The 72089-nt window shown below is 37.4% G+C and overlaps 1 protein-coding gene and 1 pseudogene across 3 annotated transcripts; one reads left to right on the plus strand and one right to left on the minus strand.

Moving 5' to 3' along the window:
* Positions 1-4870: 4870 nt before the first annotated feature.
* On the plus strand, positions 4871-29395 carry SLC25A46 (solute carrier family 25 member 46). Of its 2 annotated transcripts, none has more exons than XM_079918371.1 (8): positions 4871-5299; positions 7851-7893; positions 8704-8761; positions 11339-11416; positions 11869-11969; positions 19787-19843; positions 21076-21133; positions 25477-29395. In XM_079918371.1, exons 1-8 carry the CDS (start codon positions 5008-5010, stop codon positions 26053-26055), a joined length of 1266 nt encoding a protein of 421 aa, XP_079774497.1. In that variant the 5' UTR covers positions 4871-5007; the 3' UTR covers positions 26056-29395. The 2 variants fall into 2 exon arrangements, with proteins under 2 accessions (XP_079774497.1, XP_079774498.1); XM_079918372.1 differs by lacking the exon at positions 4871-5299 and adding an exon at positions 5341-5542.
* A 27444-nt stretch (positions 29396-56839) lies between these two features.
* Positions 56840-57407, minus strand: LOC307184494 (small ribosomal subunit protein eS21-like; annotated as a pseudogene). The gene has a single exon. The product of its transcript is annotated as a small ribosomal subunit protein eS21-like (transcript).
* Between the last annotated feature and the right edge of the window lie 14682 nt (positions 57408-72089).

Consider the following 72089-nt stretch of genomic DNA (forward strand, 5'->3'; position numbering starts at 1 on the left):
TTGGAAGAAAACACTTAGTGGCATAAATATAGCCCTCAGCAAATAGAAAACCATGAATCCTTGATGGAAATATTTCACAGAATTAAAAAAACCTCTTAGGGTTACCATATAAATTTTATGCAAGTACACTTCAAATCTCAAAGTGTGTGTATGTGTGTGTGTTTTAGGAGAGTGAGAGTGAAAAATGAAATGATTTTAAAGTTCATCTGAAAAAAATAAATGGCAGGTTAGCCGAAACAAATTACGAAAAAGAAGCAAGCACAGGAGGGCTTAGCTTGGCTTACTACATATTAAAACTTACTGTGAAAACTGTTTATTGGCCCACATATATGCTCTAGAAATAAAACATTTAAAATACCTTCAGATTCCATCCTCGAAAATGGTAGCTGCATCACAGTACCTAATACAGTGACTTAAACATAGTACATACTTAATACGTAGTGCTGGGTGAATTCTTGAATAGAAATGTAGATGATTTTTATTTTATCCTGTGAGCTGAATTTATTCAGTGTCAGAATTTCTAAGTAAAATATTAATATAAATGAATGACCTGCTTGTTCTGTACTTTTGTTTAGCAGGTCACATCATTCTGTGCCAACTCTTGAAAACCGTCAAAATAGTCTGCTAATCTTCACTTGTATTTTGACTCAAATCTAAGTGAATAATGATTGGACTCAAAAATATCTATACTATTTCATGATTATAAATATTTCTATCATATGATTCTTTTCCCCAAAACTAATCTTTCATATCTATTTACTAAGGAACAAGATAAAAATTTTAATCCATATCATTCTATTAATGATTGTGTGGAAATGTTCCTAATAATTTTTGGTGCTTACAATATCTTCTATCCATTAACTGTTATATAATGGTTTAATTGTGGTGACTTTAAAATACGACACAAATTGTTTGACAACCCTCCCTTCTAAAGATGAAGATATACCCCTTCCCCTTGAGTGATGGATTGGATTTAGTGACTCACTTCTAGAGTATAGAATGTGGCAGGAGTGATGAGGTGGGATTAGGTCATAAAAGAGAGTGTGACTTCATCCCTGCTCTAAGATCATTTGCTCTGGGAAGGAGCCAGCTGTATTGTTATGAGGACACTTGAGAAGTTCTGTGGAGAGATCCATGTGGCAAGGTATTGAGACCTCCTAACAACAAACCAGCAAGAATTCCACAATGTTTTGCAAGATAACTTAGAAATGGATCCTCCAGTCCCAGTCAAGCCCAGTCAAGTCTAAAATGACTATACCCCAAGTTGAAGTCTTGACTGCAACATCTGAGAAACCCTGAGCCAGAACTACTAATCTAAGCCACTTCCAAATTCTCGAATTACAGAAACTACAAGATAACAAAGGTTTTAAGCTGCTTGGTTTGGGGGTAATTTGTTATGCCAAAACAGATAATACAAATATTATACCGTTAATCTCATAAAAGGCATATTGGCCATCTTTTTAAATGCTATAGAGAATTACGTGTATTGATTTCTGTGTTATGTCTTTCTCAAACTAGTTTGAAGCCATACACTCTGGACCATTTCAACATCATTATTTTAGAAAGATTTTAAAGAAATATAGGATGAAAGGACTTTGATAGTGCTCTAGAGACTGCTGATTAAATGCTATGACCAGATTTAATAATCTAGAAAGAACTTTATTGCTGTCCCATAATTAAATCTATTAATTTTTTTGAAAATAATTTTTCTTCTTAGCAAAAATAAAAACCCTATTTTAGAACAATTAGAAAATGCAAAGTAAAAAAATAAAGCTCATAAGCAATCCTACACCCAGAAATAACATATATCCTTTCATTGTGTGTGCATCTTTATTATTTTTACAAAAGTGAAATCATACTGTGCACAATATTTTTAATTTAACATGTCCACTTGTCATTTGATATCTCTCTTGTAATCTTTAAACATGCTGACTCTAGCCCTTGTCACCTCCTTCATCACTATCAGTCTCCATCAGATTACTATTATCTCTTACCTCAGCAGCTTGCAATGGCCTGCCACGTAGAGGAGACTTCCACTTTTGCCCCATACAGAAGCCAGGTTGATCCTTCTAGAACATTGTTAAGGTCACCTTAAAAAACCTAAATTCTTGTCTATCACCAACAAGGCCCTGCAAAATTTGGCCACTGCCCTCCTTTAAGCTCTCAGTGAGTCCTTGCTCATTGGCTACCTAGTTTGTCATCAGGACCTTATACTTAGCTCTGCCTTGAAATTTTTTCTCCCAGATAGTCATATATGGCTCACTCTTTCAGTTCATTTAGATCTGTTTAAAGATTATTTCCTCAGAGAAATAATCTTTATTTCAATAATCTTCCTTGACCACCCAATCTAAAAACTCTGCCTCTATCATTTAATTTTTAAAATATAATACATGTCATTACCTAACATTGTAGTATATGTTTGTTTCATTATTTGACACGATATATTTACCTGTTATTTGCCTCCCAAAAAGAATGTCAGTTCCAACAAAGCAGGGACTTCATCTGGCTTATTCATCACTCTATCCACATTGCTTAGAACAGTACCTGGTACAGTTAGGTGCTCAATAAATGTATGTTAATTAAAGGACCATATGGATGTACCATTTTAATTATTAATGCATAATAATTACTTGATATTTAAAATCCTGACAATTTTTCCTATTATGGGCAATTATGTCATGAACATGTGCATAAGTAAATATTTACATCCTATATGTGTTTCCTAAGATTTAGGAGTCAAAAGATATCATTTTTATGGTTTTTGATACAAACTGCCAAACTGCCCTCCATCAAAACATTATATTTTATACCATTCCAGAAATGAATGAGAGCTACTTTTTTCTCACTTTGCATAATAATGTACATTTCCCTTTTAAACACTGTCATTTTTATAGAGGAAAAATGGTTATTATTCAAATTTGCCTTTCTTCAGTTACTAGAGGGCAGATATTTGTTCATGTAACTATTATCCATTTGCATTTTTTTTTTTTTATAAGTTGCCTCTTCATGTCCTTTGCTTACATTTCTACTAATTTTTCCTTACTGGTAAGAGCTCTTTTTTACAATAAAGTGACCCATTGTCTAAACCATGTTAAAATGTAATTTTCCCAGTTTGTGGTTTGTCTTTAAGTTTTGATTATTATGTTTTAACTTTTTTATCATGTAGAAATTTAAAGTTTATATGGTCAGGTTGATTACTCTTTCCCTACACAGCTTTTGACTTTGCTGTCACTTTTAGAAAGTTTTCCAATCCACTATTTGAAAAATATTCACCAATTATTTTCTTCCAATATTCAATCTTCAAAAACTAAAGGAAAAAAAAAACAATATATTATAGCTGGAATTCATCTGGGAGTAAGCTGTGAGGTGAGGCTGTTGTTTCTTCCCCTCAAGTGGCTACCCAATTGTCCTCCTTTTAATAACTCATCCTTTCTCCACTGAGGTAGATGTGAAATTGTGAGATGCCACACACACAGGCCTTTTTCTCCTTCTTTTAATAAACAATACGTTTTGGACCTGAGCCAATCATTCTTAAGGAACACAGAAATATTTTTATTACGTCCAGTAACTAATTTGATACTAGGTACACAGTAATTTGGTATTAGTACTCAAGTAATACTGGATACACTTACTAAGGAAATGACTCAATACATTTGCCCAAGCCACATTACAACTCAATTTAAGTATATCTGGCTTCCCTGGTGGCACAGTGGTTGAGAGTCCGCCTGCTAATGCAGGGGACACGGGTTCGTGCCCCAGTCTGGGAAGATCCCTACATGCCGCGGAGCGGCTGGGCCCTTAGCCTACGGCCGCTGAGCCTGCGCGTCCGGAGCCTGTGCTCCGCAACGGGAGAGGCCACAACAGTGAGAGGCCCGCATACTGGAAAAACAAAAAAGAATGTCAATCTACTTATACCGAAGTTGATAATCACTTTTTAAAAAGGTTGGCTTCTGGAAGATTCAGAATAGTGCGTCAGGGTTCTCTTCCGAAAGCCTTCAGAATCCTGGGAGTCCAATGGGTCAGAAGAGACACAGGAAGAACCCATGTTAGGCTCGTTCACATCTAGGGAGAGAGATGCTGCCAGAAGAGCCCACGGAGCTGATGAAAACAGGTAGTAGGAGACTCTCTTTAGAAGTCCTCTTAATTTTTTAACTAGGGTCTCGATTTTGAACAGTATCGCTTTGGATTTAAATACCCTGAGTGCTTTAGATGCAGCAGAAAAAAAAATAAGAAAAAGCTACAGAAAACTATAGTTGTTTTGTGGCCTCAGAAAAGCAAAATGCTTAATTCCTAAATCCCGGAGAACAGTTTATATTCTTGGGGTAGATTGCGGAGGGGAGGGGAAGAGGCGGATTTTCTCCCGCGACGTTCTATTCTAACGCTTGCTCTAGCCGTCCACAATACTTTTGGGTTCACTGAGCCGAACCAGATCTCTCAACAGATTTTACCCAAAACGCTAAGTGCGGGAGGCAAAGCCAGATATACGAACATCCCGCAACTCTAACCTCTAATAGCTCCTTCGTGGCAGGCGGGACACCAGCCCAGCGAAGAAATGAAAGAGCTAGACCTGGGGCCTTTGTGTGGGGCGGGGCATTTCTGCCTGAGATCAGATTTCTGGCGTCAGCTCCACCCACGCGTCAACTCCCTCTAGGAAACATCTTTATTCGACTTCCTCTCATCCAGGCCGCACCTCTCGCCCCAATTCCCTCACAGCATCTCTCGGTACTGTGTTTCATTAACCCGACAGTCATTTTCCCACTCCCTACTAAGGGCCGCAGTTTTAAGAGTTACTGCCGCGTCACCTTAGCAACCGTGTCTCTAATGGCCGCCGGAAGAGACTACGATCACGTGCTCCCTGAACGTCCGGATTTGTAACGTGACTTCCGGTTGTCAGAATTTCCCCAGACGCGGAGACTCCCGAGAAGGAAAAGCTGTGTGGCCCGAGGTCGCCGTGGCCCCAGGGGTGGTGGCCTCCGGGTGGGCTCTTCTCATCCTGCCCCGTCTGCGATGCATCCGCGGCGCCCGGACGGATTCGATGGCTTGGGCTATCGGAGTGGTGCCCGGGATGAGCAGGGCTTTGGCGGCGCTTTCCCTGCAAGGTCCTTCAGCTCCGCGTCGGACCTGAGCCACTGGGTGACAACTCCCCCAGACATCCCGGGTAGCCGCAACCTGCACTGGGGCGAGAAGAGCCCGCCCTACGGTGTGCCCCCTCCCTCCACCCCGCTCGAGGGTCCAGCAGAGGACCCCTTTCCCCGCGGCGGCGGCGGCGGCGGCGGCAGCGTGCCCGGGCAGAGCAGCGGTAAGGGACCTGGGGCGCACGGTAGGGGCGGGTGGAGTGGGGAGCCGCAGACCGGGTCATGCATACCCCGGAAGCCGCGCGGAGGGTCCCGCCTCCCGGGCCTCCCGACCTATCGCGCGCCACACCCTCTGCCCTCCTTTAGTCCTCTGCCCCTGAAACGGGCCTCCTCCCGCTTCTTTACACCAATGTTTTCTCCGGGATCACCTCCAAAAGAAGACGACTGACTTAGCTGTGGTCTGCATGGTAGGATTTCGGAGGGTTTTGGCATATTACATTCCATGACCTGAATCAAGAAAGACGGAAATGGTTTACTGTTTATTGGGAATCATGTGAAAAATACCTAATTGACCAACAGCTATATTTCCTTGAAATGTGGAAGGAAAGAGAAATATTTCCAGCAAAGGCAGTCTTGGGCTCAAATCTGCCTCTACCACTCTTAAAAGCTGAGAGACTTTCTTAACCTCTGTGATTTCTTAGTGTTCTCATCTTTAAGGTGTGTAGAAGAATAACTCAGGGTTTTATAAGTGTCAAAACAATGAGGTGTGAGTAATGCCTAGTACAGTATGGAGCACAGAGTAGGCTAAAAGTGTATCTTTCCTTTTTCCATTTACTCATAGTAATTGTATCTGTTCTAGATCCCCAAACTACTCCTGTATTTTCGCACCTCCTGCTTTCTTTCTCTGACTTAACTCCACTGAAAAGTCAAAATCACTAAGAGATTTTCAAGATGAGTCTTTGGAATCAAGACATAATTATTCTCTGTAGCATGTCAGAAGACTTGTTTTAATTTCAACACTGTATGATCTGGATATTGTCAACATCTGCTGTATTCGTAAAATGGAAATAATGCCTGCATCTTCCCATTCTCCTGAAATTTTTAAAATAATAGATTACATCCTTAAATATTATGTATATTCCAGACATAAATTGTATTCTCATTTCTTTGATTTCGACTTGGAAATACAGTAATATTTATTTGATTTGGGTTACTGGGAGGAATAGACTTCAAATGTCATCCAGTGAGGACAGATAGAGGAGGATCAGTGACTTACTCAGTGTCATACAGTTAGTTTTTTCACTCTGTCTAGTTTTTTTTTTTCCTACAGGTCCCAGAAGGAGTGCTGGAAAGTTATAAATGATTGAAAATGCATGTACGATTGCTACACAGTTACCTTTAGGCAGTAAAGCTGATGTTTTTATCTTTTCATAATGTATGCTTTGATGGTTACAATGAGGAGGAGCTCTTAATAACCAGGGTTTTGTGGGGGGTTTTTGCAGCAGTTTAGAGGCTGGTGAATAACTGCAAAGAGGATAGAAGCCTGAGAGACTTACACAGTTAACAATAGTAAACCTTCCTAACACCTTCCAGAAAATGTCAGTGGTATTTTCTGTTAATATTAGCAGATGACCTGTACACACACAAAAAGGGAAAAGCTGAAAGAAGGAAAGTATCTTAATTGGGCAAAAGAAGCTTCTCTCTACCTTGCATGTTTTTCAAGGCAATAGTGAACCAAGTGGTTTCCCCAGAGACTGTTTACGTGACCTTGTTCTGTCTGTCAGGGAATAGTGAGGGCATTACTTCATTCAAAAGAGCAGAGATGAGAGGGAGGGATTGGAGAAGAGAGGGGAGAGAGAAAAGAGGATGAGAGAAAAATTATCCCTTGTGAATATTGTATTATAGCTGAAATTTAATGTCTGGTCTCTTGGGGTTGTGATATTTCACCATTATGATTTTAAGTTTTCCAATTAAGTAGAAAAAGGTTTTATTTTCTGTTTTGACATATGCATAGGAATTTTCCAGCTGTAAACTCTTCTAATAAGACTATAGATATGCCATCAGCTATAGTGCATATGGACACAGTAGTCTATCACCGAGACCTAATTAAGCAGCTACTATCAAAGTATTTAAAACTTGGGGAAGTAGAGAAGAGAGCCTTATTTACCCATTTCAGTTACCCTAAGTGCTCTTTCAATTTAATAATTTTCATGGGTATTTTTGCTTGCAACTAGTGGCTTAACATAGATGCTCTCCATCAGTAACAGTGAAGGACGAATTTTACAACATGGGAGGTAAAGTTGGTGAAAGTATCAGTCAGTCTTCTCTAGAAAAAATTTTAAATTATTTGTAGTCAGAAGTTGAAAACTGATAGCCCTTAGATTCTACCTGCAAACGTGTTTGATTTGGTCCACACAACATTTTAACGCTTTTTAAAATAGTTGCTAGTATTTTAAGATTGGAAGATGCTATATAAAAATGAGAATATCTCTTTAGAAAAATCACAGCTTTGAAACCTTGGACTCAGAGTCCCATGTGGCAACAATGGATTGGAGCTGAAAAGCAGTTGGGCCTTTAGAAGGTCTACACCTTGCAACTTGCCACAAGCCTCCAGAGAGCTCTTCACTTCCTCAGATGGCCTCTCTGGCCCCTATCAGAATTTGATTTTGGTACATGGAGTTTAAATGAATACCATGTTAAAAAGAAAATACTTTTTGTTGTTTTCACAGTAAACCTAAATAATGGTTATGAGTAATCTTATTCCTTCTGTTTTAGAACAGCTGAATAGATTTGCTGGATTTGGTATTGGACTTGCAAGGTAATTTTGTCTAAAGATTTTTAATTCAAGTTTTTATTTAAAGTTCTTTCTTTAATTTATAATGTTAGGTAATTAGTATTGCTTTCTTTAGAGCAGTAGTTAAAATATTGAAAAATATTTTGCAGAAAAAATTTATTATTTAAAATCGATAACTTGATTTTTTTTCCCAGTAAGGATAGAGAATAGTCATTCAATTTTATAAACACAAAATAATTTTGTAAGGAATATTGTAAGAAGTTTCATGTATCTATCCAAAGAATAAAATAAAATCTAATCTTGTCTCCCAAAAAAAAGTAATTGTGCATTGAACCTTTTTGCTGAACATTAGAATTATAACAAGATATTTAGCAACATGGCATCTAGGTTTTACTTACATGATCGTTAAAATCCATATAACTTAAGTGCAAAGTACATCAAAACCAAAATTTACAGAATTTATAGGGCAGATGGCCCTTCTGATAGGAACTTTGTTCATAGGACATCCTCTGAAAGAAATGGAAAGGGGCATTTAAATTGTCTAGGAAAGAAGTTTTCCATATCAGGCATACAAGATGTAGTTTCATCTTTATACTGTATATATTAATATTATATATGTTGTTGCTTTTGCTTACCAGTTTGCGAATCTGGCTTTAGTTTTTTTCATATTGAATCTTGTTATTGGTACAATGATTTGCAAACATGTCTAGACATTTGAAAACTTTTTTTTTAATTTTAAGAAAAATGCATAATGTAAATAATGCATGATTCTTCAAGAATAAATTCAGATTTATATGTGTTGTAAATTAAATGTTATAAATTATTATTTTATAGTCTTTTTACAGAAAATGTACTGGCCCATCCCTGCATTGTTCTACGCCGCCAATGTCAGGTAAATGTACTTTCTATGATTTTCTAAACAGTAATTCTAACCCTGATTTGAAGTACAGACCTCAGATAAATGACTGAGACCAAGTAACCATTATCCCATGTGACATTCACCAAAATCTATATCAGTTCTCAAACTTCTTGGTCTTTGAAAGCTCTTAAGTCTTAAATATTATTGAGGTCTCCAAAGAACAATTGTTTATATTGATTATATCTATCAATATTTGCCATTTCAGAACCCCAAACTGGAAAAATTTATGCACACGTATATATATATATATATATATATATATATATATATTTAATTAATTAAAATATTAATATTTTAGATACTGATCATTAGATCATTAGTATCATTAGATACTGACATAAATAGCCTTTTTATGAAAAATCACTATTACTTTTTTGAAAATACCTTTAATGTCTGGCATAATAGAAGGCAGCCAGATTTTCACATCTGCTTCTATAGGCAATTTGTTGCAACACTTTGTTTTTGAAAGAAACAAGAGGTAATGGCAGATATTCTTCTTTGATACTACACCAAAACTCAATAAGTGGTAACTTTTTAAAAGTTATTTGCAATGTGAAATCTGAAACCACGTCAATCAACTTTTTATACCCTGTTACATTAAAAGCTATTGATTTGTACTTCATGTTGAATAGATTTTTTTTGTGTGTGGTACGCGGGCCTCTCACTGTTGTGGCCTCTCCCGTTGCGGAGCACAGGCTCTGGACGCGCAGGCTCAGCGGCCATGGCTCACGGGCCTAGCCGCTCCGCGGCATGTGGGATCTTCCCAGACTGGGGCACAAACCCGTGACCCCTGCATCGGCAGGTGCACTCTCAACCACTGCGCCACCAGGGAAGCCCTCAGGTTTATTTATAGTAATCCTTTAGCCAGGGCTGTCCTAAGAGCACTCTAGATAAAGTCTCTTCCTCCTAGTAAGTGTAACTAGTCTATTTATCTGAAGATCCCATTGACAAAGAGATTAACCTGGGACTCTCAACCACTGTGCCACCAGGGAAGCCCTTGAATAGTTTTTTTATGTGTGCATGCTTCTGTTACATCATGCATTGATTAATTGAAAAATACTAATTTACTGAATCATATAGATCATCTAAATGTTATGACATTTGATTTTACAGTATCAAAAGACCACCGTCATTAAAATCACTACCAGTCTCACCAGAAAAGCGTTTCAGTTTTCATACGATCTTGATAGTGGATATAAGTTTTACAGAATTATAATTTTTGCTTGTAAGCTCAAATTTATCATTGGCAACAAATACTGTTGTTGTTGTTTAATCAACAAGCCCACTTTGTTCAGTTTTAAAAACATGTTATCCCAAATGTGAATAACTATATTCTGTTAGTTTTTCCAGAAAAAATGGTGATCCATGAAAAAAGTGGTTAGTTCAGGCTCACAACTCCATCGGACAAGTTCTTTTCCTTATGACAGCCATCTTCGTTATGCAACACACAAAATATTAATGAGAAAGATGATGTGTACTCAAGAGTCAGCATTTTATAAAATAAATGTGTCTTACTGCTTCACCAAGGGCACTCTTTAGGGAAAGTGGCTTTTGCCTCTTTATAAGTGAGTCGGATAAAGAATACAATAAGTACAAAAATATAGTTTGGTGCCACTGCCTTCATGCATGCTACGAAGTGAGTAATTTTACCCACCATTGCTTTTGCAGTATTACTGAAAATGTCAACACAGTAAAAAAGGCAGATGATGCTTTAGTATCAGGAAAATAATTTTGAACTTGTCAATCCCCTGAAAGGGTAATGAGGCCCTTGAGGGCTAGTGGACCACACTGGCAAAAGCTCCTATAATATAACTTATCTTCTTTGAAAATTGAGTTAGACAAGATAGAAATAGTTAAAAATTAAGCTGTTTATGCTTAGCACCAAAAAGTAAGCATATAGAGAGAAATAGCTATTTAAATAGCCCTAACAGTGTTACATACACTAGAACAGTGAATTTCAGGCATATATTTTACATTGTGACAATATCACATTGTGATCCAGTGTATACTTCTATATGAGTAACTTTTTAAAATGTTTTAGCAAATAATACCTTCAGAATGTATGATGCATTCTGATACTTTCCTTTTTATTATTTCACTTAATAAGTATTAATTCTGACCCCGTATACTGATTTCATAATTTACCAATTGTTTGTAGCTTGTTATTGCTTGCCATTGGTAGACAGGAATCTGCTGTTCCCTGAGTTCTTCGTGGTTCCTATGTGTTAATGGCATGAGCATTTTGCCTCACTGAATGTAATTCTGGTGTTTAAGGAAACATAAATATCAAACACCAAGGCCCTCTTTATTATATATTCTACATTACTATGTATATCACACATGGGTCTTCAGGGCTGTATTTGTACAACCTCATGTACTGTACTTTTAAGTTATTTAAAGCACTTTCAAGAGTAATTTTGCTTATGTGTAATTTATGCTGACTTTAGAATTGAACTTTCATTTATGCTATGACTCACTGTATCTTTCATGACTTTTTATTTCTTAACAAGACAATAACAGAAAATAACCATGAAATATCTTTTTTTACAGGTTAATTACCATGCTCGGCTTTATCATCTCACTCCATTTACAGTCATCAATATTATGTACAGCTTCAACAAAACTCAGGTGAGAATTAGTCTGTACATTCTATTAAAGTTATTTGTAATGTGCCATTTTGCCTTAGTAATAATTAAAGCAACAATAATTCCTTTTAGTTATTAAAGATATTGTAACTCTTATACTAAAACTAACTTAACATGATAATGACATCTTCTTGATATCACTGAATAATCAGTAAATTCACACCTTTGCCAAAATTAATTAAATATTAGGGGTATTTAATCCATATTAGAGATAATTAATTGGAGTGTTTATCTTCACCTAAATGTAGGCCACCCAACAAATGTTAAAATAATGATAGGACTTACTTCAGTTGTAGTTCTTTACTAAAATGTCCTTTTGAATAATGCCTTACTGGAAAATAGCAGTAAACATTCAATATCAAGTTTTATTAAGACCTTTTTTTGGTTTCTTTTTTATGCATTAACAGAAATAACCATAAATTTTGTTCATTTTAGGGACCAAGGGCTCTTTGGAAAGGAATGGGAAGTACATTTATTGTTCAGGGAGTCACACTTGGAGCAGAGGGAATAATCAGTGAATTCACACCTTTACCAAGGTACCTTTTTGGCATTTTCTCAGATTAACTTCATATTAAATATATGACAAAATATGATAGTTGCTAAAAATACCTTGAATTTGAAAACTTGCCTGAAGTAGCTAAGAGAAGAAACTGAGAATAAATAATTAATTATATCTTATGGAATTAGTATGTGATAAAGAAAATGCTTCCTGGTCTAATATCTATTGAGCTCTTTCAGCTCCTACTGCCATATATCAACAATTATCAACTAAGGAACAAACCTGAGTATGTGAGCAATTCCTGTTATTTAAGTGGCTAGCTTGGTGAAGGAGACACATGTAAGCAAATTTTACTACATCGTGATTAGTGCCGTAATTAAACAAACCCCTTTCAGAGTGCAGGGGACACTTTGCGTGGATTTATTGGCAGAGGTTTTTTTAACAGCCTGAAATCTGAGCTAGATCTGGAATTATGAGTAGGAAATACCTTGGCAGAGAAGGAGAGCAAGTAGAGGTCACAGCATGCCCAATTTTATGGAAGTTGGAAGGTCCAGGTGATAAGAAGTGTCTTGTGCTTAGAATATTGGGCATGTGTGGAGTAGAATAACGTGAAAAGAGGCTGAGGTGCTAGACTAAAGCATGGTTCTGCCTTTGTAAGTGACTTAGGCTTTATTGTCTATGGAGTTGGGAATCTAAGGGGGGGGATTGTTTCTTTTTGTTTAATATATGGGTTCTTTGATCAAGGATTTCTCAAGTGGCAGTGTTTTTTTAAAACATGGAGTGTTGTAGACAGAGACTTACGGAGAACTGTTACAGTAATCTAGGCCAGACGGAGAAGGGTCTGAACTATGGAGTAGAACAGAAGGGAGGAACTGGATAAACATTTCTAAAGTATAATAGATAATTGGTGATAGATTGGGAATGGGATTATGGGAGAGTGAATTAGCAGCAGTGACAGATTTCTAGATTGGAATTGAGTTGGAGAATTTATAAAGAAGAGTAAGTTGGAGTCAGAAAGAAGATAAGGAATGTAACTGTCAATAAATGAAGTTTGAGGGACTTCCCTGGTGGTCCAGTGGTTAAGAATCTGCCTTCCAATGCAGAGGATGCGGGTTCGATCCCTGGTCAGGGAACTAAGATCCCACATGCCGCGGGGCAACTGAGCCCGCATGCTGTAACTACTGAGCCCGCGTGCACTAGAGCCCGAGCATTACAGTTAGAAAGAAGCCCGCACACCACGAGAGATGCCCGCATGCTGCAACAAAGATCCCGCATGCTGCCAAATAAGACCTGATGAAGCCAAATAAATAAATAAATAAATATTTTTGGATAAATAAATAAAGTTTGAGATTCATGCAAGACATCTAGGGGGACATGCCTAGTAGTGGTTGGAACTGTGGATCAGTCTCAGAGACAATTTAAAGCTGGAGGCATAGCTTTGAATGTGTGGCACTAAAGTGGCAGTTGAAGCTTTGGATGAATTTCCCTAAGGAGGATGTGTAGACTAGATGACAGAGAGTGGACCAAGGACAGAATCCTGGGCGGTGTGTGAGTGCACGTGTGTGTGTGTGTGTGTGGGTGTGTGTGGGTGTGTGTGGGTGTGGTAGGAGAGGTAATAGAGGGGAGTAGTAAGAGATGTTCACAAAAAAAATTAACAAGAGCAGTAAGCTGTAGGACAGTGGTGGCCTGCAAGCCAAGAGAGGAGAATCAGAATTGTAGATTCTTTTGGAGGGAGAGGGTAGAGAAATTGGAATGTTTGATTCTGGGTATATTTTCTCTCTGAAACAGGGTACAGGTGAAACCATACTGGGGTGGTTTAGATAGAGCATAAGAACAATGATAGACGTTTGAGACAGTCACAGCTATGAGTAACAGGAAGGGGATCTTACAAGGAATACATGAAAATAATGTTAAGAGATAATGTTGGAGATCATAAATTTGTTTAGGTGCTATTTGGCAGGACTCTGGGATTTTCTGTATCAACAGTAAATCCCAGGGATGGAGTTAAAGACCGAGTGGTTTGTTATTCCAAAATTGGCCCCTGGCAGGGTGAATTTTTTGGATTGACAAGGAAGTGAGGTAGTTGAAGGTGCAGCCACTAGCATCTCAATCTGAGAATCAGTCTTTGTAGGGAAGGAAGTAAAGGCAGAAGAGACTGATATCAGGCTTTTTGCCAGTGTGATTGCTTTCAAAGGACCATATAGCTTTGAAGTTCCTTTAACACAGCTTTGCTGAGTGTTACAGAGAAAACAAAAAATGTTTTGTCAGCTAAGTTTCTCCTCTCATACTTAAAAAAAATCTGAATTTCTGCCCTTGGCTAACTTTATTCACCCCATTGTTTTTCATATCACAGGATCAGATCAAAACTTAGTACTTTTCATCAAATGTTCTTGAAGTTCTCCCACAAACACAAAATTTTATAAAAATTTAACAAAATTCAGTAATTTCTGTACGGCAAAGAGTAAAGAATTCTGTATTTGCAGTCAGAACACTGTTGGTCCTGACTATTCCACTTTTTAGTTCTGGGACCTTAGGCAAGTAACACCATTCCTCTAAAGCAGAGATGAAGTAGTAACTTTAACTTCAGGTTGAAGGGAAGGGAAAAGAGAAATGAGAATGAGAAGGCACAAAATTTTGTTAAATTTTATTATCTAACTTTCTTACTCTGTAGACACACAGACACATCAGTTGTGTGGGTATGTATTGTCTGTTGGTCATTTGAATCTTATTAAAGAAGACAGAAAAGGTTGTCTTTGTGGTATTCTACTTGGGTTAAATTTTTGTGGTAAATCTCACTCATTACTTCATTTATTTATTTAGCTCATACTTCCTGAGTCCCTACTATGTGCTAGGTTCTGTGCTAGAAATCAGGTATATAGTGAGAAGAAACAAAAGGTACCTGTGACCATGAAACTTGGGATCTAGTGTAAGGGACATATGTTAAGTAAAATAATCCCACTAATGAATGAATAATTACAAACTGAGGCTTTTTCTCTAAAAGAAAAGAATATGGTTCTGTGACAGTATTAGAGTGTTAGGAACAGTGTCCCTAATAAAATGACACTTAAGCTGAGATCCGAATGGCACTCAGGAGACACAGACCAGTTGGTGCAGAGGCAGTGCGGCAGGGGGAATGTGGAGAATTCCTGTAATTGAGGGAAGGCTCATAGGGTTTGAGCTCAGAGAGCAGGATGGAGAGCAAGAGCCAATCTGCGCTTGGCCTTGTAGGCCACTTTAAGAATATTGAGGAGTTTTAAGCAGGAGTCAATGACATGATCAGATTTATGTTTCTAAAGGGTCATTGTAAGTGGAGATGAAAAGATTGCAGGAGGACCAAAGTAGAGAAAAGGATACATGTTCATAAGCTATCACCATCTAGGTGAGAAATATGGTAACTAGGACTAGGATGGTATCTTTTGAGATGGATGTAAATAGATGATTTTGAGATATATTTAGGTAAAATTGATGGAACTTGATGATGGATTAAAGTTGGTTGATGATAGACAGGGTGTCGAGGATGACTTCTAGGATTTTGGCTTGTGTAACTAGATGTCAAATAAAGCCATTCTCAGACATACAGTGTAAACATTTTTTTTTTTTAATTCTAACTTATTTGGGCAAGGTTGACTTTTCTTGGGGGAAAACAAAGTCATAGCAGACACAGTATTAAAGCAGAAACCCAAAGCATTTCACAGAAGTTACCACTTGAGGAGGATGAGCTCTAGGGTCTCTGAGACTGAGGTTCACGGTGATCTCTAGGTACAACAGGTGAGACAGTCTGGATTCACCAATATTTTTTTATACTGATTATGATCACATCTGAATTTGTGATCTGATCACATTATAGTTTCTCAGTATTTATTACTTTTTTAAAAAAAATGTATAAAGCCCAGGATCATCATCTGTGATCTCTTTCTTTATCTACTGTTCAGATCCCTCCTAAATTCTTCCCCAAACCTTCCCCCAGGTGGAGTGAGTTAGACTTTGTGTTGCTCTACCCTGAAGTACCCTTTCCTTTCACGTGGCATTTCTCAAATCATTAACATAAGGAGCACCTCTAACCAAGGCTACCTGTATAGTTCAGTCTCTCACAGAATCCATTTAGTTGAACTCCAGCTTAGTTTGACTCATCTCACATTTGTAGTTGTACCAGTACTGTTTTACTGTTTTCTCCTCATGTTGTCTGTTTCTCCTAATGACTCCTCTGAATTCACTGACCTGAAACACATTCCATTTTAAATACAATGAACTCTTTCTCCAATTCAATAGATTTCCTTTCTGATTAAGTTCTCAATTAGGGAACAGTAAAAGAGTCAAGAGTAAGAAAGAAAAGTTATAAGTCTGATTTTGGACAAGTTCATTTTGACACAGAGAGAAGTCTAAACTGAAGATAATAGATTTGGGAGGTTCTGAAGCATCATCTTGGGTAAGATTGCCTGGGGAAGGAATGTAACTTATATAGTAAGAAAAGAACAGGGCTTGAGCCTTTAGGAACTCCAGAATAGGATGCTGAGTTCAGAAAAATGCCCCTGCAAAGGAGTCAAAAGTAGAGACCAGAAGAGAGGAGAAAAACCAGAAGAGTATGGGATAGTGGAATACAGGGGCAGGGAGTGCTTCCAGAAGGAGGGAAGAACACAAGTGCATGTTGGCTGCTGAAAGGTCAAATAAGGCACAACGTTAAAATGCCTATTTGATTTAGTGATGTGGAGGTCATGGGGACCTTGGCAAGAGTTGTTTTCTTAGAATAATAGGGTAGAAGCCAATTTGGAATGGGTTCAGGGTGAGTGGGAAGCTAGGACATGGAAATAGCAAGTTTAGACAGTCCTCTGTGAAGAGGAGAGATGAAGAGAAGGAGCTGGAAGATGAGGGGCTTGGGTTACATTGAGGGAAGATTTTTTTTTTAAGAGCGCAGTTTGAGCACGGGAAAATAAGAGGCAATGGAAAGTAGACTGTATAAATAGAGCGTTATTTAAAAATTCTATTGCATTTGTGTATTGATTATGCATGGGAGTATGTGTGTTAGTGTGTCAAATGAAAAACTGATAAAAAGTAAGTCACTTCACTTAATTTTGTTGCTCATTTGAAGGGCAGTTTTTGCTTGTGAAAATAGCGAGTTAAATATACTTATATATTTTGGTATTTGATGATGAAATATAAAAAGGTTTAATCACAAGTAGATTTTTACACTACCCTTTTTCCTGAAGCATTTAAATATGCTAATTTAAATTTATAGAGCTGTGGCAATAAGTTTTACACATTTTATAAAGGAGTAGAAAGCAGATACCAGGAAGAGCATCTCGGGGTTTTTTTTATACTTGATTCTAAATTTCTTTTTTCACTCTTTTTACCTTAATCCTAATAATCTTACAAACCGGCCGCAGTAATTAGTATTCAAAGGAAAGGTGGCCCAGTCCTTACAGAAATGCAGGTCACAGACCCATCTATCCATAATGTTAATGGAGTGCACAAACTTAATGTCATAATAGCCTGTGATAACCCTTTCTGAGACCATAGTAAGAGTAATAGCAGTGCCCAGAAATTTTCCAAAACTTTTAGCATATTTTGTTTTATAATCATAAAGTCACTGTCAGTAAGTTAAGTAGCCTAAACTTTTTTTACAATTTTCGTCTTAATCATTAAATGTCATTCCAGCTGCATTTTTCGATAGTTGTTCAGGCCTCATATAGTATTCTGGTATTAATTTAATCAGAATGTGATGAATCAGAGATGGTTGTTCTGTTGTCTAAAAGTTTCTCTGCAGACCTTTCAGTCTCCTAGAAAAATGTAGAAAAGTTCACATACCACCCATGCCATAAGTGTACTGAGTTTGTCTTTAGAGCACTTACATTAGCAGTGATTAATTTCCTTTACCTTTTTAGTATAAAATATATTCCTTTGTCTCCTTATGATTGTCATACTTACTCATTTCAAATAGAAAATGTTTTTCTCAGGTTCCTGCTGTGGCCGTGGTACATGGGTGCCAATGTCATCAGGGGAGCAGGTGGCAGCCAGTCTCCCCTTTATTTTACATTTTCCTTTTCTCTGTTACTCTGCCTTCCTCCCTCCCCTCGCATCCCTTCCATCCCCTCTGTCTGCCTTTTCATCCCCCCACCCCCCGCCCCACACCGCCTCCTTTTTACTTTCCCTTTTATTCTCCATGTTCTTTTCTCCTTTTTGACTTTTCTCTTGATATAACTTTCTCCCTTTTTGTTCTTCATTCAGCTTGCCTCTCTTCTTTTTCTTCTCTCTTTTCTGGTTTCCAAAGGTATCCTAAATAGTAGGAAGCACGCAGTCCTAGACCTTGGTTCCAGACCTGGCATTCTGCCTCTCTCCTTTGAACATATCCCTGTGATCTTTTTTTTTTTACATCTTTATTAGAGTATAATTGCTTTACAATGGTGTGTTAGTTTCTGCTTTATAACAAAGTGAATCAGTTATACATATACATATGTTCCCATATCTCTTCCATCTTGTGTCTCCCTCCCTCCCACCCTGCCTATCCCACCCCTCCAGGCAGTCACAAAGCACCGAGCTGATCTCCCTGTGCTATGCGGCTGCTTCCCACTAGCTATCTACCTTACATTTGGTAGTGTATATATGTCCATGCCTCTGTCTCGCTTTGTCACAGCTTACCCTTCCCCCTCCCCATATCCTCAAGTCCATTCTCTAGTAGGTCTGTGTCTTTATTCCCATCTTACCCCTAGGTTCTTCATGACATTTTTTTTTCTTAAATTCCATATATATGTGTAAGCAAACAGTATTTGTCTTTCTCTTTCTGACTTACTTCACTCTGTATGACAGACTCTAGGTCTATCCACCTCATTACAAATAGCTCAATTTCGTTTCTTTTTATGGCTGAGTAATATTCCATTGTATATATGTGCCACATCTTCTTTATCCATTCATCCGATGATGGACACTTAGGTTGTTTCCATCTCCGGGCTATTGTAAGTAGAGCTGCAATGAACATTTTGGTACATGACTCTTTTTGAATTATGGTTTTCTCAGGGTATATGCCCACCTGTGATCTTTTTGACCTTTATTTTTCTCATAAGTAAAAGAAATAGGACAATACCTGCTCTGCTTATCTCACAGGATTCCTTCTTGTATCAAATGAGGTGAGAGGCAGTACAGGCAGATAGTATAGACTTCAAGTCATACGGACCATGGTTTAGACCAAGTTGCACCGCTAACTAGTTGCATGGCTTTGGGTAAGTTTTGAACCATCTCTGAGCCGATTTCCTCATCTATGAAATTGGGGGTTATAGGTTCATTGTGAGGGTTAGAAGTAATTTATGCAGAGTGCTTTGCACAATGCCTGGCATATAGTAGGAGCTAAAAAAGATAATAGAATATAATAAAGGTCACAAAAGTAATGTCATCTCAATAAGTAAAGGCACTTTGAAAATTAGGGGCTATACAAATGTATGTGTCATTCTGAATTACAGTTACTTAATTTTGTTTTGTTTTCTAATTCTCATTCTTACATACATTTTAAAGCTTTTTTTATTCCTTTATCCTATTTTATTGTTTACCTTTCTCTTCCCCGTCGATTGTTTTCCTCAGTCTATCATTTTTGCATCTTATCTAACGTCTCATGTTCATTTTTATAGTCAGTTATAACTCTTCCTCCTCTGTCATCCCCTTCTGTCAGCACATACAGAAAGACCTTCTATGTTTTTTCTCTTTTCAACCCACTGTAATTGTTTGACGGGTCCCAGAAAGGAAAATGTTCATCATGAGAATATATTTCTCCTACAGATTAAAAAAAATTAAAAATTGATTACTTTTTTAAAGCTTAAGCTCATTCAAGATGTTTTAGAAAACATGGCTTTTACTTTATTTATTTTTTAGGGAGATTTCACATAAATGGAATCCTAAACAAATAGGAGAACACCTTCTACTGAAATCGTAAGTATCAAAAGCAGCATTTATATCCATTTTTATAGTGTTAGAACTGAAAAAAAGCTTATTAAATAAACAAAGTGAAGGAAAGTAGAGCAACGAAATATTTGTGGGACTAGAACTTAATCAGAAAAGTAACATAGAATTTAGGAATAAAATCCTGAAATATATGTTGTCTTTTAAATAACCCTTCTAATTTGAAAGGCTAAAATCACAACCTAATTTTTCTTTGCATTCTTAGGAAGTTAGCAGAGATCTTCAACTTGTTAAACCTGAATTGCCAGGAAAATTATTACTCTTATTATTATTATCATTATTCTCTTAGTAAGCAGACATACAAATTTATATTTGTATGGTGATGAGTAAACTCAAACAAAACCTTAGTGTCATTAAAACGTAGTCCTAAAGGCACTTAGTGACTTTACAACACTGACCATTTTTATGGATTAGAATTTTACTCTTCACTTTTTAATTTTTTTTGAAGATTGGGAATTGGAAACCCCCCAGCTTGCTGGCTCCCTCTGTGGGACATTCCAGCACATTTTTACTTAGTGATGTTCCATTCACCTTGAAAACCACTACTTGCCAGGACCTGGCCCATAGGGTTAGGTAAGTCCCACCTTGACATTATTTTAAATAACTATATTTTGCAGGCTTGCAAAGTTGTAATATTACTATGTCTAAATAGTGGCAATAGGAGGCAACTTTGCAAAGCTGTACAATATTGTTTTTTAATAATAAAAGGGGACTTCACTTACCATGGAAGACTGGCTTAGCTCTGCTGGGTGGGAAATCTGGGAATGGATAATGATAATAGATAGGACAATAGCAGAACAGTAGCCTTGTTGAGATATCACTAAAAAGGCAAGCAATGGAATGGATCCCTCAACCTAAATTTTAGGTATCAGATATACAGGCTACATTAGCTATGTGCAGGTAGACGTCCAAACAGTGAATCATAAACAAGCCTACATTTTACTGGTTTAAAATAATTTTCTTTACAGGCTGTCACTGTGTTATTATTAATACTTAATTTTTCGTCTCTAATTGTTGAGTAAAGCATCTTCTGTTACAGGTCTCCGAAGTATCTTTAGGCTATAGGTATTAATAGTTAAAAACCTTGAATACATTATTCAAGCTTGAGTATAAATTATGTTGATGTATTAATATAGATATTAAAAAATTTAGTGTAAGCATCTTGTTTCAGTATACTGATAAGTTTGTTTTAATTTCTACAGCCTAACTTATATAGTGGCAATGCCTTTTTATTCAGCAAGTCTAATCGAAACAGTACAGGTGAGCTATTTTTTCCTGTCTTTTTTTAAATTAAAAATGTTGTTGGAATATTCAGTATATTGTGTATGTCTGATAGTATAACAGAAAAATTTAAGACAGTATCCTTCTAAAAAAATTATTTTTTCTCAGATACCATACATATACCAAAGATTATATACTAGGCACACTGCTGGTGTGTCTGTTTCCTTTGCAAATTTACTTCACACTTTTAATTCTTTTTATCCCTTACACAGACAGCTGTACTCTTCATTCAGATATCTCAGAAACCAGCCTATGAATACAAAAAAATCTATAGGGTTGTTTTTTGTTTTTGTTTTTTTCTCCAACTTTTTAATAACTCAAATAGTTATGGCTTATCAGACAATAAATTACTAATTACCTGAACATAAAACATGATGGATAATCATCCTAACAGTGAGAAGGTAGTCCCCATAGGTAGTTTACTAACAGCATTCTTTTTAAATATGCCTTTTAAGGAACATTTGATGCTATGGTGTTTAGTATATACTACAAAGCGAAAGCAGTCTCCTGCTAGCATTTTAAATTGTTTCACTATTTCTAACCACATGGTGGCACTTCAAGTACATTGAATTAATGTACTTTCTCACATACCGTTCCTGCATTTAAAACTGTAAGAGAGCTAGCTTAACTTTACCCTGTACACAAAATCCAACTAACTGTCTACCACCTGTCTTCCGTCTTCAACATCAGACCCTCTGGCATATTTTTTTCTTTGTCATAATCAGCGCTTATGAGTTTCCTCTCTATAAAACCTCACTGGATCAGCCTTTCCTTTTCTAATTACTCTTTTCCACTTAATTGCTTTTCTGGCCATATCGTTGTTTTTCTTTTCTTTTCTTTTTTTTTAAAGGCAGAAAAAACTTTATTCATGCATAAACTCATAATGACCCCATCTTCCTGCACAACTTTAGAAACATTGACTTATTACAATACAAATTGGACCAAATGGTGAAGGAACTCCAAAACCATCACAGACCTTTCTCGCTTCACTACACAGTGCAGTGGAGCACGGCACAAATTGAGGAAGGAAGTCCTTTATGTGTTTCACATTTACCTGCTTGCCTTCAAACCCCAGGGCAGAGATTCAGTTGGGGGTGGATTGGGGGCAGAACCTATTGTTGATTTTTTATGTGTTTATTTTTTAGAATTATTAACTGAAGTTAACATCTTGCTACCCAAATATTGTCTCCTATCCCCTTGCATTTGGCAATGTGAAAGGATATAACCTTTGTATGGGGCTGCAGTTTACAGAATTATCACTTTATGACATAGCCTCATTTTATAGATAAGGGGGAAAAAATAGCAGGAAGATAATTATTGAAGGAAAAAAAAACGAAACAGCGTGATATATTGGGGAAAAACAAGTTTTAGCTTTATGCAGACCCATATCACAGTCACATTTCTCTACTTAAATTAGACCTGTGACTTTAAGCAGATGTCCTAACCTTTTTTAAATCTTAATTTTCTCATACATAAAATGGGACTAGTATTTTATTAACTGAATTATAAAAATTAAGTGAATTATTTATGTAAAGTGCCCAGCTCACTATATGTTCATTTTGTTGTGTTTTTTTAACCCAAATGCCCTGTTTTTTTCTGCCCCAGGTTCCACCTGCTGACCGCCTCCTTTGACTCCTTTTGTCTGATTTTCTAGTTCTCTTTTTTTTCCTTCAATTTCTACTCTCTTGAACATCCTCCTTTTCTTTTAGTAACCTCTTACCATCTCTTCTCCTGTAGCTCCAAGGCACAATCCTTGACCCTCTCTGCTTTGTGTCCCATATTCACTGTCCTGGAGAACTCATTTACTTGCATGAATCCTTTTAACTCTCACCTTTATATGAATCTAAAAATTACAAAACTCTTGATTTTCATATTTCTTTCATCCTTCATAACCAATCAGCCATCATGCCTTCTCAGTTCTAACTTTAGGGAGTATCTGAGATTGTCTGCTCCTCCCCACCGATAGGCCACCATTCTCCTTCCTTCTTGTTACATTAGCTTCTTTCTCCCTACCATGTTCAGTGGTTTTTTGCCTGTCTGGGGAGCTCAGATCTCTTTGAGAACAGTCTTTCCCTTGAAAAATACACATGTATATATAGATCTCCTAAAGAACACCACCATTCTTCAATATGAACTTCCTAGTGATCTGTTGTCTTTACTAAGAATCTTTGTTCTGTTTCCTGCATTTTAAAGTCCATTCTACATATTCATGCAAGATTAGTGTTCTTAAATTGCAGTGCTTGTATCCTTTTGCTGATTAAGGATCCACGTTGACTCATATTCTCGAAGATCAATTTCAGACTTCTCAGCATAGTATTAAATCAAGGTTTTTACTGACTTCACCTTTCAGCTAATCTTTCTTAACTGCTAATTTTTTTTAAAAGCTCATTTTAAATTTTAAATTTTTAAATAAATGAATTAAATTCATTTATTGAGTGCTAACCTATGTCAGGCACTGTTATAGACCCTGGGGATAACATAGCAAACAAAAACTTTCTGCCCTCATGGCACTTACATTCCTGTGGGGAAGATGGACATAAACAAGATAAACAAAAGGATACTTCATGGTGCTAAGTGCTAAAAAATAAAACAAGGAAATGAAATAAGATGTGTAATGGGTAGCAAGGGATGTTACTATTTTTTTAAGATCAGGAAAGTTCTCAGAAGCAAAAGTCATTTGAGTAAAGGTCTGAACATAAGAACTACATGGATATTTGGGAGAAGAACATTCTAAGCAGAGGGAAAGCAAGTGCAAAGGCCCTGAGGTAGGATTATATCTTACATGTTTGAGGAGCAAAATGAAGGCCAATACAGTTGAAGCTGACTAAGGAAGGGAGAACAAGAGGAGATGAGGTCTGAGAGGTAAGAGGGAGAGAGATCACACAGGACACTAAAGATCACTGTAATAATTTGGCTTTACTTTGAGGGAGATGGAAAGTCTTTGGTAGGTTTGAGCGAAGAGTGACATGATCTAACTTGTGTCTTTAATAGGATCTGTTTGGCTGCTGTATTAAAAATAAACTGGACTGGGAAGGGGGCCAGAGGCAGGTAAATGGATTAGGTTAGGTGAGCTCATTTTAGTCTCATGGTTTTAAATATGTTCTCTTCACTGTAAACTCTCACATTTGTACGTGCAGCTCGGACCTTTTCCTTGTAGTCTAGGTTATAAACTCCACTTGGAGTTTACACCTTAGACTTAACATTTCTGAATTCTTGATCTTCTCCCCCAAATTGCTACCCCAGGAATATTGTCCAACTCAGTAAAAGGCACTGCTATTCCTCCACTTCCTCTGGCCAACAGCTTTGAGGTCATCCTTGTCTTCTCTTTTTCACACCCCAAATCAAATCTACCAGTAATTCCTATTGGCTATAATTTTAGGATAAAAGCACAGTTGCAGCATTTTATTTCCTTTGCTACCTGCTAGTCCAATCCACCATCATATCTTTAACTGGTTTCTCAGCCTCTGCTCTCATTCTCCTCTACACAACAGCCAGTATAACATAAATTGTATCTTACCCATCTTATGCTTAAAACCACCTAGTCACTTCCCATCTGACTGGAGGCCAAGGTCTGCACAGTGGCATGGTATGGCCCCTGACTACCTTTTTAACTTCATTTTTTGCTGTTCTCTTCTTCAGTCGTTGCTGCAGCCAAATTGGCCTCTTAGTTGTTCCTTTTCTGCCTGTCCATGCCTCTGTAACCAGTATCACAAACTTCCTTATACATATCCCCATAATTGTAAAAAAGCAGAGACAATGCAGATGATAATGACTCATGTTTATTGAGTGTGTTCTGGGTACCAGGCCTTTTTTCATTTAATGCTCCCAGCAACTCTGTGCATAAAAGGTAGGTAGGCCTAATTCCATTTTTATAGAACAGTAAACTGACTCTTAGGAGAAGTTAAGTAAGTTGCCCATGGTCACATGACCAGTAAGTACATAATGGAGGTGGGTTTTAAAGCAATGCTTAAGAACTCCAAGCACTGTGCTACCTCTTCAATGTCATGTACAATATTTGTTGCTTTTCAAAATGTGTCCTAAGGAGGTTCTTGAGGGTGGGGAAACCAGGTGTGTCACCCTCCACATCTCTTCTCGTTTCCCTCCCCCAATAAGAATAGCTCCCAGCTTCACTGCTATCTGTTTTGTGAAATTTTATTTGAAAAAAGAATCTAATGCCTAGATAACATTTGAAGTTTGCAAACCATTGATGTTTTTCCTCTTTAGTCAGAAAATTAGGGTTTAAAAGGGACCTAGAAAGAATCCTTCTTTGTGGCAGAATAAGCAGATGTTAACTTTTACTCATTTCATCATTTTCATTTCAGAGTGAGATAATTCGAGACAATACTGGAATTTTGGAATGTATTAAAGAAGGAATTGGAAGAGTGATAGGCTTGGGAGTGCCTCACAGCAAACGACTACTTCCGCTTCTTTCCTTGATCTTCCCTACGGTGCTGCATGGGGTTCTTCATTACATCATTAGCTCAGTCATTCAGAAGATTGTCCTGCTAATTCTAAAGAGAAAGACTTACAATAGCCACCTAGCTGAGAGCACTAGCCCGGTGCAGAGTATGTTGGATGCTTATTTTCCAGAGCTTATTGCTAACTTTGCTGCCAGTCTTTGCTCTGATGTTATACTTTACCCATTGGAAACAGTTTTGCACCGCCTTCACATTCAAGGAACACGCACAATAATTGACAATACAGACCTTGGCTATGAAGTGCTTCCAATTAATACACAGTATGAGGGAATGAGAGACTGTATCAATACCATAAGGCAGGAAGAAGGAATGCTTGGTTTTTATAAAGGGTTTGGTGCTGTTGTAATACAGTACACGCTGCACGCAGCTGTTTTACAGATTACCAAGATTATTTACTCTACTCTTCTTCAAAATAGTGTTTGAGATTTAGATTCCTGGTTAGTCTGAAAGACATCATCTGGATACTTCGTTATAAAATTATGAGGGATAAGAGTGAAATACCGTTGGTGGGAAATGGATTAGAAAGTGAAACTGGTAGAAAAAGTCCATGCTGATTATATTGACTCTTCACTTTTTAAAAAGGTTATTGGTATATATTTTGGATTCAAAGTATTCCAAATTTGAAAACTGAATAAAGACACTCATATGAATTAAATTCTAGCTAGTGTAGCACTAATGCTGAACTAAAAATGATCTCGGGAAGAAGCAAAATTTTGTCAGCAAACTGAAAACAAAATTTCATATGACTTTAATGTTTATTACATGTTTAGTTCACCTTCTAGATATTGGTATGTCATTCTTAATACAGTGTATAGTAGCAGGAGGTCATAGTTTACCTTTCAGCAAATAAGTTATGTTATCAGTAACCCGGACAAGAAAGATTAGATCTGGCAATCTGTAAACAGGAGCTGAGGGTTTTAAGTTGCACTGTCCCTGTCTAACTTTAATGGCTGTACATTTATTCTATAAAGCCACTTATATGCATACATACAACTTGGAATTGCCTTCATCCCTACAAATTTCCCACTCTTAGATCAGCTTACTGTATAAAATGCAGTTATGTATTTTCTGCTTGAATATCAGAACAAAATATTAAAAGCCAAGGTACCCCAAAGATTTAAGGCAAACAGCTTACTTGTCCATATGCAAACCCACCGTTTCAGTGCCAGCAACTTAGAATTTGTCATATGTTTATAAAGTTTGATTTGCTTATCTAGCCTTATGAATCATCAGACTGTTTTTAGAACCACTCTTAACAGAGATAGAATATAAAATAATCATGACAACTATTCCTGCTTCCACATTTACAAATTGTGTACTAAAGTGAATATCACTTGCCATTCGTTTCTGAATGACTTGACTTAGAGGAGACACGATTAAAATTCACCTGGGAATTTGTGCCTCTTGCCTTCCATATAGTCATCATTAAATGATGACTTCAATTTTTATTTTCTTTTAGTTTCTGTTCATAGTTTCATTCTCCAAACTAGATATACATAAAGGGAAATGCAGGTTTATCCTTATCACCTTTTATTGAAACTTGTTTGGATGAATACTGATGAAAAATAGAAACCTTAAAGGAAGTTTGTCCTTGCTTTTTATGGGTGATGAAAAGAAGTAAATTTCAACAAATAATAAGCAAAAAAGTTGGTCATCAGTTTAATAAAAAAATTCTGTCTGTTCCGAAATTGAATTTGGTGGGTGAGGCTCTTCATATAGTAAAATGATATGCATTTGATTAATCCATCATTAAATGTTTTAAAGTTTCATTTCTTCATGTGAATGATCAGTTTTACTAGGAACCATTTAGCACACTGAAGTACAATGACTTTGCACTGATGTTGTCCAACCTAGAATGCAGGTTCTGTTTTACTGAGATCTATTTTACTTACTAAATGTCAGCGAAATGGTTACTTTTTGTGATTAATAATGTTGGAACCAAAAATTGACATCCAGAAAGTGTGAAACAATACATTTGTTGCAACTCTCTCTACTATCTTGTGTATGTGTGGTTCTTTTTTAATGACTAAAACATGGAAGTTTTCCATTTTTCCATTCCACCATGAGGGAGAAAATAAAATTAAACACAAGTTGTACTCGTTCAGATTATGGTTTACCTTGTCCGGTTTACAGCACTTAAGTTGTTCTCATTGCTTTTGAATTAATAAGTAAATTTTTAGATGTTTATAATATGTCCAACTTCCTAAAAACCTTTCATTTTTATTATAATCGAAGATAGTTTCAGACAAGAGTAAACTTCTGAAAATTTCAAGTTTCAGAAAATTTCTAGAAGAACAGAATCTGAATGGAATCAAGTATCTACTAGTGAAAATCTGGGATCCTTTAGCTAATTACTAGATATTTCAAGATTATTTTATGAAAGTTATGAAGATTCAGTTATATAAATCTGTCTCGTGGAATCATTTACAAGACTGATAGGCTGAACCACATACAAGTAGGTTGGTCTTATTTTCTGTCTCTTTGGAGAAAGAATACAAATTAATGTTAAAACTAAAATTGATTGGGAGATTGGGATTGACAAATATACACTAGTATGTATAAAATAGATAACTAATAACTTGCTGTATAAAAAAAAAATTCAAAAAAAACCTAAAATTGAAAGGCAGCAAGTAAAATACTAATTTTTTTAGTACCACTCCAAATTAGTTGAAATATAAAAAAATCCTTGAAATTCAAGCACTTAAATGCCGGCCAAATATGTTTAACTGAATTTAGAAAGGAATAAGCAAAATAAACATTAGACATGCTCTTTCCCTTTTAAAATTGCTCTATTTCTTTAGCATATAGGTGCCAAAATCAAATACCTATGGGCTATATTTCTTAAGGTGATAATAGCTTAGAATAACATTTTTAATTCAGTATGATTAATATTATCATGAGTAAGAGTCTATTAAAATGTTCCACAGTCCCAGTGATCCACTTACATAAGCTAGATTTGGGCCATGGAGCTGAAGTATGATATACTTGCCTTACATTGTTGGGTTTCTTAACTTGAGTCAAATAGTCTGAAAGCAATGGAATTAAAAACTGAAATACCTGGTAAATATTAACTTACTATGTTAAGTGAATTTATGAATTGATTTACTAAATCTGTTTATAAATCCCTTTCCTTCGAGAGACTCTTTATTTTATGGTTTCCAGAAAAATAATCTCTAAGTTTACATAATTTAAGCCTCCGAACTCCAGCACTAGATGTTATAATTATGAAATAGTAAAAAACTAATTTCAAAATGGTTACGGATTGTGGAGTTTGATAGCCAGTGTTTTCAGAAGTAAAACTGAGAGGCAAGAGGTCTTGCTCATTTTGCATATGTGCTTGCCTGCTCACAGCTGTCTTTTCAGCACTGTGTTTGTTATAACCCCACAAAGCATTCACTAACTGACTAGGCACAAACACTTCAGTATTTCCGTGTATTCATACATGTGCTCAGAAGATAAAAGAAAACACATGGCTTTTTGTTTTTTTCAAATGAGATTGTGGAGGATGTTTACCCTCAGTTTGCATACTGGGAGGTCTTGAAAAGATAGCCAGGTTTGAATTAATTATTTTTAATAATATATAAGCAAAGAAAATCCCCATGGTAACAACTCACATTGCATCAGAATTTAAGTGATACTTAACTTCGGCATTTCTGGTTTCTCTACTCTTTCAAGTAGTTATACATTTCTCTCCCTTTCCTTCTCTCTCTCTCATATAAACTGGATATATAATGTCTTTCTTTTGAGTCACTGATTATCACTGATATGCTACCAAGTTGTATAATAGAGTAACAAAAACTTGTGATTTGACAATGAATTTTATACAATATTACCTCAGCTAGAAGAGGTGTGTTGTCTGTATTTTAAGTTTTTGTCTCACTGGTACTTAAAGTGTTTTCAGTAAATTGTGTAATATGAAAAGGTTAAATAAAATGTTGAAATAAAATCACTAATTTTCTCTTACTGATGCTAGAGAACTACTAAGGCTGGTGGTGTAGGTGTTCAGAATATGTCCCCCCAAAATATGCTGTGTTGGCATATTGATGATTTTGTATTAAAGGTCCTTGAGAAACAGTGGGTGCAAAAGGACACTCTGACCCTCCTTTGTTCCCCTGAAAGCAAATTGCCCATGTGAAAGGTAGCCTCCCTGTACCAGAAGAGAGAATTTAGGGCTGAGAAAACTGTATAAATAAACCTTGTTACTTCTTCACCATTTACTACCCCACCACAAACCCCTCTGCCTATCAATTCTTCACAAATTTACTGTTTCTTCGTCTAAACGTTATAAAAGCTTTCAGCTCCGGTTCCCTTCTTTGAATCTCATTTTATGGTGATCCGGTACATACGAAATTAAATTTGTCTCCTGTTAACCTGTCTCATGTCAATTAAGTTATTAGACCAGCCAAAGACCTAGAAGGGAAGAAGGGAAGATTTTTCTACACCTACAGGGGTAAAAGAAAAGTTCACTTTTGTAGGTACAAATGAAGATCAAGAAAAAAATACAAAGTTAAATTTTTTGCCCATCATTTAAAAAATCATTCTGATGTAACTGTGATGTGTACAAAACAAGTAACATATTTCCTTACATAAGGTTGCCTATGTATCATCTCTGGTATTACACAGTCCCATATTTGGTCCTTACAACTGTCCTCAGGCAATTTTCTGAGTAGTGCTGTTTAGGGAAGAAATAGGTATAAATGGTGGGCATTGCTTGAAAACACTAAGGAAATCAAAAAAACCCTCCAGCCACCTAGGGCTAAGAATAACAGTTGAGACATGTAAGAAACCCCCTAAAGACAGGGAGGAAAAGCCAGCGAGATGGTTTCTTTGGGAAGTTAGGGCATTCCAAAGTGGTCATGTATACTAGGGAATTTAGAAAGCCACTCACATACCCGGGACAGGACACGTTCTCAGAAAAGAACTGAGAAGACCCTGAACTTTCACTACTGGATAATCTAAAAACTCAGTATAAGCAGGAAGTGAAAGTTGAGGCAAAGTTGTAAAGAGCCTGGCTAAGGATTAAAGGGGTACCCCAATACAGAGCCAATCCACCAAGTTAAGCAACAAACTAAATACAAAGCCAGAAATCAAACCTAGGTCTGGTAATCTAGTTCAGTGTCCTACCATAATGGGACCTCTCAGAGTCAGGAATAGCTGGTCTAATAATATCTGCCCTTTAGGAAAAGAACAATGACTAACATTTACTGAGCACTTAGTATCATACCCAGATCATTAAGAACTCCAATGCATTAACTCATATATTCCCTACAGCAACCTTGTGAATGAAGTAGTTACTGGTAGTATCTTCACTTTACAAATGCAGGAACTGAAGCTGGGAATTTAAGAGTTTCGCCCAAGATCATTAGGTTAGTAAGTAGCATAGCTCAGATTTGACACACCTCGCTTAATCCTAGGTTGGTTACCAGGTCAAAGTTTGCCTTGCTTTAAATAATGACCTTCAACAGAAGAAATGAAGGACACCACCGTTCTCACTCACTAGTGAATTAATTCTCAGCTTAATCTGTACTGGTGTCTGCATGGGAAGGCTCTCGAGAGCTCTTTGATGGGTCCTTCCACAGTCCTCACCATTCTCCTCCCTTCTCCAGGATGGAAACAAGCTTCCTCTTCTTCTTGAGCTTTCACAGCCAGCCTCTTAATTCTTTCTTATAGTATATGAACTTTCTAGCTGTAGTTTCTGTGAGCAACTCTTAAATTCTCTAATTTTATGCTAGAGATCATGCTTTCTCCCCACTCCTGCTACACAGAGACATAGACATAATAAATTACACAAACATAATAGACATTGAATGAATAAATGAATCATAAAATCGTGTACCTAATTTGTCTATATATTTTGAAACGTATTCTCTTTTAGCTTAGAATTTCAACACTGAGAGTGACCTTTGGAAATCATCTCACCTAAACCTCTCATTTCACGAATTTATAAACTGAGTCCTAGAGATGTTTGGTGATTTCACTAAGGTCACAGAATAACAGAGCTGGTGCTACAGCCCACATCTTCCCACTCCCAGGCTAGTCAGTTTCTCCTGTATCACCCTGCCTCTTAGCTTTCATTCACCCCTGACTCCCTCCTTTCCAGCTATTTATCCGTACAAACATACACCTGAAGCTCTGAGCTCTGTAGCACTTGGTAGACCCTACTTTCAAAAAAAATTTTTTTTACTTGTACATTCCTTATTTCATTTGCTAACGTTTCTGTTCCACCTTCTGTCCTCTTCACTGACTCCAGTTTCTAATCCTGTCCTTCTCCTGATTCTGTTCCAAGGCTTTACTTTTTTGGGCCTAGCACAGATCATCCGCTACCATTGTTTCCACTGACTTCCCAATGTTTCTCTACAGCCCTCACTTGTCCTCTAAACTCCAGACCCACATCTCTAATTATTTCATACATATTGGCACTCATGTTTCCTCAAATTCAATATACTGAAAGCTAAATTCATTAGCTTTTGCAAACTGGCTCTGTTTTCGGTAATGTTAACAATTTTCCAATCATATGCAATTGATTTGAAATTATCTTCAATTTCTTCCTAAATATTTCATAGTCAATCAATTATTAAAGCCTAACAGAAAGAATAAGCCTTGGAGACTGGAAAACCTGGCTTGGAATTCTGGTTCCATGGCATGTTAATGCACTCTCTGAGCCTCGGTTTCCTTGCCTATGGGGATAAGGCCTATCTTGCTGAAGGCTAGATGAAATAGCATCTGTAAATAACCTGTAGTATTGAAAGGTTTCCCCTTTCCAATCTCCTTTCTGCCCCTGGAGTTTTTCTCACTGTCTCACACATGTGTAACAGGTTTTCCCTATAGCCTCACCTTGTAAGAATTCTGCAGACTGAAAAGTTACTCTTCGTAATTGTCATTCTATTAGCATTGCTCCCCTGCTCAGCTGCTTTCATTAACCACCCAGCGCCCATAAAATTAAGTTTGTACTCCCCATCCAGGTGCTTACACCTTCCCAAAGGCTTGCCGTCTCTCCTTGGGCTTCTCCGACCACTCACTGCCACCCGACGTGAGCAGGCGCTAGTTAATCACCATTACCTCAGCACTCATGTCACTCTTGCTCCTGACTTCACATCCTTGTTCAATTTCTGCTCCACTGAGATTGTATCCTGCCACTCAAATCCTAAGTTATTCAGGGGGCCAAAGTTCTTTGAGCACATTTTATATGCTAAGTGCCCTGACATAACAGGAGAGGAGTTAGGAATAAGACACCATCACATGCACAAGGAACTTTTAGCCAAGATTTATCAAGCTCCTCCTATCCCTATCTTTCCTTCTTTGAAGTCTCACAGAAATAACTGCCTTTATTTTATCTTTGGCAGATATCATGGGTTGCTTATTTAACAACTCTGTTTATTATTGTTTCGACAGACTGTAATCTCCATCATAATAATGGCTCAATTTTATTTCGTGTTGGATGTATGTCAAACACTGTATTGAATGCTTTACAAATATTGTTTATAAATTTTACAAACATTATTTCATTTAATCCTTCCCGAGACCCCATGAAGGTTATTCTCCTCAGTTTATTTCATATATTATTATATAATTATTATATTATAATAATATAACAATTATATCAGTATAATTATTCATAATATATTAGTATACTATATATTATTATCTCATTTTAAGTAAGAAAAAATTGAAGCTTAAAGATGTTCATAACTTGGCAAGAGTCACATGCTTAGCGAGTAGCTGAGGTGGCAGAGCCTCTGGCTGGCTAATTACAGATTCCTTACTCTTATCACCTCCCAAACAACCTTCTCAAGGTTAGAAATAAATTCACTGCTCCATCCCACTCCAGTCCCTAGCACGTTTCTTGATACATATAAGTATTCAAAAACACAAACTGTATTTACTACAAGCAAGTAGCTTGTTAAGATCATAATTTTACAGTGTAGAAGGGGCCCTTTTGATAAACAAATTCTCATATCTAGAAAATGAGTTCAGAACTCCTATAACTGCCATCCTGAAATCCAGCCTTGAGGCTAGTGCCCAGCCTGAGATCTACCTTGAGCAATGGCTCACGGCCTCGGAACAAACCCAGACTTTTAAGGCTACTTAGAGAATCTCTCTACCCCCAAATCAGATTCTACTGGAATCTGATTGAAACTATCTTTAAACAGAAGTATAATGTGTGTGAAACAAAGCCTATTTCTGGCTGTTGTAAAATCGTATTCATCTGATCTAACCTGTTGAGAGAGGAAAACTTTCCATGCCTCCCCCCAACACCAATGCTCAGGAAAAACATGTGTTTGAAATAGCAACTTCTTTAATTACTGGTTTTGTCATAAGATTCCTGCATCCAACAATGGAAACAGAGGGCCCAAGTGCATTTTATTTCTTTAAAAAGACCTATGATGTGCTGCAGCTAGTGAGCAGATACTTCTTTGGACTAGTTGAAGTAGTTCTGAGCCAGGCAGAAAAGAAAGATCTATGGCTTGGAAAAGATAAACTTGGCAGGATCAAGCTTTGAATAAAAAAAGAGGTCTGTTTTCAGTTACAAAGTCTGCCATAATTGCTACTGAAAAAATCCACAACACTGACATCATTCCCAGCCTTTTATAAACCAAAGGGAAGGTCTTTTAGGTTCCTGGGCCCAATTGCAACATGGGCCCCCACACTAAACAAACAATTCTTGGACACCAGCAAAGCAACGGAGAATTCAACTCAATTCTGATGCAATCCACCTGGAAATAGCAGCAGATTCCACAGGTTAAGGATTCAGTCCCACAAGACTATCCCCCCTCCACCCCTCCCCAGACACACCTACACTTTAGATGCCAGTCAAAAGCCCAGGTTTTACCTATATTTCTGACCCATTATCTATAGACTGTGGAGATTCCCATGTCCTCCTCCTTGGGTTTCATTAATTTGCTAGAGCAGTTCACAGAACACAGAGAAACATTTTACTTACTAGATCATTGGTTTACTATAAAAGGATATAATTCAGGAATAGACAGATGAAAAAGATGCATAGGGCAAAGTATGTGGGAAGGGGCACAGAGCTTCCATGCTTTCTCTGAATACACCACTCTCCCAGCACCTCCATGTACCAACCCGGAAGCTCTCTGAACTCTGTCCTTTTGAGTTTTTATGGAGGCTTTACTTCAGAGTCATGATTGATTAAATCATTGGCCACTGGTAACTGATTCAACTCCCAGCCCCTCTACCCTTCTCATAGGTGGGAGGACAGGACTGCAAGTTTCAATCCTCCCATAACATGGTTGCATTGGCAACCAGACCCCATCCTTAGATGGGCTCCAAAAGTCACCTCATTAACATAACAAAAGACACCTTAAAGGCTCTCATCCCTTAGGAAATTCCAGGGGTTTTAGGAGCTCTATGCCAGAAACAGGGACAAGGACCAAACACATATTTATTATAAATCACAATATCATAGATGGTAAGTAGAAAAACCATCTGTTATGTAACTTTGGATGTAGCATTTTCTTGAATGAGATCCTGAAGCTAAATTACGTTCTTTCCAATCAACAAAAAGGCTCTGTTCATGATGGCTCTGCAAAATATCTAACCCCACTTAAAACACAATTGGAATGTTTACAGTGACATATATGTATTTACACAGTATAGCCAAAGAGGGCAAATTTTGATAATGCTGCTGATCTCTGCTTTTTATTGAAATATTTACCTACAAAAGACAAAGTAAAGCTAGAGACTAGGAGAAAATATTTACTAAACATGTATCTGATTAAGCACTTGTATTCAACATATACATACAACTCTTAAAAGTCAATAAGAAAACAACCAACCAATTAAAAACTGGGCAAACAATCTGAACAGACACGCAGACATCTCACTAAAAAAGATATGTAGATGGAAAATGAGCATATGAAAAGATGCTAAACTTATGTCATTAGAGATTGCATATTCAAACAATAATGAGATACCACTACGTACCTATTAGAATGGTTAAAGTCCAAGACGATAACATCAGATGTTGATGAGGAGCATCAAGAACTTTCATTCATTGCTGGTGGGAATGCAAAACGGTACAGCCACTTTGGAAGACAGTTTGGCTGTTTCTTACAAAACTAAACAGACTAAAACTATTGTCTTACAATACAATCAAGCAATCATGCTCCTGGGTATTTACTCAATTGAGTTGCAAATGTATGTCCACACAAAAACCTGCACACAAATGTTTACAGTAGCTTTACTCATAGTTGCCAAGAATTGGAAGCAACGGAGATGTCCTTTACTGAGTGAATGGATAAACAAACTGTGGTATATCCATACAGTGGAATATGATTCAGTGATAAAAAGAAATAAGCTATTAAATCACAAAAAGACATGGAGGAGGCTTCAATGTTTATTGCTAAGTGAAAGAAGCCAGTCTGAAAGGGCTACATGCTGTATGACTGGAACTACACGACTTCCTAGAAAAAGCAAAACTGTAGAGACCCTAAAAAGATCAGGGGTTGCCAGGGGTTGGGAGTGGGAAAGAGAGGGAGGGAAAACAGGTGAAGCACAGGGGATTTTTAGGGCAGAAAAACAATTCTGTATGACACTGTAAAGGTGGGCATGATATTTGTATGTGCCAAAACCTATAGACTATACAATACAAAAAGCAAAAATTAATGTGAAGTATGGACTTTATTTTTTTTATTTAAAAAAAATTTTTATACAGCAGGTTCTCATTAGTTATGTATTTTATACATATGAGTGTATGTATGTCAATCCCAATCTCCCAATTCATCACACCACCACCACGACCCCACCACCACCACTTTACCCCCTTGGTGTCCATATGTTTGTTCTCTACATCTGTGTCTCTATTTCTGCCCTGCAAACCAGTTCATCTGTACCATTTTTCTAGGTTCCACCTATATGCAGTAATATACGATATTTGTTTTTCTCTTTCTGACTTATGAAGTATGGACTTTAGTTGTTAGTGATGCATGAATATTGGTTCATTAATTGTAGCAAATGTACCACACCAATGCAAGATGTTAATAGGGGAAACCATGGCAGGGAGGTGGGGAGTATAGGGGAGCTCTCTGTACTACTTGCTCAATCTTTCTGTAAATCTAAAACAGTTATTAAAAAAAAAAATCTCTTAATTTAAAACAAAAGTTTCCTTTTCTCCCTCAACATGTTTCCTCCAATGTTAACTTCTTATATAAGCATAGTAAAATGAACAAAAACAAAAAATTAACATTGAAAATATATTACTAACTAAACTACAGACTTTATTTGAATTCCACCATTTTTGTATAAAAATGTACATATAAAAATACATTATATATAAAATTATATGTATAACATATGGTATATCATATATAACATATATCATATATGTATGTGATATGATACATATATATATATATATATATATATATATATATATATTTGGTTTATTAACTATGCCCACTTCTTGAATGTGAATCCATATAGGTAGGAATATTCTCCATTTTCTCCCTAGAGCCCAGCATGGACTCTCTAAATATTTACTGAATGAGGTAATGAGTGGGGTAGGAATCTTTTCGAGAGAAGAAATAAGAAAGGTCACAAACTTAAATATGTTTGTAGGTGGGATGGTGGGAAATTGAAGAAATTCTACAGGAAATCCTAAAATGTATCCTACAACTTATTCTTTAGGAGTTAGAAGATATAAAACAAAACTGAGCTTTTTTTTTTATGTTTTGGGATTATCATTATCAATACCAGTTACTGTGTCTCAATAGAACTAAGATAATATTGAAATACTATATATGCTAACACTGGTGTTTCCACTAGGTATCCTGTCCATGTTAGTTTTTCTTTCTTAGTTCCTTGCCAGCTACACCCATGATCACTTCTTGTATTATTTATAAACTTATCTGATTCCTGACTTTGAGAAGCTTGCATGGTATACTGGAGAGAAAATGAATTTGGGTTAGATAAACCTGGGTTAGTTTTGAATTCCAGCTGCATCTTTTACTACTGTTATATCCTTGAGAAAGTTAAACACTTGAGCTCCAGCTTTTTCTTTTATAAAATGGAAATAGTAATATCAAACAAGAAAAAAATGGTGACAATGTAAGAAAACATATGTAAGGTTGTAGTGCATAGTGGGTTCTCAATAAAAGGGAACAGTTATAAAAAAAAGTAGATCTTAGTCATTTTAGAACACTTGGCACTTAGCCCATTTCTTTGCTGTATCAGGTGGCTGATAAATGATGAATTGAATTCCTTCTGCTGTCAAGGAATCTGTTTCCTTTTATTTTCATTATAATTTCTTTTTGGCTGATTTGCTGTCACTTCTAAAAATCATAACTTCTCTCTTTTTCTTCTCTTTTTCCTTTTTGATTTTCTCTCTCCAATTGTAGCCATTTCTTCATTGCACTGCTGCAGTAAAATTTGATTCACGTATATATCTCATGAGCCAGTACTTGTCCTAGATGAAAAATCATGTAGTCGTTTTCTCTTCCAATGTCTCCAAATGTCTGCTTGGTTTTGTTTCTTTGGTCTCTCTCTTCAAGCAGAAGATTGTTCAATTCTTTTTGTTTCTGTAGTTAGAGAAGTCAGGTGAGGAGTACTTTTAAAGTTTAAATATGTTTTGTTGATTGAAGAAGACATCTACAGTGCAGTCTCTCCCAATTTCCTATGCAAAAACCTCCCAGAGAAATAAAACTCAAAGCAATAAAAACAAGGACGATCAGTCAACCAATTGCCAGAATCTTGGAGGATTTTCCACTTATTAAATGTTGTGAAACTTCACTGTATGTTGCTATCAAAGACTGACCCACAAGGAATAAAACAATTCTAAATGTCCAAAAGTAGGTATCAATACTATCTTTTTACCCTGTTGTCTACTCAATCCTATTTTTGTAGTTCATTCAAGGAAGAAACCTTTATCAACACTTTCTCACAGAGTTCCCATGCTAGCAAATGGTTTGACTGGCCAGGAAAGACTCCACACATTCTTACAGGGCTCAATAGATAAGTATATTAGATTTTATAGACACAAGTAGCTCCTCAAGAAGCTTCAGAAGCCCAGAATTCTGTAATTGGCTTTCTGAGATCCAACCTTAGGCGCATTATGTATAGTTTGGGAACATACTTAAGAGCAAGTCATCTTTTTGGCATTCTTCACGTAGATGTGGATTTATGTTGTTTTACAAGTGTTTGTTTTCTCCTGCACCCAAACTCCATCACCTCCAAGTCCATTAGCATAAGTACAAAATGTTGGAGGTGGTGCCAAAGAGCAGCAGAGTTTATAGGACACCTGATGAATGGTAATGGAGGGTTCCACTGCATTGCCATTTCATCAGCTGGTTGGAAAGATAGATATGCAGTTGATTTGGACTTTTGTGATTTATACAGGCCCACTTAGTCACTTGAGGTAACTTTGACTTTAATTAATTATAACATTTGGGCCAAGGTAAATAATACCAGAGGACTTAACTAATGATATAATTGGAGAAAGAACTTAAAGGGATACTAACCTACTTTCCTTGGAAACCAGCATATAGAAACAGAAAACCATGGAAGTTTATAAAATTTGATAAGAGACACAGGTATGGACATGATCTCTTAGAGAAAGCAGGCAAGAAGTATGTATAGCCAACTTCTTGGAGCAAATATGACCTCCCTGCAACAAGTTTTGCACTGGAAACTAAGGGTTTCTATCTCAAGGAAAAATTGAAGTCTAGTCTGTTCTTCCACTCCTTGTTCGTGGCACATGCATTTCCTTGCTAACCTTTACATAACATACTTGAGTGGTGGTTCTTTTATGGTGATTATAGTTCCCTCCCATCATGGTTCTCACAAGAGGTTTTTGCAGAGGTTTTAAGGTTCCCCTGTAGATTGGGCCTGGACTATTGCTAGATGTGATTTCTAGACCTACTTCCAGATTACCTGTGAGTCTGCATTTTAATTAGTCAACTCTGTCAATCCCTTTATATTTGATGGCTCTGAACAGTCTGTTCATCTGGCATTTGACCTCTGCCCTACCTAGCTATCAGTATCTTCCTGGTTTTTGCTGGACTGGCTGGTTTCATTTGTTGCTACCCTACAGTCGACTGCATCTGTGTCCACAAGTGCCTCTGTCTCACATCCTTACCATCTTCCTTGAACTCAAGATTTTAAGTGTATCTTCCAGGCCCAGATTAGTTTTATGTCTACCCTTTACTTTTTCATGAGGTTGACATCCTAGACCCTGTGCACATCCCATAATCCCAACTGATAAGATGCCTAACATGACTTTGATTTCAAGTGTTCCTAAATTGAAGCAGCAGAGCTGGCAACAAATAAATGTTTTGATATTTAAAACAACAAAAAGACACTATCTTTTACTCGTCAGATTAGTAAAAATATTTTAAATTTGAGTGTAAAAAGTGTTGGCAGTTTTATGGAGGAAAGAGATTCTTTTTTTTTAAACAATTTTATTGAGATATAATTTACATTCTAAAAAATTCACCCATTGGAAGTATACGGATCAGTGGTTTTTTTAGTACACACATAAAGTTGTGCAACCATGACCACAATCTAAATTTAGATCACTTCATCACCTCAAAAGATACCCCATGCCCATTTTCAGTCATTTCCCATGTTCCATCCCATCCCACCCACCCCCCCACAGACCCAGGCAACCATTAATCTACTTTATATCTCTGTAGATTTGCCTACTCTAGGCATTCCATACATGGAATCATACAATATGTGGTCTTCTGTGACAGACTTCTTTTACTTAACACAGTGCTTTCAAAGTTCACCTATTTTGTAGCATGTGTCAAGGAAGAAACTTTCTTCCTTGTTATGGCTGAATAATATTCCATTGTATAATACGTTATGTTTTGTTTATTCATTCTTCAGTTGATGGACAATTGAATTGCTTCCACTTTTTAATAACTATGCATAATACTGCTATGGATACTTTTATACAAGTTTTTGTGTAGACATAGGTTTCCATTTCTCTTGAGAATGTACCTAGTAGTAGAATTGCTGGGACAAAGGATAACTCTATGTTTAAAATTTTCAAGTATTGACAGGAGGTTTTCCAAAGTGGCTGTGCCATTTTACACTTCCTACAGCAAGAAAGAGGGTTCCAGTTTCTCCACATGCTTGCCAACATTTGTTATTTTCTTGTCTTTTTGATTATAGCCATGCTAATAGATGTGAAGTGGTATCTCACTGTGGTTGTGATTTGCATTGCCCTAATGTCTAATGATTCATGTCGATCATCCTTCATGTGCCTGTTAGTCATTAGTATGGCTTTTTAGAGAAACATCTATTCATATCCTTTACCCAGTTTTTTCTTTTTTGGCCACACCACGAGGCATGCAGGATCTTAGTTCCATGACCAGGAATCAAACCTGTGCCCACTGCAGTGGAAGTGTGGAGTCTTAACCACTGCACTGCCAGAGAAGTCCCGTAAGTGTTCTTTATATATTCTGCAGACAAGTCTCTTTATTAGATGCACAACTTACAAATATTTTCTCACATTCTATGAGTTGACTTTTCACTTTCTTGATGATATATTTTGCAACACAGAAGTATAATCTAAGGTAGGCAATTTAAACATTTTTCCTTTGTTCCTTGTGCTTTTGGTGTCATATCTGAGAAGCCATTGCCTCACCTAAAGTCATAAAGATTACTACGTTTCGTCAATAATTTTATAGTTTTAGCTTTTCTATTTAAGACTTTGATCCACTAGAGTTAATTTCTATATATATGACGTAGGAATCCAAATTTATCTTTTGCATATGGATATCCAGTTCCCAGCACCATTTCTTAAAAAGTTTATTCTTTCCCCCACTGAATTGTCTTGGCATCTTATTGAAAGATATCAAGACAATTTTTTACTTTATTTTTGGCTGTGTTGGGTCTTCATTGCTGCGCACAGGCTTTCTCTAGTTGTGGTGAGCGGGGGCTACTCTGCGTTGCAGTGCGCAGGCTTCTCATTGCGGTGGCTCCTCTTGTTGCGGAGCACGGGTTCTAGGCACATGGGCTTCAGTAGTTGCAACACACAGGCTCTAGGATGCGCGGGATTCAGTAGCTGTGGCACGTGAGCTCAGTAGTTGTGACTCGCGGGCTTAGTTGCTCCGCAGCATGTGGGATCTTCCCGGACCAGCGATGGCACCCATGTCCCCTTCATTGGCAGGCGGATTCTTTTTTTCACTGATGTGGCCTCTCCCATTGCAGAACACAGTCTCTGGACGCGCAGGCTCAGTGGCCATGGCTCACGGGCCTAAACCGCTCTGCGGCATGTGGGATCTTCCCGAACCGGGGCACGAACCCATGTCCCCTGCATCGGCAGGCGGACTCTCAACCACTGTGCCACCAGGGAAGCCCGGCAGGCAGATTCTTAATCATTGTGCCAACAGGGAGTCCCGGGAAAGAGATTCTTATATACTGCTGGCAGTGGTACAAATTGGTGCAGTATACGGAGGAAATTTTGACAATATCCATTAAAATCTTTTAATGCACGAATCCAAAACCCTAGGAATTCTTTTTCTAGGTGGCTGTAGTCTGGAAAAAACACTTGCACATCTTTACAAAGAGGCAAATATAGGAATGGTTTTGTATTAGTGAAAAGTATTTGTAATAGTCAATAATTGAAAGTTTCCATCATTAGGAAAATACCTAAATTAACTATTTTATATCCAGACTATCAAGTACAATGCAGCAGGGGGACAAAACAGATTAAAGAATGGCATGCACCATATATTAGAATTTATAATGAAAAAAGGAATAAACATATAATAAAACACACACACAAACATAAATATAATACAAACGTACACAAAAATACAATATATAAAAATATATAATTATATATACATATTTATATGTTTATATAATATATAAACATATAAATATACATATTTATAATATATACATGTATGTACACACATATACAAACATATATATACATATATATGGTCTATGAATCTAAACTTTTATATACAAATGCCTAGAAAGTGTTTGGAAGAATACACAAGTTTATAGCAATAATTATTTTTAGAAAGGGACTAGTCAAAGGGAACTATTCCATTTTTCTAAATTACTTTATTTTTTATGAATAAAAATATTCATATATTGCTTCTGTGACTGAGATTACTAATAAAAAGAATAGTTATTAAACATACTCCCCCCTTTCCCCCCAATACAAGCCAAATGTCCTGAAAGAAATTTGAATTTTCAAGGAAGTTTTTAGGTAAAGTAGAACTCATTCTATTGAAACCTGGTATAAAGCCATATTTAGATTAAGTTATTGTGATAAAATATTAAAAATGGGACACTTTTCTCAGTTTTGGCTGAGGCAATAAATATCCAGAATAAAATAACGTGTTGGAAGTATTTTTATATTCCAAAGTGAGGCACTGAGCCAAATATACAAGAATTGCAAAGGAAATGATCAAAAACCCGTTTATCAACCTATTGCCCATATTTCTCAAGATTATAAATGTTTTAAAACTGGAGTGAAAGAATAGAAATTAGGGCTTCCCTGGTGGCGCAGTGTTTGGGAGTCTGCCCGCCAATGCGGGGGACACGGGTTCGTGCCCCGGTCCGGGAGGATCCCACATGCCGCGGAGGGGCTGGGCCCGTGGGCCGTGGCCGCTGTGCCTGCGCGACCGGAGCCTGTGCTCCGCCGCCGGAGAGGCCACAGCAGTGAGTGGCCCGCGTACCGCAAAAAAAAAAAAAAAAAAAAAAGAGTAGAAATTAGAGATAATTTCTTTAAAAAGAACTGGCAGTAAGCTGTGTGTCAGACCATTACCATCATTCTCCATTTCCACTCCCTAAATGAAAGTTTAAAGCAGACCACATTCCAGCCTATAATGTGCCTTCTGGCACTTGAGAGATACAGTGGATTTATGTTTGAATCACACCTGAAAATTCGAAAGAATGACATATGGCTGAAGCAGTCTGGTGCCAACAGAGTAGAGGGAAGTGTTATATTTGTACTTCCTTCTACATATATAAAAAATTCATGTATATGACCAAATGGAGACAGAGCACATGTTTAAGAGTTTGCAGGCTTCCAGCCAGGACTTTTATGAAGAGAATTAACTGGAGGGACTATGGAACCCCAATAAAGAGTATTTTAAGGACACTATCCTTAGACCTCAGAAAAGCACACAGCAAAGGAATAACTGAAGACAGTCAGCTGGAAAGTGTATCATCAGTGTCAAAGAAATGCAGATGAGAGATTCCCTAGTGACGGGATTTCTCTAAAGAACCCACAAAGCATCCTATGCCTCCTTCCAAAGTTAGAAATCCTTTATGTTGCTTACAAGAATTCATTCAAAGCCTTTATTGTTCCTTCCTTTTCTTCCCTCCCTGCTTTGACTTTGGCAGAGCAGAGGCAGCCTAGCCAGAGGAGGAGAGGAGACATGCAGCATGGGGGAATACAGAAGACAACAGTAAGCCCTTTCACTCTGCAGCTACCAAATCTACATTACCTCTCAGAAGAAGGGAGAAGTCTTAACTTTAAGTGAAGTTAGGAGTTTCAATTATAATGCTGGGATGGCCATATTAATTACTGGACTAAGACAGTTTGGGAAACTATTTAAGAGAGAGCAGATAAGCCTTTCTGAAGTTTCACCACTTCCCAAACTAGCTACACAGAATGAGTTTTAAAGGCATTGTAGGAAAAAGATCAAGATGCTGTTTAATTGCACCCTACTAGTTCTGCTCTTCAAACATATCAGTTATAGCATAATTAAATATTAAACATCAGTGAGGCAACTGAATGTAATTCTGACAGCCTTTAGCATCAAAATAGACAACTGAATTTTTTAAATTTTTGCTTATATATTGTATAGGTATAGTGGCTAATATATTCTGTGTTTGCTCTCTTCATTATCAGGTTCACGTATTTAATGCAGAAGTCACCTGGAGTCATCTGATACCCTGAGGTCTAAATAATTTTAGATAATATAGCCATGACCTGCTTCACATAGCTAGTTAGAGAAGTTATTTGAAAGAGATTTGTTGGATTTCAAAAACCCCACCAGGCTTAGGAAATGTAGCTATGCAAGTAAACATTGTCCAAAAATTTGTCAGACTTGGAAAACCTGAGAGACAAGTAAAGTCCCATTACCAGTCATTATGATGTCTAAAACCTGGAACCTGTACACAAGGCCATCAACCATGGAATCAGTCATAACAACTAAATATCACCAAAGGAATAACAGTCATTAACTTGGAGAGTTGTTATAAAGGCGTTCATAAACTGAAAAGCGTATTCAAGAATTTGACAGACTCACAGATATAGAGAACAAACTAGTGGTTACCAGTGGGGAGAGGGAATGGGGGAAGGGCAAGATAGGGGTAAGGGGATTAAGTGGTACAAACTATTATGTATAAAATAAATAAGGGACTTCTCTGGTGGTGCAGTGGTTAAGAATCTGCCTGCCTGCCATGGGCTCTATCCCTGGTCTGGGAAGATCCCACATGCTGCGGAGCAACTAAGCCTGTGCTCCACAATTACTGAGCCTGCGCTCTAGAGCCTGCAAGCCACAACTACTGAGCCCTCATGCCACAACTATTGAAGCTGGCATGCTCTAGGGCCTGCATGCTGCAACTCCTGAGCCCATGTGCTGCAACTACTGAAACCCACACACCTAGAGCCCATGCTCTGCAACAAGAGAAGCTACCACAGTGAGAAGCCGGAGCACTACAAGGAAGAGTAGCCCCCACTTGCTGCAACTAGAGAAAGCCCGCATGCAGCAACAAAGACCCAACACAGCCAAAAATAAATAAAGTTTTTTAAATAAATTAATTAATTAATTAAGCTACAAGGATATATTGTACAACACAGGGAGTATAGCCAATATTTTATAGTAACTATAAATGCAGTATAACATTTTAAAAATGGTGAATCACTATGTTGTATACCTGTAACTTTATATAATATTGTGCATCAATTATACTTCCATTTAAAAAAACTTTTTTAAAGAATTTGACAAATTGAGTGTAATTTGTGTTATGATTGTTTACAAACTAAACAAGTATGTTAACAATTTTTTTAAACCTATGACTTATGGGAATCCAAAGTTGTCTGAAAAATGTTTAGAGACAGGCTAACTTTCTCATGGTCACCTTTGTCTCCAATTTCCTCTTTCCATTTGCCCTAGCTCTGTCTCACATTTTATTCAGGTAGTGTGAAACAGCCCCTTCCTTGATTATTTATAATTACCTACTTACATAAAGTCTAAAGGAGCCTGAATACTGATTTTTTACCAATTACTTTTACCAAGAATCTGGGGGTCATGGCTGCGGAAGAGCGTGTAGTTACTTTGCAGCAATTAGCAATGCCAAATTCAACATTAAGTATCTCCATTCCTGGGAAGCTCTTCAGCCATCTCTTTTTCAGGAAATTTCCATGGGTCTTTTAGCCAAGTCCCTAGCTTTATACCATTGTCTTCCTCTGCTCATGTTTTCTCTTTCTCATTATCCATTGTAAACAAACTATTTACCTTATTATTCAGTACAATGGGGGCAGCTTCCTACCATTATTCAGATTTTTGTTGGACTCCCATAGGTGAATTCTGTCACCTTTGTTTTAGAATTTGCCGAATTCGAGAATGCTCTGTCTCTCTGGGAAGTACTCTAATTTTTTAAAATTGAAGCGCAATGAAAATTTCAGAATGTCAAGAGGTTAAGACCAGTGAAAGGAGACTATATATTTTTTGTTCTCTGTCCATTTCAATATCTATAGAATATACAGATATTCTTTGCAGTATTTTCAACACTCTGCCTAAAGAAGGGAGTCCTGGGCCATGGGAATGGCTTTGCTCCTTAGTGATTAGGGACACCCCAAAGGGAGAAAAGGCCTTCCTAGGGTAGAATTCTTGAACTGACAATGTACGGCTTTTATAATTTCCTTTTGCCTTGTGAACACATAGGAACAAGGAATTGCCTAATAACCTCCTGGAGCCATGCATATGAAAAAGAAAAATCAGAATTCCTACATTAAATGATTTTAATTAAATGATAATTAACTATCACTTATTTCTCCAGGGTGTAAGTTTGAAAATGTGTCTAAGGACATTTAGTCTACCTTGCTTTAAGCATAATTTATTAATCTTCTCTCTTCTCAAAAGAACAAAAAATATTCGTTGATTTACATGGCTATGCCAAGGGGTGCAAAACAGGGGATTGTCTGAGCATCTACTATAATAGGGTAAGAAAACTATGGCTATGGACAAGCTGCCTGTTTTTGTAAATGAACTTTTAATGGAATGCAGTCAGGTCCATTCATTTACATATTGCCTATTGCTGCTTCTATGCAACAACAGCAGAGTTGAGTAGTTGCAACAGAGATCCTATTGCCAGGCCCTCAAGATAAGAATAAACACTATCTGATTGGTTGGTTCAAGATGGTGGAGAAGAAGGACTTGCGTTCACTCCCTCTTGTAAAAGCGCTGGAATCACAACTAACTCCTGAATAATCATAGACAGGAAAACACTGGAACTCACCAAAAAAGATAACTTGGGCTTCCCTGGTGGCGCAGTGGTTGGGAGTCCGCCTGCTGATGAGGGGACGCGGGTTCGTGCCCTGGTCCGGGAGGATCCCGCATGCCACGGGGTGGCTGGGCCCGTGAGCCATGGCCGCTGAGCCTGCGCATCCTGAGCCTGTGCTCCACAACGGGAGAGGCCCGCGTATCACCAAAAAAAAAAAAAAAAAAGATACCTCACATCCAAAGACAAAGGAGAAGCCACAATGAGACAGTAGGAGGGGCGCAAACACAATAAAAGCAAACCTCATAACTGCTGGGTGGGTGACTCACAAACTGGAGAACAATTTTACCACAGAAGTCCACCTACTGGAGTGAAGGTTCTGGGCTCCATGTAAGGCTTCACAACCTGGGGGTCTGGCAAAGAGAGGAGTAGTCCCAGAGAATCAGACTTTGAAGGCTAGCAGGATTTGGTTGCAGGACTTCGATGGGACTGGGGGAAACAGAGACTCCACTCTTGGAGGGCACACACAAAGTAGTGTGCACATCAGGACCCAGGAGAAGGAGCAGTGACCCTATAGGAGACTGAACAAGACCTACCTGTTAGTGTGGGAGGATCTCCTGCAGAGCTGGGGGCAACTGCGGGGACAAGGACAGCAGAAGTTCTGGGATGTACTCCTTTGCATGAGTCCTCCCAGAGTCCACCACTAGCCCCACCAAAGAGCCTGTAGGCACCAGTGCTAAGTCGCCTCAGGCCAAAGAACCAACAGGGAGGGAACTCAGCCCGACCTATCAGCAGACAAGCAGATTAAAGATTTACTGAGCTCTGCCCACCAGAGCAACACCCAGCTCTGCCCAGCAACAGTCCCTCCCATAAAAACTTGCACAAACCTCTTAGAAAGCCTCATCCACCAGAGGGCAGACAGCAGAAGCAAGAAGAACTTCAATTCTGAAGCCTGTGGAATGAAAACCACATTCATAGAAAGATAGACAAAATGAAAAGGCAGAGTACTATGTACCAGATGAAGAAATAAGATAAAATCACAGAAAAACAACTTAATGAAGTGGAGATAGGCAACCTTCCAGAAAAAAAATTCAGAATAATGATAGTGAAGATGATCCAGGACCTTGGAAAAAGAATGGAGGCAAAGATCGAGAAGATGCAAGAAATGTTTAACAAACACCTAGAAGAATTAAACAACAAACAAACAGAGATGAACAATACAATAACTGAAATGAAAAATACACTAGAGCGAATCAATAGCAGAATAACTGAGGCAGAAGAACGGATATGTAATGTGGAAGACAGAACGGTGGAATTCACTGCTGTGGAACAGAATAAAGAAAAAAGAATGAAAAGAAAAGAAGACAGCCTAAGAGACCTCTGGGACAAAATTAAATGCAACAACATTCGCATTATAGGGGCTCAGAAGGAGAAGAGAGAGAAAGGACCCGAGAAAACATTTGAAGAGATTATAGTCGAAAACTTCCCTAACATGGGAAAGGAAACAGCCACCCAAGTCCAGGAAGCAGAGAGTTCAGGCAGGATAAACCCAAAGAGAAACATGCCAAGACACATAGTAATCAAGCTGACAAACATTAAAGACAAGGAAAAATTATTAAAAGCAACAAGGGAAAAATGACAAATAACATACACGGGAACTCTCATAAGGTTAACAGCTGATTTCTCAGCAGAAACTCTACAAGCCAGATGGGAGTGGCACTATATATTAAAAGTGATGAAAGGGAAGAACCTACAGCTAAGATTACTCTACCTGGCAAGGATCTCCTTCAGATTTGACAGAGAAATCAAAAGCTTTACAGACAAGCAAAAGGTGAGAGAATTCAGCACCACCAAACCAGCTCTATAACAAATGCTAAAGGAACTTCTCTAAGAGGGAAACACAAGAGAAGAAAAGGACCTACAATAACACACCCAAAACAATTAAGAAAATGGTAATAGGAACATACATATCGATAATTACATTAAATGTGAATGGATTAAATGTTCCAACCAAAAGACACAGGCTCACTGAATGGATACAAAAACAAGACCCATGTATATGCTGTCTACAAGAGACCCACATCAGACCTAGGGACACATACAAACTGAAAGTGAGGGAATGGAAGAAGATATTCCATGAAAATGGAAATCAAAAGAAATCTGGAATAGCAATACTCATATCAGATAAAATAGACTTTAAAATAAAGAATGTTACAAGAGACAAGGAAGGACACTACATAATGATCAGGCATCAATCCAAGAAAAAGATATTACAATTATAAATATATATGCACCCAACATAGAAGCACCTCAATACATAAGGCAAATGCTAACAGCTATAAAAGAGGAAATCGACAGTAACACAATAATAGTGGGGGACTTTAACACCTCACTTACGCCAATGGACAGATCATCCCAACAGAAAATTAATAAGGAAACACACGCTTTAAATGACACAGTAGACCAGATAGATCAAATTGATATTTATAGGACATTCCTTCTGAAATCAGCAGATTACACTTTCTTCTCAAGTGCACAAGGAAAATTCTCTAGGATAGATCACATCTTGGGTAACAAATCAAGCCTGGGTACATTTAAGAAAATTGAAATCATATCAAGATCTTTTCTGACCACAACCCTATGAGATTAGAAATCAATTACAGGGAAAATAAAACATAAAAAACACAAACACATGTAAGTTACACAATACGTTACTAAATAACCAATAGATCACTGAAGAATTCAAAGAGGAAATCAAAAAATATCTAGAGACATACGACAATGAAAACACGAAGTGCCAAAACCTATGGGACACAGCAAATGCAGTTCTAAGAGGGAAGTTTATGGCAATACAATCCTACCTCAAGAAACAAGAAACATCTCAAACACTCTAACCTTACACCTAAAGGAACTAGAGAAAGAGGAACAAACAAAACCCAGAGTTAGTAGAGGGAAAGAAATCATAAAGATCAGAGCAGAAATAAATGAAATAGAAACAAAGAAAACAATAGCAAAGATCAATAAAACTAAAAGCTGGTTCTTTGAGAAGATAAATAAAATTGATAAACCTTTAGCCAGACTCATCAAGAAAAAGAGGGTGAGGACTCAAATCAATAATATTAGAAATGAAAAAGGAGAAGTTACAATGGACACTGCAGAAATACAAAACATCATAAGAGACTACTACAAGCAACTCTATGCCAATAAAATGGACAACCTGGAAGCAATGGACAAATTCTTAGAGAGTCATAACCTTCCAAGACTGAACCAGGAAAAAAAAGAAAATATGAACAGACCAATCACAAGTAATGAAATTGAAACTGTGATTAAAAATCTTCTAGCAAACAAAAGTCCAGGACCAGACATCTTTACAGGTGAATTCTACCAAACATTTAGAGAAGAGGTAACACCCACCCTTCTCAAACTCTTCCACAAAATTTCAGAGGAAGGAACACTCCCAAACTCATTCTACAGGGCCACCATCACCGTGATACCAATACCAGACAAAGATACTACAAAAAAAGAAATTACAGACCACTATCACTGATGAATACAGATGCAAAAATCCTCAACAAAATACTAGCAAACAAATCTAACAACACACTAAAAGGATCATACACAATGATCAAGTGAGATTTATCCCAGGGATGCAAAGATTCTTCAATATACGCAAATCAATCAATGTGATACACCATATTAACAAATTGAAGAATAAACACCATATGCTCGACTCAATAGATGCAGAAAAAGCTTCTGACAAAATTCAACCCCCATTTATGATCAAAACTCTCCAAAAAGTGGGCATAGACGGAACCTACCTCAACATAATAAAGGCCCTATATGACAAAACCACAGCAAACATCATTCTTAATGGCGAAAAACTGAAAGGATTTCCTCTAAGTTCAGGAACAAGACAAGGATGTCCACTCTCACCACTATTATTCAACATAGTTTTGGAAGTTCTAGCCACAGCAAACAGAGAGAAAAAGAAATACAAGAACACAAATTGGAAAAGAAGAAGTAAAACTGTCACTGTTTGCAGGTGACATGATACTATACATAGAGAATCCTAAAGATGCCACCAGAAAACTACTAGAGATAGTCAATTAATTTGGTAAAGTTGCATGATACAAAATGAATGCACAGAAATCTCTTGCATTCCTATACACTAACAATGGAAAATCAGAAAGAGAAATTAAGGAAACAATCCCATTTACCACTGCAACAAAAAGAATAAAATACCTAGGAATAAATCTACCTAAGGAGGTAAAAGACTTTTACTCAAAAAACTATAAGACACTGATGAAAGAAATCAAACATGACACAAACAGATGGAGAGATATACCATGTTCTTGGATTGGAAGAATCAATATTGTGAAAATGACTATACTATCCAAAGCAATCTACAGATTCAGTGCAATCCCTATTAAATTACCAATGGCATTTTTTACAGAACTAGAACAAAAAATCTTAAAACTTGCATGGAGACACAAAAGACCCCAAATAGCCAACACAATCTTGAGGGAAAAAAACGGAGCTGGAGGAGTCAGGCTCCCTTCACTTCAGACAGCTACAAAACTACAGTAATCAAGACAATATGGTACTGGCACAAAAACAGAAATATAGATCAATGGAACAGGATAGAAAGCCCACAGATAAACCCTTGCACCTATGTTCAACTAACTTATGACAAAGGAGGCAGGACATACAATGGAGAAAAGACAACCTCTTCAATAAGTGGCGCTGGGAAAACTGGACAGCTACATGTAAAAGAATGAAATTAGAACACTCCCTAACACCATACACAAAAATAAACTCAAAATGGATTAAAGACCTAAATGTAAGACCAGGCACTATAAAGCTCTTAGAGGTAAACATAGGAAGAACACTCTTCGACATAAATCACAGCAAGATCTTTTTTGACCCACCTCCTAGAGTAATTGAAATAAAAACAAAAATAAACAAATGGGACCTAATGAAACTTAAAAGCTTTCCCACAGCAAAGGAAACTATAAACAAGATGAAAAGACAACCCTCAGAATGGGAGAAAGTATTTGCAAATGAATCAATGGACAAAGGATTATTAATCTCCAAAATATATAAACAGCTCATGCAGCTCCATATTAAAGAAAACACCCAATCAAAGTCAGGCAGAAGACCTAAATAGACATTTCTCCAAAGATGACATACAGATGGCTAAGAGGCATATGAAATGCTGTTCCACATCACTAATTATTAGAGAAATGCAAATCAAAACTACAATGAGGTATCACCTCACATCTGTTAGAATGGTCATCATCAAAAAATCTAGAAATAGTAAATGCTGGAGAGGGTGTGGAGAAAAGGGAACCCTCTTACACTGTTGGTGGGAATATAAGTTGATACATCCACTGTGGAGAACAGTATAGAGGTTCCTTCAAAAACTAAAAATAGAATTACCGTATGACCCAGCAGTCCCACTACTGGGCCTATACCCAGAGAAAACCATAATTCAAGAAGTCACATGCACCCCAATGTTCATTGCAGCACTATTAATAATAGCCAGGTCGTGGAAGCAACCTAAATGCCCATCGACAGATGAATGGATAAAGAAGATGTGGCACATATATACAATGGAATATTACTCAGCCATAAAGAGGAACGAAATTGTCTCATTTGTAGAGATGTGGATGGACCTAGAGACTGTCATACAGAGTGAAGTAAGTCAGAAAGAGAAAAACAAATATTGTATATTAACGCATATATGTGGAATCTGGAAAAGTGGCACAGATGAACCAGTTTGCAAGGCAGAAATAGAGACACAGTTGTAGAGAACAAACGTGGACTCCAAGAGGGGAAAGCGGGGGAGGGGAGAGGGGTAGGATGAATTGGGAGATTGGGATTGACATATATACATTAATATGTATAAAATAGATAATAAGAACCTGCTGTATAAAAATAAATAAATAAAATTTTTAAAAAAGAATATTTACTATCTGATCCGTTAACAATAAGGTTGCCAGCCTCTACTATACAACAATCTTCTTTGTTGTATAAATCACTTATGAGGATATTTTTCCCAAAGATAGTTCTTACCCTAAGCTGCCACCGGCTTTTAAAATAAAAATTTTGTTTTGTTTCACATAGATACAGAACATACAAACTTGTGTCAAATAGCACTCTCAATTCTCTCTTGGTTGCCCTACTATTTAGAACATGAGGTAAGGTCCAACAGAGCTGGGAAGTAATAAACAATGTATATAAATGTATAAATAAAATAAGGTACTATATGGCTTATCCACTTTTCAGAGAAACGAGAAGAAAAATATTTAATCAGAGATACTGTCTGTGACAAATCTATGACATATAAACATGTCTTAATGTAAGATGACAAAAAGTCATGCCAGTGAATACTCTTATTAAGATATTTCTCCCAAAGTTAAGGCTAGTTTCATTGTCAGGGTTTAAATTGTTAGGACATGTTAAGAATGATCAGGTTTTTGCAAGGAAATATAATCACATTCAGACCTAATTAGACTTAAAAGCTTTTGCACAGCCAAAGAAACCATCAGCAAAATGAAAAGACCAATAATGTGTCAATATCCAAAATATATATACAGCTCATACAACTCAACATCAAAAAAAACCCCCAAACAACCCAATTAAAAAATGGGCAGAAGAACTGAATAGACATTTTTCCAAAGAAGATGTACAGGTGGCCAAGAGGCACATGAAAAGATGTTCAACATCACTCTTCATCAGGAAAATGCAAATTAAAACCACAATGAGATATCACCTCATACATGTCAGAATGGCTATCATCAAAAAGAACACAAATAACAAATGTTGAGGAGGATGTGGAAAAAAGGGACCCTCATACACTGTTGGTGGAAATGTCAATCAGTGTAGCCACTGTGGAAAACAATATGGCGGTTTCTCAAAAATCTAAAAATAGAACTACCATATGACCCAGCAATTCCACTCCTGGGTATATATCTGAAGAAAATGAAAACACTAATTCAAAAAGATACATGAACCCCAATGTTCATAGCAGCATTACTGACAATTGCCAAGATATGGAAACAACCTAAGTGTCCCTCAACAGATGAATAGATGAAAAAGATGTGGTATATATATACAATGGAATACTACTCAGCCATAAAAAAGAATGAAAATTTGCCATTTCCAACAGCATGGATGGACTTGGAGGATATTATGCCAAGTGAAATAAGTCAGACAGAGAAAGACAAATACTATATGATATCACTTATATGTGGAATCTAAAAAATAGAACAAACTAGTGAATATAACAAAAAGGAAACAGTCACAGATATAGAGAACAAACTAGAGGTTACCAATGGGGAGAGGGGAGGGGGCAGGGGCAAGATAGAGTAGGGGATTAAGAGGTACAAACTAGGGGCTTCCCTGGTGGCGCAATGGTTGAGAGTCCGCCTGCCGATGCAGGGGACACGGGTTCGTGCCCCGGTCTGGGAAGATCCCACATGCCGCAGAGCGGCTGGGCCCGTGAGCCATGGCCACTGAGCCTGTGCTCCGCAATGGGAGAGGCCACAACAGTGAGAGGTCCGCGTACAAAAAAAAAAAAAAAAGAGGTACAAACTATTGGGTATAAAATCAGCTACAAGGATATACTGTACAACAGAGGGAATATAGCCAATATTTTATAATCACTATAAATGAGTATAACATTTTAAAAATTGTGAATCACTATGTTGTATACCTGTAACTTATATAATATTGTATAACTATATCTCAATTTTTAAAAAGATAAAAACAAAAGAATCACATTCATGCATTCAGGCAGCAGGGTTTCTCTCCCTTCAATGTGCATGTGAATAACGTGGGGAACGTCTCACAATGCAGATTCTGACTGAGTAGTCTGAGGTGGGACTTGCGATTGTGCATCCCTAACATGCTCACCTCTGGACCACACTTTGAGTTGCCAAGCTCTATTACTTAGTCTTTTCTCTACTTTCCTGTGGTAACCAGTCTCTACGATGGCTCCCAATCACCCCTACCTGCAGAATCCACCTTCTTGTGTCATCCTCTCTCACATTGTGCCAGGGTGGACCTGTATGAGTTTATGCATGGTATGTCACTTCCAAGATTAGTTTATAAAAGACTTCCATCGTAGGTGTATGTTTTCTCTCTTTCTCCCTCTCTCTCCCTCTTCCTCTCCCTCTCTCTCTCTCATTCCACCCGGGGAAAGCCAACTGCCATGCTATAAGGCAATAGAGTTGAAAGGACCATATACTGAGAAGCTGCGTTATCTGACCAGCAGCTACTGAGGACCCAAGGCCTACTAACGACTACCTGAGTGAATTTAGAACCAGATCCTTCAATTCTGGCTAAACACTGACATCCATGCAGCCCTGTCTGAGAGCTTGACTGCAAATTCATAAGAGACCCTGAGCCAGTACCACCCAGGTAAGCCACTTTCCGATTCCCCACCCTCAGAAACTATGTGAGATAATACATGGTTGTGGTTTTTTCCAGCTGCTGAGTTTTGTGATAATTTGTTACACAGCAATAGGTAACTAATACCTTTAGTTAATGATTTTACAGTATCTTTTTAGAGAGTCTGCACTGATCAAGAAAGGGTAAAATGCAGTTATTTATGGCTAATCAAAAAAGAAAAAACTAATACCTTATAACTAGAGTGTCTTTTCACATTAATCACCATGCTTTAGTCTCACATTCATTACAGGTAGAGATGGCAGGATCATCAGTCCCCCTTTACAGATTTGGAATCTGTCCAGAGAAGCTTGATGTTTGTCCAATATCATATAGCAAGTCAGACAAACCTGAACTGAACCTCCACCTTTCATATTTCTCCTCCCAGGGTTCTTGTCATTAGAATCCCCTACCTCTGCTTACCATTTCTATCCAACTGTTGGTTGGTGGTCAACTAAATAAGGAAGCTGGGAAACATTTAAGAGTTTAGCTCTAGGTTGTAATACCCAATATAAGAGTGGGAGTTGTAATGAGAGCTACCAGCTGTTACATGACCTGTGCCATTATTATTTTATCAGATACTTTATTGAACCAGATAAACTGTCATATTATGTATAGCCCAGGACCTAACTGGCAGATCTCCCACCAACTCTTTATGTATCAGTGACTTGATAAAAACTGCGTTTAATTCTTTTTTCCACCTTTCTTGAGATATAATTTACATACCACACTGTATAAGTTTAAGGTGTACAGCATAATGATTTGACTTACATATATTGTGAAATGATTACCACAATAAGTTTAGTTAACATCTGTCATCTCATATAGATGCAAAAAAATAAAAGAAAATACTGTTTTTTCCTTGTGATAAAAACTCATGGATCTACTCTCTTAACTTTCAAGTATACCCTACAGCAGTGTTACCTATAGTCATCATGTTGTACATTACATCCCTAGTACTTGTTTATCTTACAAACTGGAAGGTTGCATTTTTTTACCACCTTCATCCAGTTGCCCCCTTCCTCAAATCCCCACCTCTGGTAACCACATATCTGATCTGTTCTGTGAGTTTGGGGCTTTTTAAAGATTCCACATACAAGCGAGTTCACAGGGTGTTTAATTTTATTGCATGTTAATAAAAGCACTTAGGAGTGAGGTGGGGTTATGTCTCCACAGTTTCTTCAGTGTTTTGAAAGGATCACTTAGGGTTTACAAAATTTTGAGTTTGGAGATCATGTAGAAGAAATTAATAAGCAGTTGAAAAAGCTTATAAACAACTAAGATGTCCTGGCTTCCACATTCAGGAATACACCTGATCTACTGGAGGATGAGTTAGTATTTGGTTATCTGGGATCTATATTGATTTGTGATTCACTAAAATATTTCTGCATGACGTTAGTTTTAGTCATGTCTTTAGATGTTTGGGGAAAAATAAGCATGAAATTTATCATGATATTAAGGCATTTTATGATTTGGGAAAAATATTTGGGAGGACAAAATTATTCTTCTTGAGCTAAGAAAGTAATAAAATAGTCATCTTGAAACAAGTATTCTTTTTTTGTTTTGTTTTGTTTTGTTTTGTGGGTTTTCACTATTTATTTATGACATATACTCCACATCTGTGATCCTCTCCAGTCAGAAGTTCTTTGAGACGGTGCTGTCGGTCTTGGGCAGTCGGAGAATGGAATCATCTGACTCACCCATCCTGTGAATGGCCCCGCAGATAGCATAGGTTTTAAACTCGCCATTGAACGTGCCTGTCACCGTGTCAGCCTCGGCCACGTTCATCTGGATGGCGCGTGGTCCTTGGCAGTGATGATGCGGTAGCTGGACGAGCATTTCCGCGGCATGCACAGGTCCATGAACTCGCTGGTGTCGTTCCGCATGTTGAAGGTGCGTCTGCTGGCACCACGATGAGTGTTGGTGCAGAAAGGCAAAACAACTATTCTTAAAGCAATTTACACTACATTTTCCACTTCCCTTAGTGTTGAAATCACCAGAAACTAGAGAGCCTGGCTAGGGTGGTAACATCACCACCCACTAGCTATGTGATACTTGGTTAAAGTCGCTGAACTTCAGTCTCTTTACTAAAAAATGGGCTCAATTCTATATTACAGTATTTTAAAGAGAATTAAATAATTTAATATCTGTAAATTACATAGTATAGTGCCTATGACATAACTTTCACCAAATGCTGAGAATCTGTTATTTACTAAGTAATAGTTTTGTAAAGGGTAACAATCAGGCAATGGGACCTTGTTTCTCCTGCTTGCTATGAACTTCAGAAGAAAGCTAGGAAAATTATAGTGAGTGAGAAGGAACAGAGGCTAGAAAAGTAAAGATAAAATCAGTTCTATTTGTTAATTTTAACTCACATCATCTAGGAATAAATCATATCAAACTTTGGGAGGAAACTGTACATATTTATGAAGTACATATCAAGCATTTGAAATATTCCTTTAGTCCACTAAATATATTTTCCAAAACATTCATCTGGCATTTAGCCTGTACACTTCTGAGACCCAGTTACCTTATTTCTTCATTTAAATTGTAATATACACAACCCTATTTTCCTAGGTAACACTTTGAAATATGAAATGCAATTCCCAGTTCTGCAGTAGGTTTGCATTCCTGTTAGAATTGCTAGGCCTTCCATTCATTTAGATCAGATGAAATGTGTCATCTTCAGTAAAGCTTTACCCAAGTTCTTTGGGCAAAGGCAGCTTTTTCCCTTGAGCTTCTCCGGACAACAATTTGCAACTATTCCTGTTACAGTTGTTTTCTAAACATTCATTTACATACTTCTTTCCTCCACTAGATGGCAATCACATCAGAAATATGAAGTTTAAATTTTTATTTCATCTTTTGCTGAGAGGGGGTACATAAATATTAACTGAGTGAGTGATGAAGGGAAAGAATTTGATTCTTTACTGTGGAGTGGAATACATAGAAATATATAGTCTTCTGAGATCTGTGTTTACATATCAATTAGATACTGATATAAATACATGGTATTTAGAAAGAACAATGATCTTACCCTCACGCTAGACCCTTGTGTTTACTTACAGTGGTATGATAAATATGGCTAAATAAAAGATAAAGAAGAACTTTAAAAAATCAACTCTTCAAAAGAATGTTTAGCAGTTCTGAGATCAAATGTCAGCTACTAGTATCTTGTATCTTATTATCCAAAAGCAGGTAGTAATTCCCCAGGTGCACACAACATGGCACCTGTAGATCACCTGTGAAATAGACATACTCTGGCTGTCAAGAAATGTTTGGTTGTTGTTGTGGGTTTGCCCCCCTGAGTGAAGGATTTAAAATTAAACATCAGTTTAGATGGGGGGAAGAAAAGGTGGCTAAGATTTTTGACAGTTTTTCCTTCTGCTCCCAAAGTGGCTTCCCAGCAGCAACTTTGGCAATTGTTCTTGGCAGTAGCTCCTGACACAGGCTCCCAACACCTGCTCCCATCTGCAAGGGCTCTTCTCTGAAATGACTTCCACTGGCAGGGAGTTCCATTATCAAAACTCTAGGGCAGCAGCAGCCTATCCTATCTTTGGGGGCACTAACCTCCCTCGTCCTCTTGGTACCTGGTCCCTGCTCCCTTAGCACCATTTCTAGGGCAGCTCACAGCAGGACCCACAGAGTCCTCTGGACAGTTACAGAATGAAACTGCTCTCTTTGAGGAAAAAGTTCAAAAGTATGAAGATAAAAATCCTAAATTATAGACCATAGTGCTATATTCTCTGTAATTTTCTATGGTCCACTCAACACTTTCTGAGGTTTGGGATCCCCCTTTGGAGTTGTAACTGCTTGAGGACATTATGTTAACCCTTAGTGGCTGGCGGAACACAAGCCTAGTGGAGATTTTGCTGTTTTATCTTATCTTACCTTACCTCACAGCACACATTTCCCTCTTCTTCTGGTGTTTTTTGGAGGATGTTTCCCTCACCTAGTTTCAGTGCATGTGGTTGAGGTGGAGAGAGATAATACCCACTATCTCCTTCTTTCAAGGGATTATACTATGTTCTGTGTTGCACAGATTCTGTTGATCCAAACAACAAAATTCCAGGAATTTTATCTATACATGTATCTATGTATTAGGAAAGATAAATTATTTTTCTGATGGCCTTGTTAAAGATGAAAGGATTATGTAATCTTCAGCTACTATTGGCAACTATGGGGAGATGGCCTACATGTGAAAGTGAGTGAATGCGTGTGTGTGTGTGTGTGTGAGAGAGAGAGAGAGAGAGAGAGAGAGAGAGAGAGAATCCTGAAAATAATATTTGAATGCCTGAACTTAACCTGTCTGACCAGCTCTACTCATGGGTTTCTCTATTATGTGATTCAATAAATTACTCTATTCTTATTATTTGCATAAGGTAGTTTGAATTAAGTTTCTAAAACTGGTAACTAAAATGGCTCAACTAATTGATCAGGAAACTAAGGGATCGATGAAAGCTGCAAATTCCACTTGCTCATCTTTTCCTAGACTGCAGCCATATAACCAGGTAACCAGAATGCCTAGGACAATTTTACTTCAAATGTTTCCTCCTATTTTCCCTATCAATATATTTTTGCATTTCATACTTTATCATTTTTCCAGAAATAAATGGTAATTATGTCCATAGGGCATAAGGACACCAATGAAAACCAAGTTTCCCCAAAGTTATCTTGGACCTTCCAGCATTCTTTTATAAATCTTATATTACAAAAGGAGTTAATAATAGCTGCTCCTCCCCAAAGAATTATTCTGAAAATTAGTTCATATTTGTAAAATGATATTAGTGAATCAGTTTACATAGCATATAAAATAGAAAGGGTGTACAAATATGTGGTATCAATACTATTTTTTTCTATGAAAAACTTTGCAATGATTGTGAGATGCTTGTGGATGACCAGGTCTCCCCTAGTACAGCATAAGCCTTGGAAAGAGCGTCTGTGTCCAGAGAGCATTTAGCAAATTTTCCGATGCATGTGAAATGCTCTTTGTTGGCTGCTTGATCTGGATATGGTCCTCAGGAAAGTTCTAGTTGAGAACATTTTAAGAAAATCAGGTGGTCCCTACATGGAAGGAAAAATGAAAGATATTCATCCAGATAATTCAACCCCCTCAAAGAATATAAGAACATTTCCAGAGAAATGAGGTATACTGTAGGAACAGTAATTAATTGCTTTGTATTTTTGTTTCATATTACATGTGCAAATGTACTATTACTTATGTGATATGGTTGGAATTACATAATAAAACCCCTATTTTCTCATTGTCTAGGATGTAAGGGTTCAGAAAAGGCCCAGTGGAGCCATTTATTATTCATGTATGAGTTGGGGTGCCAGGAAACAAGCTTTGGTCTTTCCTGAGTAGTCTTTCTAGATCTAGTCATCACTCTTAGAAGAAAGACTGTGAGAAGGACAAGAACTTAGAGACCATCCATTTCAGCCTCTAATTTTTCAATTTATTTTTCAAAATAAATCAAGCCTCAGAGACCTTCACTGATGCACTGATGTTCATTTGATGCCATAATCCATTGCCCTATTTTCCATCACTCTGTCCCAAATGCTGTTACACTGAGGGTACTAGGCCTGATTTGAGCATACATAGACAAGGTTTTGGTTTTAATAATCACATACTTAACTTATTGTATATTTAAAAACTATAGCTGACAATCAAAGTTGTGATTTCAGAAGTATTAGTACTTAGAACAAGGATAAGTTAAAAAAATCATAGAGAGAGTTGGTTTAAGGTAGGATTAAAGAAAAATAAAACATTACATGTGACAGACATGTGGTTATGACCCCAGATTATGAATGTAACAATTCTCTTCATGACATGTAATGTGATAAAGTATATATGTGTATATTATGTTATAGGAAAAATTCTTACAAAGATGTAAACATGAAATAATCTTGTTATATTTTGAACAATTGACTGTATTAAAGATAATAAAACTGCATGAAAATATAAAACAGAAAATGTGTATCAATTTAAGTTATTCATTTTAAAAAGTTTCTAATATTGAAGCTCAATTTTTCAAGAATTTCATTTTCATAAAACTTCTTTAAGTAAAATAAAATTTAAAAAAAACTTCTTAGTTCTCGTTTTTCTACCATGTCTTGGCAAAAATAAATAAGTTATGTGGATAATTGAGAGAAATTAAATTTATTAATTAGTAATGTTTTCCAACTATTAATTTGTTCATTTAATAAGTAATTCTTGAAGGATCCTTACATATTGGACACTATTCTAGGCATTGGGGATACAGCAGTGAGTAAAAAGTAAAAATATTTGCTTTTATCAAGTTTACATTAAAGTAGATGAAGAAGGCAATAAAGAATGGTTATATAATATGTTAAAAAGTGATAAGTACTATCATGAAATGCAAAGCAGGGTAAAGTGATAGAGATTGACCAGAGCGGACTTCTGTGTTAAGGAAATCGTCTCTGAAGAGATATATGAACAGAGACCAGGATGAAGTAAGAGAGTGAGCCTTATGAATATCTTTGGAAAGAATTCTGAGCAGAAGGAAAGGCAAATGCTCAGAAGGGCCACCTCATTTACTGAGGTAGGAGTAGTACTCAGAACCAGACACATGATCAGAAAAGACCTGAGAGAACCATAGGCTTATACCTCTGACAGACCTGTATGTCCTGGGCTCTACTCAACCAGTAGATAAAGCCTAACACAAAGTTCTAAGCAGCCTGGCATAGTGATGAAGAAGTAATCAAGCTCAGAGCCAAGCTTCAAAGAATGAGAGAGTAATATTTATTTTCATCATCCTGGCTCCAGTAAAGAAATTTCTGTCAGGTCACTGACTGACAAATGAAATAATGAACAGACTCTAGTGTCCATACATGACAAGAAATATAGTCTTTGCACAAGTAGTTTGGAAGTGTTACCAAACAATTGGATGGCTTCAGCCTTCAATGATTAACAACAGAAAATCCTGGGGAAAAGAGAGAATTTGATTGCCAGCATTATCACATGTAAATATTCAAAATGCCTAATTTTGAACAACAACACCTAAAAAGCATCACAAGTCATACAAAGAAACAGTGAAGTATGGCCCATTCAAAGGAAAACAATAAGTTGGCAGATCTGGCCCTGAGGAAGCCCAAACATTAGACTTACTAGATAAAGACTTAAATCAACTGTGGCAAATATACTCAAAATGCTGAAGGAAACCATGGACAAAGAACTAAAGGAAATCTTAAAAGTGATATATGAGCAAAATAAGAATATCAATAAAGAGACAGAAATTTTACAAAGGAGCCAAATAGAGACTGGAGATAAAAAGTACAATAGCTAAAATAAAATAAACATATTTCAGAGGTATTCAATAGCAGGTTTGAGCAGGTACAAAGGCTCTGTGAACTTGAAAATAAGACAACTGAAATTATCCAGTCTTAGGACCAGGAAGAAAAAAAAAAAATGAAGAAAAGGGAACAAGATCTGAGGGACTTGCCGGACACCATTAATCAAATCTACATATGCTTTATGGAAGCACTAGAAGGAAGAGAGAAAGAAAAGGGGAAAAGTATATATTTGAAGAAATAATGGCTGAAAATCTCACAAATTTGAGGAAACATATGAATCTACACATACAAAAAATCTCAGCAAACTCCAAGCAGCATAAATGCAGAGATCAACACTATGACATATTAAAATCAAATGAAAGACAAACAGAAATGTTGAAAGCAGCAAGTGACTGGTCATGTATAAGGGATTCTCAATGAGATTAACAGTGAATTTCTCATCAGAAACCATGGAGTCTAACAGGCAGTGAGATGACATATTTAAAATTCTTAAAAAAAAAAAAAAAGCTGTCAAGCAAGAATTCTATCAGGCAAAACTATCCTTCAAAAATGGCAGAGAAATTAAGGCATCCCCAGATTTTAAAAACTGAGACTGCTTTGCTTGTAGACCAGACTTACAAGAAATGCTAAAGGAAGTTTTCAGTATGAAATGAAAGAACACTAGACAATAACTGAAAACCATATGAGGAAATAAAGAACATTGGCAAAGGTGACTACATAGATAAATTTAAAAGCCAGTACTAATATATATTTTTTGGTTTTTAGCTCCTTTTAAAATTTTCTACATGACTTAAAAGACAAATGCATAAATTAGTAATTATGAACCTATGTTAATGACAACAAAGTGTAAAGATATAATTTGTGACAAAATTTAAACAGGGTGGGAGATGGAGCTGTCTCAGTCCCTGGTTCTCTCCTGAAAACCAGTCAGCCTACAGTTTATCCTGTATTTTGAATCTCCTCTCCATTGCCTTTCATCACAACTTTCACTGTTCTTCCTTTAGGTTTGAACCTCTCCATGTTCTGTCGCAAATAAAGTCAGTTTCTTAGGGAAAATGTTAGGAGTTGTCTATTTTATGACCTGCTTCTCCACTCAGGCACATTTCTGAGCCAAGGATCTGGAGCTTGGGGGTGGGGAAAATGTCAAGCTTCTCTCTCCATGACACTCTCACTATAGGAGCTACGTGCTTGGTGTTGGTGGGGAAAGTAGCCTGTCATTTTGGCTTGCCTCTCCTGTTATGTAAACATGACTGCACGATTGGAAAGGAGAATCAGATCCTCAGTATTCTCAAGATTCTGTGTCAATAAGAGAGCCCCCATCCTACAAGTCAAGGCTGGGTGAAAGAAGGGAGCTCTCCTCTCTCAACTATCGTCAACAGGGACTTATCCTCAGCAACAGGCTGTTGTTTTTGAAAGACAAGTTATTATTCAAATAAAGTATAATATTATATTGTAGAGTTCATATATGAGAAGGTAAAAAAATGAAAACAGAATACAAAGTGGGGGAGTTTAATGAAATTTTTCTAAGATAAGTGTTTTTTTTTTTAAGTATCATAATATCAAGTCATAGCAGACTGCGATAAGATAATAATGGATACTGGAAATCATAGAGCAATTATTGTTTTTAACATCTTTATTGGAGTATAATTGCTTTACAATTGTGTGTTAGTTTCTGCTTTATAACAAAGTGAATCAGCTATACATATACCTATATCCCCATATCTCCTCCCTCTTGCGTCTCCCTCCACCCTCCCTATCCCACCCCTCTAGGTGGTCACAAAACACCGAGCTGATCTCCCTGTTCCATGTGGCTACTTCCCACTAACCATCCATTCTACACTTGGTAGTGTATATATGTCCATGCCACTCTCACTCACCTCATCCAAGCCCACCCTTTCCCCTCCCCAGATCCTAAAGTCCACTCTCCACGTCTGTGTCTTTATTCCTATCCTGCTCCTAGATTCTTCAGAAACTTTTTTTTTTTTTTAGATTCCATATAAATGTGTTAAGCATATGGTATTTGTTTTTCTCTTTCTGACTTACTTCACTCTGTATGTCAGACTCTAAGTCCATCCACCTCACTACAAATAACTCAATTTCTTTTCTTTTTATGGCTGAGTGATACTCCATTTATATATGTGCCACATCTTCTTTATCCATTCATCTGTCGATGGATATTTAGGTTGCTTCCATGTCCTGGCTACTGTAAATAGAACTGCAGTGAACATTGTGGTACATGACTCATTTTGAATTATGGTTTTCTTAGGGTATATGCCCAGTAGTGGGATTGCTGGGTCATATGGTAGTTCTGTTTTTACTTTTTTAAGGAACCGCCATACTGTTCTCCATAGTGGCTGTATCAGTTTACATTCCAACCAACAGTGCAAGAGGGTTCCCTTTTCTCCACACCCCCTCTAGCATTTACTGTTTGCAGATTTTTTGATGCTGGCCATTCTGAATGGTGTGAGGTGATACCTCACTGTAGTTTTGATTTGCATTTCTCTAATAATTAGTGATGTGGAACAAATTTTCATGTGCCTCTTAGCCATCTGTATGTCTTCTTTGGAGAAATGTCTATTTAGGTCTTCTGCCCATTTTTTGATTGGGTTGTTTTTTTAATATGGAGCTGCATTAGCTGTTTATATATTTTGGAGATGAATCCTTTGTCCATTGACTTGTTTGCAAATATTTTCTCATATTCTAAGGGTTGTCTTTTTGTCTTGTTTATAGTTTCCTTTGCTGTGCAAAAGCTTTTAAGTTTCATTAGGTCCCATTTGTTTATTTTTGTTTTTATTTCAGTTACTCTAGGAGGTGGGTCAAAAAAGATCTTGCTGTGATTTATGTCAAAGAGAATTCTTCCTAGGTTTTCCTCTAAGAGTTTTATAGTGCCTGGTCTTACATTTAGGTCTTTAATCCATTTTGAGTTTATTTTTGTGTGTGGTGTTAGGGAGTGTTCTAATTTCATTCTTTTACATGTAGCTGTCCAGTTTTCCCAGCACCACTTATTGAAGAGACTGTCTTTTCTCCATTGTATATCCCTGCCTCCTTTGTCATACATTAGTTGACCATAGGTGCATGGGTTTATCTCTGGGCTTTCTATCCTGTTCCATTGATCTATATTTCTGTTTTGTGCCAGTACCATATTGTCTTGATTAATGTAGCTTTGTGGTGTAGTCTGAAGTCATGGAGTCTGATTCCTCCAGCTCTGTTTTTCTTTCACAAGATTGCTCTGCTATTCAGGGTCTTTTGTGTCTCTAGAAATATTTTAAGATTTTTTGTTCTAGCTCTGTAAAAAAAATAATGCCATTGGTAATTTGATAGGCATTGCACTGAATCTGTAGATTGCTTTGGGTAGTAGAGTCATTTTCACAATATTGATTCTTCCAATCCAAGAACATGGTATATCTCTCCATCTGTGTCATCTTTGATTTCTTTCATCAGTGTCTTATAGTTTTCTGAGTACAGGGTTTTACCTCCTTAGGTAGGTTTTTTCCTAGGTATTTTATTCTTTCTATTTCAGTGGTAAATGGGAGTGTTTCTTTAATTTCTCTTTCAGATTTTTTATTGCTAGTGTATAGGAATGAAAGAGATTTCTGTGCATTCATTTTGTATCCTGCAACTTTACCAAATTCATTGATTAGCTCTAGAAGTTTTCTGGTGGCACTTTTAGGATTCTCTATGTATAGTATCATGTCATCTGCAAACAGTGACAGTTTTATTTCTTCTTTTCCAATTTTATTCCTTTTATTTCTTTTTCTTCTCTTATTGCCATGGCTAGGACTTCCAAAACTATGTTGAATAATAGTGGTGAGAGTGGACATCCTTGTCTTATTCTTGATCTTAGAGGAAATGCTTTCAGGTTTTCATAATTGGGAATGATGTTGGCTGTGGGTTTGTCATATATGGCCTTTATTATGTTGAGGTAGGTTCCCTCTATGCCCACTTTCTGGAGAGTTTTTACCATAAATGGGTGTTGAATATTGTCAAAAGCTTTTTCTGCATCTATTGAGACGAGCATATGGTTTTTACTCTTCAGTTTGTTAATACAGTGTATCACATTGATTGATTTGCATATATTGAAGAATCCTTGCATCCCTGGGATAAATCCCACTTGATCAAGGTGTATGATCCTTTTAATGTGTTGTTGGATTCTGTTTGCTAGTATTTTGTTGAGGATTTTTGCATCTATATTCATCAGTGATATTCATCTGTAATTTTCTTTTTTTTCTGGTATCTTTGTCTGGTTTTGGTATCAGGGTGATGGTGGCCTTGGAGAATGAGTTAGGGACTGTTCCTTCCTCTGCAGTTTTCTGGAAGAGTTTGAGAAGGATGGGTGTTAACTCTTCTCTAAATGTTTGATAGAATTCACCTTTGAAGCCGTCTGGTCCTGGACTTTTGTTTGTTGGAAGATTTTTAATCACAGTTTCAATTTAATTACTTGTGATTGCTCTGTTCATATTTTCTATTTCTTCTGGGTTCAGTCTTGGGAGGTTATACCTTTCTAAGAATTTGTCCATTTCTTCCAGTTGTCCATTTTATTGGCATAGAGTTGCTTGTAGTAGTCTCTTAGTATGCTTTGTATTTCTGCAGTGTCCACTGTAACTTCTCCTTTTTCATTTCTACTTTTATTGATTTGAGTCCTCTCCCTCTTTTTCTTGATGAGTCTGGCTAAAGGTTTATCAATTTTGTTTATCTTCTCAAAGAACCAGCTTTTATTGATTGATCTTTGCTATCGTTTCCTTCATTTCTTTTTCATTTATTTCTGATCTGATCTTTATGATTTCTTTCCTTCTACTAACTTTGGGTTTTGTTTGTTCTTCTTTCTCTAGTTCCTTTAGGTGTAATGTTAGATTGCTTATTTGAGATGTTTCTTGTTTCCTTAGATAGGATTATATTGCTATAAACTTCCCTCTTAGAAGTGCATTTGCTGTGTCCCATAGGATTTGGATCATCATGTTTTCATTATTTTGATTTCCTCTTTGATTTCTTCAGTAATCTCTTGATTATTTAGTACCATATTGTTTAGACTCCATGTGTTTGTGTTTTTAACATTTTTTTCCCTGTAATCGATTTTTTTTTTTTTTTTTTTGCGGTACGCGGGCCTCTCACTGTTGTGGCCTCTCCCGTTGCAAAGCACAGGCTCCTGACGTGCAGGCTCAGCGGCCATGGCTCACGGGCCCAGCCGCTCTGCAGCATGTGGGATCTTCCCGGACCGGGGCACGAACCCACGTCCCCTGCATCGGCAGGTGGACTATCAACCACTGCACCACTAGGGAAGCCCCCTGTAATCGATTTTTAATCTCAGAGTGTTGTGGTCAGAAAAGATGTTTGATATGATTTCAATTTTCATAAATGTTCCAAGGCTTGATTTGTTACCCAAGATGTGATCTCTCCTGGAGAATGGTCCTTGTGCACTTGAGAAGAAAGTGTAATCTGCTGTTTTTGGATGGAATATCCTATAAATATCAATTCAATCTATATGGTCTATTGTGTCATTTAAATCTTTGTTTCCTTATTAATTTTATGTCTGGATGATCTGTCCATTGGTGTAAGTGAGGTGTTAAAGTCCCCCACTATTATTGTGTTACTGTCGATTTCCTCTTTTATAGCTGTTAGCATTTGCCTTATCTATTGAGATGCTCCTATGTTGGGTGCATATATATTTATAATTGTTATATCTTCTTCTTGGATTGATGCCTTGATCATTATGTAGTGTCCTTCCTTGTGTCTTGTAACATTCTTTATTTTAAAGTCTATTTTATCTGATATGAGTATTGCTACTCCAGCTTTCTTTTGATTTCCATTTGAATCCCCTCACTTTCAGTCTATATGTTTCCCTATGTCTGACGTGGGTCTCTTGTAGACAGCATATATATGGGTCTTGTTTTTGTATCCATTCAGCAAGCCTGTGTCTTTTGGTTGGAGCATTTAATCAATTCACATTTAAGGTAATTATCAATATATATGTTCCTATTACCATTTTCTTAATTGTTTTGGGTTTGTTTTTGTGGGTTCTTGTCTTCTCTTGTGTTTCCCACTTAGAGAAGTTCCTTTAGCATTCCTTGTAGAGTTGGTTTGGTGGTGCTGAATTCTCTTAGCTTTTGCTTGTCTGTAAAGCTTTTGATTCCTTTGTCGAATCTGAATGAGATCCTCACTGGGTAGAGTAATCTTGGTTGTAGGTTCTTCCCTTTCATCACTTTAAGTATATCATGCCACTCCCTTCTGGCTTGTAGAGTTTCTGCTGAGAAATCAGCTGTTAACCTTATGGGACTTTCCTTGTATGTTATTTGTCATTTTTCCTTTGTTGCTGTTAATAATTTTTCTTTGTCTTTAATTTTTGTCAGTTTGATTACTATGTTTCTCAGCATGTTTCTACTTAGGGTTTTCCTGCCTGAGACTCTCTGTGCTTCCTGGACTTGGGTGGCTATTTCCTTTCCTATGTTAGGGAACTTTTCAACTATAATCTCTTCAAATATTTTCTCGGGTCTTTTTGCTCTCTCTTCTCCTTCTGGGATTTCTATAATGTGAATGTTGGTGCATTTAATGTTGTCCCAGAGGTCTCTTAGGCTGTTTTCATTTCTTTTCATTCTTTTTTCTTTATTCTGTTCAGTGGCAGTGAATTCCACCATTCTGTCTTCCAGGTCACTTATCCATTCTTCTGTATCAATTATTCTGCTATTGATTCCTTCTAGTGTATTTTTCATTTCAGTTATTGTATTGTTCATCTCTGTTTGTTTGTTCTTTAATTCTTCTAGGTTAAACATTTTGTTAAACATTTCTTGCATCTTCTTGATCTTTGCCTCCATTCTTTTTCCGAGGTCCTGGATCATCTTCACTATCATTATTCTGAATTCTTTTTCTGGAATGTTGCCTATCTCCACTCCATTTAGTTGTTTTTCTGGGTTTTTATCTTGTTCCTCATCTAGTGCATAGTCCTCTGCCTTTCATTCTGTCTTTCTGTGAATGTGGTTTTCGTTCCACAGGCTGCAGGATTGTAGTTCTTCTTACTTCTGCTGTCTGCCCTCTGGTGGATGAAGCTATTTAACAGGCTTGTGCAAGCTTCCTGATGGGAGGGACTGGTGGTGGGTAGAGCTGCGTGTTGCTCTGGTGGGCAGAGCTCAGTAAAACTTTAATCTGCTTGTCTGCTGATGGGTGGGGCTGGGTTCCATCCCTGTTGGTTGTTTGGCCTGTTGTGACCCAGCACTGGTGCCTACAGGCTCTTTGGTGGGCCTAATGGCAGACTCTGGGAGGGCTCATGCAAAGGTGTATTTCCCAGAACTTCTGCTGCCAGTGTTCTTGTCACAACAGTGAGCCACAGCTGCCCCCCACCTCTGCAGGAGACCCTCCAACACTAGCAGGTAGGTGTGGTTCAGTCTCCTATGGGGTCATTGCTCCTTCCCCTTAGGTCCTGATGTGCACACTACTTTGTGTGTGCCCTCCAAGAGTGGAGTCTCTGTTTCCCCCAGTCCTGTCGAAGTCATGCAATGAAATCTCACTAGCCTTCAAAGTCTGATTCTCTGGGAATTTGTCCTCCTGTTGCCATACCCCCAGGTTAGGAAGCCTGGCATGGGGCTCAGAACCTTCAGTCCAGTGGGTGGACTTCTGTGGTATAATTGTTCTCCAGTTTGTGAGTCACCCACCCAGTGGTTATGGGATTTGATTTTATTGTGATTGTGCCCTTTGTACCATCTCATTGTGGCTTCTTCTTTGTCTTTGGATGTGGGGTATCTTTTTTGCTGAGTTCCAGTGTCTTCCTGCTGATGACTGTTCTGTAGTTAGTTGTGATTTTGGTGTTCTCACAGGAGGGAGTGAGTGCACATTCTTCTACTCTGCCATCTTGAACCAATCTCCTGGGTGCCATTCTGAAATCCTCCCTCTAGCTCTTTAGAGCCAAGACCTGGCCCCACCCAACAGCCTGTAGGCATCAGTGCTATGATGCCTCAGGCCCAGCTACTAAATGGGTGCGGACGCAGCCCTACCTATCAGCAGACAGGCTGCCTACAGAACTCCTGAGTACACAGCTGCCTCTAGACAGAGCCCAACCCACCAGAGGACCCAGGACACAGCTCCACCCACCAGTGGGCAAGCACCAGCCCCAGAATTTCCTGGGCCTCAGCCCTACCCTCCAGAAGCCTGCTGTAGGCCCTGGACCAGCCTCACCCACCAGGGGGCAGACATCAGAGGCAAGAAAAACCACAAAACCACAATCCCACAGCCTGTGGGTTCAACCTGCCTTGAGACCAGCTGGACCCTAGCCCTTCCCACCAGTAGGCCAACACAAGCTTCAGGACACCCCAGACACCATACCTAATTATGTCAGGAACTTCCCCCTCCCCACGACCACCAGCAACCTGACACCAACTCTGGGATCCCTGGGCCCTGCATCCAGACTCCAGGATACAGTTCTGCTTGCCAGTAGTCTGGCACTAACCCCAAGACATGGAGTAGATGAAAATAAAGAGCAAAGATCCGAGGAGAAATAAATGAAATAGAGACAAAAAGTACAAGAGAAAAGATCAGTGAAACTAAAAGCTGGTTTTTTTGAAAAGATAAACAGAATTGAGAAACCTTTAGCCAGACTCATGAAGAAAAAAAGGGAGAGGGCTCAAATCAATAAAATCAAAAATGAAAAAGGAGAAGTAACAACTGACACCACAGAAATACAAAGGATCATAAGGGACTACTATGAGCAACTATATACCAATAAAATGGACAAGCTGTAAGAAATGGACAAATTCTTAGAAAGGTACAATCTCCCAAAACTGATCCAGGAAGAAATAGAAAACATGAACAGAGAAATTACCAGTACTGAAATTGAATCAGTAATTTAAAAACTGCCAATACACAAAATTCCAGGACCAGATGGCTTCATAAGTGAATTCTACCAAACATTTAGAGGAGTTAACACCTATCCTTCTGAAACTATTACAAAAAATTGCAGAGGAAGGAACACTTCTGAACTCATTCTATTAGGCCATCATCACCCTGATACCAAAAAGAGAAAACTACAGACCAATATCACTGATGAACATAGATGCAAAAATCCTCAACAAAATACTAGGAGACTGACTCCAACAACATATTAAAAGGATCATATACCATGATCAACTGGGATTTATCCAGGAATACAAGGATTTTTCAATATCCACAAATCAATCAATGTGATACACCACATTCACAAAATGAAGAATAGATGCAGCAGAATCTTTTGACAAAATTCAACATCCATTTATGATTAAAAACTTTCCAGAAAG

This window comes from Stenella coeruleoalba, assembly GCF_951394435.1.
Source record: "Stenella coeruleoalba genome assembly, chromosome: 3".
Classification (NCBI taxonomy): Eukaryota; Metazoa; Chordata; class Mammalia; order Artiodactyla; family Delphinidae; genus Stenella; species Stenella coeruleoalba.

Excerpts from the sequence above, each read along its gene's own strand:
- SLC25A46 (XM_079918371.1), top strand. The coding sequence starts at position 5,008 with ATGCATCCGCGGCGCCCGGACGGATTCGATGGCTTGGGCTATCGGAGT. Across the intron at positions 5,300-7,850 it reads CGTGCCCGGGCAGAGCAGCG|AACAGCTGAATAGATTTGCT; the intron begins GTAAGGGACCTG and ends CTTCTGTTTTAG. Across the intron at positions 11,417-11,868 it reads ACAGCTTCAACAAAACTCAG|GGACCAAGGGCTCTTTGGAA; the intron begins GTGAGAATTAGT and ends TGTTCATTTTAG.